The sequence below is a fragment of the Miscanthus floridulus genome, chromosome 11 (assembly GCF_019320115.1).
Source record: "Miscanthus floridulus cultivar M001 chromosome 11, ASM1932011v1, whole genome shotgun sequence".
NCBI classification, from domain to species: Eukaryota; Viridiplantae; Streptophyta; class Magnoliopsida; order Poales; family Poaceae; genus Miscanthus; species Miscanthus floridulus.
In genome coordinates, this window is record NC_089590.1 from 95,586,385 (window position 1) to 95,655,825 (window position 69,441).

The 69,441-nt window shown below is 46.0% G+C and overlaps 7 protein-coding genes, 1 long non-coding RNA gene and 1 pseudogene across 11 annotated transcripts in view; 3 read left to right on the plus strand and 6 right to left on the minus strand.

Annotated features, from left to right (window-relative positions):
* Window positions 1-1,478, minus strand: part of LOC136494319 (2-oxoglutarate-dependent dioxygenase 21, chloroplastic-like) — a 1,973-nt gene extending 495 nt beyond the window's left edge. Inside the window, exons 1-3 of the mRNA XM_066490485.1 lie at window positions 1,288-1,478; window positions 539-777; window positions 1-424 (exon numbers count right to left, since the gene is read on the minus strand). The exon at window positions 1-424 is cut by the window's left edge and continues 495 nt beyond it. Coding sequence (XP_066346582.1) covers window positions 1-424; window positions 539-777; window positions 1,288-1,425 — 801 coding nt within the window. The 5' untranslated portion in view covers window positions 1,426-1,478. The remainder of the gene's footprint in view (window positions 425-538; window positions 778-1,287) is intronic.
* A 4,222-nt stretch (window positions 1,479-5,700) lies between these two features.
* LOC136494042 (ubiquitin carboxyl-terminal hydrolase 3-like) lies at window positions 5,701-8,996 on the minus strand. 2 transcript variants are annotated; one of them, XM_066490178.1, is made up of 10 exons: window positions 8,855-8,996; window positions 8,634-8,765; window positions 8,107-8,151; window positions 7,839-7,950; window positions 7,672-7,730; window positions 7,495-7,569; window positions 7,010-7,058; window positions 6,755-6,831; window positions 6,470-6,582; window positions 5,701-6,095 (listed from the first exon to the last, which is right to left on the minus strand). In XM_066490178.1, exons 1-9 carry the CDS (start codon window positions 8,945-8,947, stop codon window positions 6,493-6,495), a joined length of 732 nt encoding a protein of 243 aa, XP_066346275.1. In that variant the 5' UTR covers window positions 8,948-8,996; the 3' UTR covers window positions 5,701-6,095; window positions 6,470-6,492. The 2 variants fall into 2 exon arrangements, with proteins under 2 accessions (XP_066346275.1, XP_066346276.1); XM_066490179.1 differs by lacking the exons at window positions 5,701-6,095; window positions 6,470-6,582; window positions 6,755-6,831; window positions 7,010-7,058 and adding an exon at window positions 7,114-7,208.
* Window positions 8,997-21,400: 12,404 nt separating this feature from the next.
* Window positions 21,401-23,103, plus strand: LOC136494044 (heavy metal-associated isoprenylated plant protein 39-like). Its single transcript, XM_066490180.1, has 3 exons — window positions 21,401-21,780; window positions 21,894-21,969; window positions 22,164-23,103. Exons 1-3 carry the CDS (start codon window positions 21,769-21,771, stop codon window positions 22,484-22,486), a joined length of 411 nt encoding a protein of 136 aa, XP_066346277.1. The 5' UTR covers window positions 21,401-21,768; the 3' UTR covers window positions 22,487-23,103.
* A 4,883-nt stretch (window positions 23,104-27,986) lies between these two features.
* On the plus strand, window positions 27,987-33,469 carry LOC136492710 (actin-related protein 8-like). Its single transcript, XM_066488709.1, has 12 exons — window positions 27,987-28,611; window positions 28,718-28,803; window positions 29,175-29,245; window positions 29,412-29,479; window positions 30,160-30,221; window positions 30,316-30,442; window positions 30,804-30,880; window positions 31,043-31,185; window positions 31,338-31,486; window positions 31,570-31,703; window positions 31,849-31,967; window positions 32,058-33,469. The coding sequence occupies exons 1-12, from the start codon at window positions 28,241-28,243 to the stop codon at window positions 32,148-32,150; spliced, it is 1,500 nt and encodes a 499-aa protein (XP_066344806.1). The 5' UTR covers window positions 27,987-28,240; the 3' UTR covers window positions 32,151-33,469.
* Window positions 33,470-34,010: 541 nt separating this feature from the next.
* Window positions 34,011-36,301, minus strand: LOC136492709 (ubiquitin-conjugating enzyme E2 28). Its single transcript, XM_066488708.1, has 5 exons — window positions 36,148-36,301; window positions 35,978-36,057; window positions 35,001-35,128; window positions 34,744-34,848; window positions 34,011-34,395 (listed from the first exon to the last, which is right to left on the minus strand). The coding sequence occupies exons 2-5, from the start codon at window positions 36,045-36,047 to the stop codon at window positions 34,252-34,254; spliced, it is 447 nt and encodes a 148-aa protein (XP_066344805.1). The 5' UTR covers window positions 36,048-36,057; window positions 36,148-36,301; the 3' UTR covers window positions 34,011-34,251.
* A 2,075-nt stretch (window positions 36,302-38,376) lies between these two features.
* Window positions 38,377-44,220, plus strand: LOC136494045 (uncharacterized). Its single transcript, XM_066490181.1, has 6 exons — window positions 38,377-38,526; window positions 38,614-38,702; window positions 38,812-39,028; window positions 42,768-42,860; window positions 43,158-43,245; window positions 43,724-44,220. Exons 1-6 carry the CDS (start codon window positions 38,429-38,431, stop codon window positions 44,000-44,002), a joined length of 864 nt encoding a protein of 287 aa, XP_066346278.1. The 5' UTR covers window positions 38,377-38,428; the 3' UTR covers window positions 44,003-44,220.
* Window positions 39,917-41,950, minus strand: LOC136490610 (uncharacterized; annotated as a pseudogene).
* Window positions 44,221-59,136: 14,916 nt separating the features above from the next.
* Window positions 59,137-61,099, minus strand: LOC136492713 (uncharacterized). Its single transcript, XR_010768169.1, has 3 exons — window positions 60,877-61,099; window positions 59,474-59,592; window positions 59,137-59,390 (listed from the first exon to the last, which is right to left on the minus strand). It is a non-coding gene; the product is annotated as an uncharacterized lncRNA (long non-coding RNA).
* Window positions 61,100-61,209: 110 nt separating this feature from the next.
* The window catches only part of LOC136492711 (plant cysteine oxidase 3-like), a 13,514-nt gene continuing 5,282 nt past the window's right edge, over window positions 61,210-69,441 (minus strand). For 2 of the 3 annotated variants that reach the window (XM_066488712.1, XM_066488710.1), the window contains exon 7: window positions 61,210-61,536. The gene's annotated coding sequence lies outside the window, so the exon portion shown is untranslated. The remainder of the gene's footprint in view (window positions 61,537-69,441) is intronic. The other variant, XM_066488711.1, reaches the window with a different exon arrangement.

Genomic DNA, 69,441 nt, shown 5'->3' on the forward strand with positions numbered 1-69,441 from the left:
CATGGAGAGGCCATGGATGCTGGCGATAGAAATCCTCGGCTCGTCAGGATCGAGGATGGCCCGATGGACGAGGGACTTGAGCTGACCGTTGCTCAGAACCTCCAGGTTGTCTCCGACGTGGACGTGGAGGGCTCCGGAGATGGCAGGGATAGCCGTCCAGGCGACGTCGTCATGGTGCATCACTTCAAGCCCTGGGGAGCTCTGCAGAAGGATGGTGATGAAGCCATAGTCGGAATGGGAACCCAGTCCAACGTCGTCACCTCGGTGTGTGAATTGTGGATAGTTGTTCAGGGCCAGGAACTGCACTCCGTTCTCCAGTTTCTCTTGCATGTATGATGGTCCTAATCCTAGGCCTTGCAGAATAGCTTCCATGATTTGCATCGACACCCTTTGTATTTCAACGGCATACACCCCCATCTTCTTCCTGGTGGTGATTTTTTTTTATTATTCAAACGATATAAACAAATTATGATATTTGGTTGTGAACTTAGTTATTTATTGATGGACTAGTGAAAAATGAAGGAATTGTGCAGGTTACCTGTATGCTGGAGGGTCCTCCGGCCAGAACTGAACCCAGTCTTCCAGGGGATTAGCATAGTGTTTCAGGAATGACCTGGCCACGCTGATCCCATCCCTTGAGCTCGTGTCGTACCTGATAGGCTGTTGGATGTCGAGTGAAGCAAACTTCTCCTTGTGTTCTTTGGGAAGTGCAAAGAATTCTAACGCAACTTCGAGGGCCTCCTTCATGGCAGACTTGCTGATGCCGTGGTTTACGACCTGTCAGTGTCAGTACAAAGAAAGGTATGAAACCGGGCCTTGTTGGTTCAATGAAATTGGCACTATCCTGCGCCAATTCGTTCCAAAAAAAAACCCTACAAAGTATCAACATTGGCGTTCCAGTATCTGAAAATTATTCGACATGCACTTTGTTCATTTGTTTTGTTCTTTATTTATGTAAATGTTGGTTCATGAAGATTAGGAAGTTAGTTCTCAGATTGGCTAGTTTGAGTTCAGATCAAGTGGAACTTCGGCTAAGAGTGTCTGCAGCAACTTGGAGTAGGACCTAATTACTACTGAAATTAAAAAAATAGATTAGACTGATCAGGACACCATGATCAGTAGTACGTAGTAATTTTACTCTTAGTATGATTGGCACTCAAGCCATCGGCCACGTTAGTTCAGCATGACATGCACGTGCATGTGCTTAATTGGAGCGGCCAGCGCAGCTGGAGTTCACTGTCACTCTGTCAGTGAACATGGGCAGCGAGCGAGTAAGCAAGCACTGACCTGAAAGCATCCCTGGTCGCGGCACGCCCGCGCAATGTCCTGGACGGCAAGCGCTCTCGTGGCCGGGTCCTTGCCGAGCCGGCCGAAGTTGATCACCGGCGGCGACCCTCGTGGTGGCTGCGGCTGGCTCGCCGCCATTCGTGTCCGTGAGTAGACGTGTGTTCTGATGCTCTTCTCTGGAGCCTCCCCACTGCTGCACAAGTGCACCGCCGAGAGTGGTATTTATAGGCAGCTTGGCACTGCTGATGGCTGAACATTCAGCAAAACAGAGCAGGGGTCAGGGACTCAGGGGTGGCTGGATGGCAGCCACATGGCCGCACCGCCCACTGCCCGCTGTGCATTGTTGGAGGCTTGCACTGACGAGTGACGAGGACCGTACGACGTCACCAGATCCGGCCCAGGAACAGGCCACGGACAGTCGGACACGGAGGCCTCAGCTCAGATTGCTGGCTTCGTTCCGGCAGTGCCGCTCATCGGCGGGTGCCACTTCAGCTTGGGGCCGCCTCTGCGTTTCTGGCGCGCTCGTCGCGGCGCGGCGAGGCTCCGCTCGGCTCATGTGCTCTCGCCGTCCTTGGCAAGACGGCAAGTGGGGCTCCGGCTGCTGATGCTGACAAAGCTAAGCCTCCCTTTTTCTCTGGGCGGCTTCAGTCCTTCCTGCCTTTTGGCACCTGCACGACAATGAAAACATTTTGTTCGGTGGTCCTGTGGAAGACAGTGCTTTGCTTGGTGCACCGCACTGGCGGCTTGCGAGCAACACATTACAGATGTTTCCATTCCCACGTGTGCGCATGCTCTTAGGATAGAGCTCAACTAACTTTTAGCTTGAGTGATCTGATGGGGTATAGGGTGGAAGTGATCGTGAAGTGATTTACAGAGATTGAATATTAAGTAGTGACTAGTAAGGAGTGGAGTTTTTTTTAGCTCTCACTCTATATAAATGGAGAAGTAACTCTTGTCCGATTCCTATCAGAATTTGTGCAACTTTTTATTGTTTGGCCGAGGAAGTGATTCTCAAGGAGGAGCTACTCCAAAGAATGCTGCCAAACGACCCCTTAGGCTACGGAAATCTTAATATTGCTCGTTAATCCTCATGAGACACGTTAAGAAAAAATAAATAATAAGAATTCTCACAATAATCTTATCGACTTCAATTTGGTGACTCTAATCATCATCACTAATAACAAAGTTGAATATATTTCCTAAATAATTATCCAGCTTTGCCATTATGTGAATTACATAAACTAGCCTCATAAATTTGCTTCTAAATTACTCACATCTGTCCATATAAAAGATAATTTAAAAAACCTCATAAATCTGTATTTAAATTACACACATCTGCCATTGTAAAAGATAATTTGAAATATCCCATACATTTGCATCTAAATCACCTAATTTTCTTATTATGAAAAGATAATCTTAAATCCAAAGTCAAAACAAGCCCTAAATTAGTGACTAAGGAATGTAATCTTGACGTAAGTTAGTAAAGCTCCCGTTCGGAACCAAGCCAATGCAACGAGTGGAATAACTGAACTAATTACGACCGGAAAAAAAGCACAACATACCAAGGTCTTATGCCTAGCTAAACCTAAAAGACTAGCCTAATGGGTGAGGGCTGCCCGCCTTACATGTTGTGCTCATCCACCATCAATTACCGATGTGGGACTAAACCTAACAATCTCTCCCATCACACATCGGACCCAACTCTTCACATCACACAACTCCGTGTGACCTCCGGAAGACGTTATCCAGGCCCCGAGTCCAAAGCTCCATATCACACACAACTCGCCCCGAGTCCAACGCAACCCGTGTGACCTCCGTGCCCCGAGTCCAACGCAACCCGTGTGACCTCCGGAACGTTAACGGACTCTCCTGTCACCATATGACCCTTGAGATTTTCTAGGTTTTTTCGACCATGGGATCTGATACCACTTGTTAGAGTGCGCAGCGAAATCCGACCTAGCTCGTTATACCCACGAGCCAGCGTCCCTCGGGCTCAGGTCCACCGGAGCCCACAACGTAGCAAGGTTTTGTGCCTAACTCAACCCAAAAGACTAGCCTAATAGGTGAGGACTGTCCCCGCCTTATATGTTGCGTTCCTCCACCATCAATTACCGATGTGGGACTAAACCTAACACTAACGAGGAGGGGCAAAGAAACCTAGCTCCTATCTATCCACACCCCTTTTCCATCAGCCATGAGCCCATGACAACAGAAAACCTCGTGGTCTTTGATTTCAGGGTTTCCATCACAGATAATGTAATTTATATCCAAGTGTGTCGGACAGTTGCAGTGGTCTTTGATTTCAGGGTTTTGATCACAGATAATGTAATTTATAACCAAGTGTCTCGGGCAGTCGCAGGCATGAATCTGCCGCGGAGATGAATGGAGGCAGGAGGGGCTCACCGGCTTGGTCCACGGCGCCTGTCGCCGGTAGCCTCCAAAATAGCCCTTTTCTGAGAGTAACCCACCTCGGCGACGACACGCTGGTGAACTACCAGAGCATGGGACGCTACTTGTGTTTGTTTTTCTCATGATAACTTCAAGTGGGAGTTGTTTTATATATCTGCTATAAACAGCGTGGCGAACCAGAAACTATACTGTATGGAGGATGAGAACAAAGCCATTGGCTAAAAGAAACAAGAAATAAGAAAAAAGTTGGTGTACAGAGCATTTCGCTGTACTATTGGATAGCAGATTACTAGCTGTTTCTATTACTAAAAAACAGTGAGTATAGAAGTCCAGTGGCACCTTGGTACATTTAGGCCCTGTTTGTTTCACAGGAAAAACGTAGAAAAAACAGAGAAATGCACTTCCTATAGTTTTTTTACTGTAGCAGCATTTGGAATACGGGAACGAGCACCAAAGTTTCCTCCGGAACGACGAAGAAGCTTGCACTTTTGGAGGAACGAAAGAATCCACTCTCAGCTAATGGAAATTTTCCTACAGCGCTAGGCCGTGTGTGGCTGCGTGCCCGAACACTAATCGAGTTGTCATTCAGAGCTACAGTTCTTCATATGCTACTTGTGGGGCTCCCTTCCATGCTTTATTTGATATGTACGTACCAGATTTGTAAAAAGGAAAAATATTTACTATTAATTTTAATTTAAAGCATTGAGTTTCCAGCTAAATCTAAAATTCCTATATCAGTTATGTTACTGTGTTCCAAACACCTGTTCCTATAAAAATTCCTATGTTTTTCAATCATCTATTTTACACCTTCGTTCCTTTCCTATTCCTCTGTTTTCTCTCATTCCTGTATTTTTTGTTCCTTTGTTCCAAACAGGCCCTTAAAAGGGCGGAATAGCTGTTTTGCTCCCTAAATTATTGCTCAATGCTCAGTTTCATCTCTGAACTTTCAAAATGACCATTTTAGTCCTCAGAGTATATTTTTAGGCTGAATTTCATCCTAGAACGGTAAAGATGATCGTTTCAGTACTCAAACTTTGCATATTATTGGACTCAATTTCGTCCTAGTAGAACTATAAAGATGGTCGTTTCGGTCCGTTTCAGTCCTCAACTTTACATATTGGGCTCAATTTAATCCATAAACTATCAAAAGTATATATACATATCCTACTAACTCATTTTTGTGAGAGCAATTATAGTTACTTCGAACGCTATTTATTCCTTAAGAAACATGGACTTATTGAAACAATAATAGATCTATTTTTTTATTAGCTACTTCTAGAGTTAGGTTCAACTAATAACCATTTGTGTATAAAATAATATCTTTTTTCCATAGGCTAAAAATAAGTCATATTTAAGAATATTTAGATCTATATTTATATTCATATTAGAATATGAATATAAATGTTGAAAGTGTGCTATCTGATTCCGTAGTTAGGGCGACGCTAGGGACAATAGTACCTAACGATGACTATCCATCTCAAATCGCACATGGTGCTGAACAAAGGATGAAGTTGAGCCAAAATGCATTTTGATAATTCATGGATGAAATTGTGCCTAAAATATAATGTTTTCTTTTTCGATAGACAAAATTGGATCAAAAATAAAAGTTTAAAGACCGAAATACACTTTTGATACTTTATGGATGAAATTGAACCGAAAATGCAAAGTTTGTGGACTGAAACGATCATCCTCATAGTTTTGGGATGAAATTGAGCCTAAAAGTAGAGTTTGGGGACTAAAACGGCCGTTTTAAAAGTTAAGGAATGAAAGTCTCAAGAAATAGTTCATGGACCAAAATGGCTATTCTGCCTTTTAAAAGTTGCAACTGTTTTTTAGATAAAGGAATTTTTATTCTGGCCTGTTCCATGTACTCATCAACCATTAAAACTGTAGCTGTATGACTGTAATATCAGTAGTACTATGTCTCTTACGCCAAGAGAGTCCTTCAAATAAGATATTTGTGCCATCTAGCTCTTATGCATGTGAATCAAATTTGGATGTATTTACCATTACGCCTCAGAATCGAACTGATCTCTTTTACGTGTCAATGAATGTGGTTACTTCCAGTATTCTCCGGCAAACCAACATATTTGATTGACACTAGTCGAGATCAGTTTGGGCTGTTATTTGCCAAAAGACTACATTAAGGAATAAGCTCCTCACTAAAAGGAATTATGAAGGCATGCAAACCACAATTCCAAGCTGATATGGCCAAATCTATTGTCCAAGAGCTAAAACATCAAAAGCGTTTTGGGACATTTTTGAATCCTAGAACATCAGGACGGAGGGAGTTTTAGTTAGGTAACAAGCATGCACGTAAGGAGGACGTTGCATTGGCTCCCACTAAAAGAAATGAGAACTACTGGAGGCTGAGGCGTCAGCTGTGTCTGAACTTGTACCTGTAGGGCAGAACCAGAGTAAGGATGGGCGTTGGTCAGGCTTGATAAGCAAATCTGAGACAAGTTTTCAGATGCTTTGCGAAGACTAAAAATGAATGTAGTCAAGTACTCAACTAGATCTAATAGCTACACATCAGGAAAAAATAATTAAACGAACAGATAATTGAAAACAGTTTGCATTCACTTAACTTATGATTAGACTGAATGTTGCTGCTAACAAGGAAAAATGGTTGGGTGTCATTTGAAATTGTACCTTTAAGAGGGTGCATGGAGAATGGGGAGTATAAAACAGTATCGAAGCTACAGTCCAAACATGCATGCATCCGTTTAAACCCCTTCCCTTGAACCCTTGCTTTTTGCATTCCATCGCTTACCGGCTTAAGGAATAGCAGCAGCATTATTTTTCTTTCCTTGACAGCACCATAAGATTGAAGTTGATTGAGTTGGGGATATTGCACATGATGGCCTTAATGATAGGAACAACATCCTGGTGCAATAAAATGGTCATTGTAGGCTATATTATAACGGAAAATTCTAATAAGCATCAGCCATTTCCTTTGAGCTTTACTGTCAGCAGTTTCAGCAACCAGTTTAAGGAAATGGAAAAGGATGTGGAAAACAAGAAGAAAAAAAGGAACCACTTCATAACCTTGCAGTACCTGCAGTAAACTTATAGAAGAACAGGATCTGTGCTTTATAGGTCCATCCTTCATCCCATCAAGCTCATAAAGTGTTCCTACAACCCGACTTAGCTCCTTATTGATGTGTAAATACATGAAAAACATATAACGAGCCGTTTTGGGCTATATAATATATATTCAGGTGGGGATGAATCCCCCCCGGTGACATTCAAAAAAAAGATGAAAATCAGAGAAATGGATGGTGAAAAGCCGCTGTCAAAGACTTCGCCTTACCATTGACAGACACAAAACAAATATAGTGCTCTTCTACAAGATCACTGAGCTGCCAAACAAAGGCAAGTCTTGTGGTTAGATATAATTGACAAAATGATGAGAAAATAAATCACAGAAAAAATTTTGGCTATTTTTTTTTCTTATTTTCAGTTTGGGACAGCTCAGGTTGAAACACACTGATGAATTTCATGTGTATGACCTGTAACAAAATTATTTATCTATTTTCAGCTGAAGAAAACAATAAACATAACAATGCTTCATCTATCTAAATAAAGTAGAATCACAAGTTTAAGCTTCACGATTATTTTTCTGTCAATGCACACAGCCAGTTCAGCTCAGAACTTGAAACTATGCTAACTTGAGTAAAAATAAGTATAGTGGAACATCATTAACTGTATTTAGTGCATAGCCCTACATTCGACAGTTCTTATTCTTTGATGTTTTCCAGATTGAATTCCGGTTCACATATGCAAAGAAACCAGTACCTCTGTGACACCAGCATTGGCAGCCAGTGAGTGAGCCCTTGCCATGGCATCATCCTTCTCCAGACACACAGCACGCTGGAAAACATGGCATGAGGCAAACCATATAAGGGAAAAAACTGCAAGACTGATCAAGGTATCCTGGTAATGAGCATGCATTTTGAGAAAACAAACAAGAACCTCATATGGGTCCATGCCAGAAGTTGATTTGAAGAACAAGTCCAAGCATGAATTCTCCACTACAAAAGACCAGATAGGTTAATTCAATTCAGGAACAAGGAGAGAGTAAGAAATATTACAATCATCTTACAGAATTCTGTGTGCTGCATATAATTGTTTCAGGTTACCTAAATTGACTTCTGAAGATACATTTCCAACAGCATGGAGTAGAGCAACAGTTCCACAAGCATTTCCCAATGATTCAATCTGTTTTATAAAGTAAACCTGGTCCTGTGTTTCCTGTGTTACACAAGGCAGCATGAAACACCATGCACAATAAAGGGATATGAACAACTCGATATAAAACTATCAGGGATTTTTATGATGGAGAAATCAACTGTAAACCATACGTGAGGAATGAAAAAAATGGCATCTACAAGGAACACAATTGTTCACCTTTTCTCCAGAAAATAAGAGTTGTTCTGAAGGGTAACTTGCATCCTGCAGTGGAACAAGAGCGCACCTCAGTAAAAAACTGAAACTCCCTTACTAAGCTCATAAATATGAAAACAACTTTTATATGTGCATTCCACATTAAAAGAGCCACACTCGTATATTTGGATGAGTTGGGTTACATATGCAACATATATTTTTTTTAAAGACATATGCAACATAATAAAAATTGTTTAGGCACTCATTGTTCATTACTCAACACTACCAGCAGTCACTACTGTCTCCTCGTCTGGGGTTTACACACTTATACAGCACAATCAAATGTGAGGCTTGGTGAAACTGCACTCCAACAGGTGTAGCCTCACCTTTGCTTGTCCTGCAATTATAGTTTCCTCTAAGCAATTATTTATACTCGTGAATGGCTACAGGATTGGGGGACTAATCTCCTCCAAAATCGAGCTACTGGAGCTTGTTCAATTTGGCAATGTACTTGCTCCCCTGATTCGGGAAAACAGAAAGGGCAAACGCACCTGTGGTGGATCGGGGAAACAGAGAACAACGGCGAGAACAGGCTGCGGAACCATATCCAACGCGTCGGCGTCCAGTCCGTACACATCATGGAACTCCACGTCGTCGTCCGGGACGCCTAACGACCACATGAACTGCGCCCGCGCGCCGACGCCGCGGAGAGGTCAGAGAGGAACGAGCATACCATCGAATTGATGGTCAGAGGAAGGAGAGTGAGGGATACCTGATTGAAAACTTCGGGGGTAGACTCCAACGGCGGCCACCGCTCGCCGGCTGAGGCCGGAGCTGACGCGGAGGGGGCCGACGGCAGCGCCATGGAAGTTGGGCGTGGTGGAGGAGTACGTCACGGATCTGGAATGGGCCGAGTGCGTACTGCCATTGTGATCTGGGCTATTTTGGCCCATTTCCACGGGCTTACTTTGTGTTTCCTTTGTGGATCAATTTAACAACTGATCGTTCTCCTTTTAAGTTTTTTTTTTTTTAAAAAACTGAGCTATCTCCCAAAAAAATAAAAAAATCTTGTTGGAGCTCAATCTGATTTTCATGTTGCATTGCTACCGGCCTACGGTAAAAAGCTGAAGCTTCTTTTAGACGCCTTGGAACGGCCCGCTTCAACTTCTTGCGGCTCTACTTATAGTGGAAGCCATGCCAAACAACCTCATCTCACAAACATGATAAAAAAAAGATTATTATTTATTAAATGAACAACATCAGTGTGTCGATTTGTGTTTATATTGTTTATTATATATAGGGAAGTCCCGTATGAATATAGGGAAACCCATCCACACTGATGCGGTGCATTGGTTTCCTTTCTTTATCCCTACTAAAGGTGCAATGGGTAAATCCCCATCGGGTATGGTTACCCCAGACTCATTTCCGCCATAAAAATTTGGTATCATCAGAATACCCATACCTATCATGGGTGGGGAATTTTCCCCAGACCCATACCCGGCCGGGTAAATCATACCCGTCGGGTCACCCGTACCCGTCAACAATTTATTCACGCACATGAAAATCAATAATTCAACAGCAACCACCACTAACCAGAGCACATAAAATTAGACAAATAATAGCATATAATAATATCTTCTGCAAATTAAGATTCCTTTTCATTTAGTTTCTCATCTACATTAGTCATGATTAATGTAGAAGTTACTGATTATAGACATGGTTTCGGAAACTTCCAAGTGGAGTATTGGACTCGTTGACTCCAGAACAAGTGATGCACTACAACACTGAAGAAGAGTGTAGCCATCTTGCAAGTACCCTACCTCCTGTTGAAGCAGCATTGCTTGAATGGGCTATCAATCTCATGGTAGATGTGGTGGAAAATGAAAGCTACAACAAGATGAATGCTGGCAACATTGCTATGGTTTTTGCACCAAATATGACCAAGGTTACTGGCAAGCATATTTGTTTCTCTCTACCTGCATTACTTTTCAGAATCTGTAGTCTAACCACGGAGTATTGATCTCTTTCAGATGGCTGGGTATTTTCACCCATGGGTAAACGGTTACGGGGACTGCTGGAACATACCCATACCCGCGTACCCGATGGGTGAAGGGTTTGGTCCATTTACGTACCCGTAGGTAGTGTGTTTAGTCCATATTTAGACCCTAATGGAGTAAATACCCGTCGGATATCGGGTCGCGGGTCCCCATTGCCATCTTTACTCCCTACATTAGCACTCATGAAGTGTAGAGAGCTTTTATAAGTTCTCTCACTTTCCTATATACACAAATGAATGGATCTTTAAGATTTATTTAGAACTGCTGAGAATTCTCTATTGGGCCCAGCCCAAGCCCAACACATACACACACACCAGGAGTAGCAGTTTGTGGACTTTTGGATCTTATTATAACGGGCCAAGTTTTGATTGAGACTTGGCAGACATTGTCAGGCCGGACCTATGTTTCATTGAACGAATAAAGACAGTGCTCCACTAAAAAAAACATTGGCAGCCCAGACAAATTTAGTCAAGAACTTAAGAAAAATCCATGCAAACGACCACTCGAATTCGCGTCGTAATCCATTGTTGCGAATTGCAATTGCAGCAATTAGTTATATGTTTGATGCGATCATGCATGGCGGCTATGACTTCTTGAGTAACATTTTTAGCTCTACCGACGGCTGCGAATCCACGGCACGACTGTTGCCTGTATCTGTATGTAAATAAAAAAGTAAACATATTAGTAGTATACTACTATATGCACCCTAGATGGCTAGCTAGGACCGGAAGATTGTCACTGCAGACGCAATCCAGTGGATTAATAATTAGAGTAACATAATACATCATGCACTAGCTTACCCTGAGCTTTACTGGTCGGTCTGGTAGAATAAAGAGCGTGCCGATCGATTAGAGCTGGTCAGTTGACTGGTCAGCGCGAGATCATGTGTTTAATTAATATAATAGGAGTATTTCCTCAAAAAGAAATATAACAGGAGTATATGGTTCAACATCAGTGGACATACAATGGACTCCATTACTACTTGGTAAAGGGCTAAGAGTGAGGGCTAAATTTTAACCCATCATTTTTTCATTAGCCCCTCTAAGGTGAGCTAAAAATAACTAAAAGTAGTCCCATGGAGGCAAAAGACGTATATTACTCTCACCTATTCCCTTTGAGTCATGTGCGTGAGTATTAATTAGGGATAAATAGGTCATGATATGATACATGGCTAATCTTTAGCCTCTGGATCAAACAGCCCATGAGCTAAACTTTAACCTTAGGCTAATCTTTAGCCTCGTGGATCCAAACGAGGGCTGTAAGGATATTGCGCCACCGTTTCATCAGCGTGCACTCTTACGAACCGTTCATTCTAGTAGCCGAGTCCAATTTGGCCGTGGAACTAGAGTAATTAAAGTGACAGAGCTATCTGACTAGAATGTGTTTTTTAAATAGTCCACTACTATTAGCTAAGGTCAGGTAGGTCGGTCACAACCTTGCTACGTAGCATTAGGACTATGAGCAGTTCTTAGTCTAGTTAATAGAACTATTTCCTCTCTTTCCAAACAAATAAATTTAATTATTGTTTTTTAAGGAGAGAAATAATTTTAATTTTCGAAAATGAAAGGACTATATACTAATCGCTACCAGCAACTACTCCCTCCGTCTCTAAATAACTGTCACTTTTAGTTTTCATGTTGTAAGTTTGACTAAATTTATAGAAAATACGTCCAACATTTGTATGTCAAAAAAATATTATGAGAATAGATTCAATGATATATCTAATGATATTAATTTTGTACCATAAATATTAATATTTTTTATATATTTAGTCAAAGTTATTTCTTAGAAAACGATAGTTATTTACGGACGGATGGAATAAATTTTAGCATTTTCAAAGGAGTGCTAGCTACCGGTAGGTTAGGTATTTGGTAAGTTGAAACTTGTGGTAGCAAGTGCTAGAATTATTACTAACTAGGAGATCCAAACAGATTCGAGTCTACTAACTAGTTTGTGCTCCAAAGCTAAAAAATCATCGTGTATTTCGTACCTGGAAGCAGACAGCCGTGTCAAACGGACACGGACTAATCATCCTGTGCTTGATTGTATGGCCATGTTCGCTTGGCTTATAAGTTATACTTTTTCAGCTAACGAATAATATTTTTTTTCTTAATAAATTAGTTAACAGTACTTTCAGCCATGGCTTATTAGCTAAATAAACGTGGCAATATGTTGGTTGCTAGATCGGATTTGACTGCTACATAGGCACGCACTCACCGCGTCCTGACGGCGAATCGGCGATCGATTTGAGGGCGACGATGGCTTTTGAGAAGGCAACACCTCACCTGACCTGATCTTTGGAGCGTGTCCTGCGTTCTTGTAGAATAAAGAGCGTGCCGATCGATTAGAGCTGGTCAGTTGACTAGTCAGCACGAGATCATGTGTTTAATTAATATAATAGGAGTATTTCCTAAAAATATATATATAATAAGAGTATATGGTTCAACATCGGTGGACATACAATGGACTCCATTACTACTTGGTAAATGGCTAAGACTGAGAGCTAAACTTTAACCCATCTTTTTCCGTTAGCCTCTCTAAGGTAAGCTAAAAAGGGTTAAAAGTGGTCCTATGGAGACAAAAGACGCATATTACTCCCACCTATCCCCTTTGAGTCATGTGCATGGGTATTAATTAGGGACAAATAAGTTATGATAAGATGCATGGCTAATGTTTAGCCTCTGGATCCAAACAGCCTATGAGCTAAATTTTAGCCTTCAGCCCATCTTTAGCCTTATGGATCCCAACGAGGGCCGTACGAATATTGCGCCACCGTTTCATCAGCGTGCACTCTTACGAACCGTTCGTTCTAGTAGCCGAGTCCAATTTGGCCGTGGAACTAGAGTAACTATAGTGACTGAGCTATCTAGCTAGAATGTGTTTTTTAAACAGTCCACTACTATTAGCTAAGGTTAGCTAGGTCGGTCACATCGTTGCTACGTAGTGTTGGATCCATTAGGACTACGAGCAGTTCTTAGTCTAGTTAATAGAACTATTTCCTCTCTTTCCAAACAAATAAATTTAATTATTGTTTTTTTAAGGAGAGAAATAATTTTAATTTTTGAAAATGAAAGGACTATATACTAATCGCTACTAGCAACTACCCCCTCCGTCTCTAAATAACAGTCGCTTTTAATTTTCATGTCGTAAGTTTGACTGGATTTATAGAAAATGCGTCCAACATTTATATCTCCAAAAAAATATTATGAGAATAGATTCAACGATCTATCTAATGATATTAATTTTATACTATAAATATTAATATTTTTTATATATTTAGTCAAAGTTATTTCTTAGAAAACGATAGTTATTTACGGACGGATGGAATAAATTTTAGCATTTTCAAAGGAGTGCTAGCTACCGGTAGGTTAGGTATTTGGTAAGTTGAAACTTGTGGTAGCAAGTGCTAGAATTATTACTAACTAGGAGATCCAAACAGATTCGAGTCTACTAACTAGTTTGTGCTCCAAAGCTAAAAATGATCGTGTATTTCGTACCTGGAAGCAGACAGCCGTGCCAAACGGACACGGACTAATCATCCTGTGCTTGATTGTATGTCATGCTCGTTTGGCTTATAAGTCATACTTTTTTAGCTAACAAATAGTATTTTTCTTTCACAACAAATCAGTCAGCGGTACTTTCAACCATGGCTTATCAAGAGGACATATCGATTACTGGAACGGATTTGACTGCTACATAGGCACGCACTCACCGCGTCCTGACGGCGAATCGGCGATCGATTTGAGGGCGAGGATGGCTTTTCAGAAGGCAACACCTCACCTGACCTGATATTTGGAGTGTGTCCTGCGTTCTTGTGTCGCGAGCTTTAACCATGTCGAATCGCACGCACCTGAGACCTGAACCTGAACTGATCCGGGTATGGCGCGGCAAGCAACGATTGCTGATTGATTCGAATTATTAAAATATACGTCAGAAAGCTATCTGCTGTGACGAATGAGCGCGTTATATTATGTTGAGGCAAGCCAACAACGCAAAACATGCTTCGTATACTGGTTGTTGGAGTACTTGACGAGCACGACAATGACGATGACGGCCACGATGATTCAGTGGCCGTTTTTTTCCTTGCACAGTGGTTTCCTAATAAACTGATGAACAGATAGAGGGCATGCAGGAGACCCCAGTCAACTTGACAACATATGCATGCGGTGCAAGATGGCGTCTACTCTCTCCGTAAGGGAAAAAAACACTACAATTCTAGATTTAAATCTAATCAATTTTTTAAGTTTGACTAAGTTTATAAAAATTAGTATTAACATTTATGACTTTAATTCTTGTGGAATATATAGCATTCCAATTAAGAAATAGAGTTTCATTCCGAAAAGCAATGAAAAAAGCTATTGAATTCACTAAAAAGCGGATATAAAGGGAATAAAAATCCAAATTGCGGATCGTCTAGCAGGAAAAGAAATTGCACGTGCCGAATGCATAAAAAAGGGTAGACTACCTGTCGGGTACCATAAAACGGGGTACCCCGAGCGTACACCAAAAGAGTCACTTAAATCCCATCAATAACAAAGCCAGAAGGTAAGCCATGGGTTCACCACCGGCCCCGTCCGAGCCCACCGGCTCTCCGTCTCGCCTTAGGCCTCGCACGGGAGGTCTCGACACCCTGACGAAATCTCCGCCTCGCGCGAGGCCTCGGCAAGGAGCCCAATCTCCGTCTCGCCCGAGGCCCCGTGCGTACAGCCTCGAATGGGACAGCTATTCTCCGTATCGCTCGAGGCTGGCTTGTCAATAACCCGTCGCTCCCGCCTCGACCAGTCTTCCCGACAGCATGTCACGTCCTATTAATGCATCAACCACTCCCGCAATCTCAGCCGGACGACGGCTCGACACCACGGAGTGGCCGACGGGACAAGGAGTCGCATCAACACCATACCGGCTAAGACAAGGCGCGGCGGGGATTACCGGCCACTGTGTTCTGGCGCTGTGCCCACGATCAGCGCCGCCGCTACGCTGTGCCCCGTAACACCCGCCCCGAAGACAACGTGGCATGGGAAGTCTGGCCCGGGTCATCATCGCCCCCGAACCAGCGTACCAGATCGACCGCTCCCTCCGAGCCTCGGCACTCTACGTCAGGGCTTCGGCCATCTCGAGATTCACGTCTGTCGAGACCCCCACCATGGTTCGGCCTCGGCACCAACCGAGCCTCGGCCTCGCGCGCAGTCAACCCACAGCGACCCGCACGCTGACCGCCGCGCCCGCTTCGAGGTAGCCCTGGAGCTCCCATGACACACAGGATCGGATGTGACCAGCACGTCGCCCCAGCGCTTCAAGGACGGACCACTCCGACGACCACGCCGCCACAGGAACAGGCTACAGGGCTCGGACACGCCGCCTCCGTTCGCACGACGCTGTATAGTTAGCACACGTACTACCCTTGTCCTCCCTTCAACTATACAAGGAAAGGACTTGGGCCATTTCTAGAGGAGGGAACACACGGACACACAAAAAACAACACCCTATAACACACATACGCCCCCGCGGCCTGAGAGCAACGTCTCAAGTAGCCCGCATCACTCCACGCCGAGACTTGGGACTACCTCCCTCTCTCACCCAGCTTGTAACCCCCTACTACAAGCACTTCGGTGCAAGGAATACAAGATCGATCTCTCAGACTGGATGTAGGGCACCGATTGCCTGAACCAGTATAAGCCTTGTGTCTCTTTGCATCACCATCCGGGATCGGGAACACGCAGTACAAATTTACTAGTTGGTTGAGGATCCCCCGGTCCAAAACACCGACACTACCCCTCCAAACAATTTGTGCTAAAATTGATTATTGCTGCTATTCAATTAGAACTATAAATTTATTGTATAATATATTGCATGATTAACCTAATTTTGACCAAATAAATTTATGACTAAGAAGCATTTTGAAAGATATATGGAAAAAGGGCCTATATCCGGTATTTTTTTCCAGTTCAATGCACCGGTCTTGGAATTTTGGTCAGTAATTGCTATTAAATTAGGCACACAAAAAACTCAATTTGAAAGATATATGGAAAAAGATCGACCCAAGAAGAAAAGGTTGAATAACATTGAATCGCGACAAGTTTCACATAAAAGGTTGATTCATTAAAAATGTTACTCGAGAAATTGTAAAAGTTGAATTAGAGATAAAACATCATATTGAGGGTGCATTTGGTAATGACAAATGTATTAGATCTTCGGTAGAATGACTAGAAACGCTGCAAAACGCCACAAAGCGAAACATTTCAAAAAAGAATTACTCGGAACCGATTCTCCTTTTTTTACTAGTCCAGAGAAACACCTAAAATCTGGTTTCTCTTGATTCTAGTTCTAGTTTCAAGAATCCAATGAGTGGGCCAAACAGTTCTATGAAGTGATTCCGATTCAATAGACAAATGCTTCTAGAGAGAATCTGGATCTGAAACGTTTCTAAGAGAATCTAGGTACCTACCAAACACATCCTTAAATCAATAGTTTTCCTGTAACTATAATAGTGTTGGATCGGCAAATTCGGTAGGCGCGTGGGAATGAGCACCCTAAAATATACTTCCTAGTGCACTCAAGCATTAAAAAAGTGTAGTAATCAGTCATGTTGAATGAGTACCAGATATAAGGGATTCTAGGAGGGACAAAACAGTTTTACATTAAATAATTGTATACATTTAATAGATATTATATTGTTACTTGTCATTTATCAACCAGTCACTATTAATCATATTGATGATAATATGTCTAATTAGTAAATAAAGTGAGGGTACATGCCATCGTTTTTATGTTTTCTCTTAATATGTCTTAAAATCTCTTGAACACATTATATATATTGACAGAGGGAGTACAATGGGAATGACTTTTTTTTTATATATGAAACTAGAGGAGTTTGCACCCCTACATAAATTTTATTAAAAGAAAAAACAGTTGGAAATACACTGGAATAGTAGCTAAAAAGGAAAGATGTATATGAGTGAAAATTAGCCAAAGCTATAAATATTTTTGTCACTACTTGAGTATAAGTCGTCACTAGTAGAGAAACGACTTTTGATGCACTTTGAAATTTGGCTTTAGTCCCGATATTTTTCACGCCCGGGACTAGAGAAACCTTTAGTCCCGGTTGGTAGCTCCAACCGGGAGTAAAAGTGGGCTACTGCGGCAGGCTTTTGCTGCAGGGGACCTTTAGTCCACCAACCGGGACTAAAGGTTAACTTTTACTCCTGGTTGGTCCCTCCAACCGGGACTCCCGGTTGGTCCCTCCAACTGGGAGTAAAAGTCTACTCCCGGCTAGAGGCTTCGTCCGGAACTAGAAAGGGACCTTTAGTCCCGGTTGTTGTCTCCGACCGGGACTAAAGGTACCCCTTCTTCCTCCCCGCCTCCGATCCAACCAAGCACCGCAGTTTTCGGATCCTTGCGTTTCCGACTCCGATCCAACCCAGCACCGCACCGCGCCGCGCGAGCACGTCGGGCCCCAGTGCGGCAGGCAAGATCCGAGAGCTCTCCTCCCCCGCGCCCCCGCAACCGCATGGCCGCCGCTGGCCGCAGATAGAGAGGCGCATGCGGGGGCGTGCAGATCCAGATCCGGTGGGCGGCGAGGACGAGATCGCCCCCCACCACCATATCGGGCGCCGTGTCGGCGCTCTTCCTGCTGGACATCAAGGGCCGCGTCCTCGTCTGGCGCGACTATCGCGGCGATGTCTTCGCGCTCCAGGCCGAGCGCTTCTTCACCAAGCTCCTCGACAAGGAGGTAAGTGGCCGATCGGCCTTCTCACCTTGCCTGTTGTCTACTCCTGAGATCCATGCGACGCTGGTGCTGACTTCTCGTGGAATGGGTAGGACGACTCGGAAGTGCACTCACCTGTGGTCTACGACGACGCCGGCGTCACGTACATGTTCATCCAGCACAACAATGTCTTCCTCCTCACAGCCGCTCGCCAGAATTGCAACTTTGTCGTTGTGGTAAGCAATTTTCCAAGTACTTCTATTTGATGTGCTATTACTGGGACTTGATAGAATGGGGCGCCCATTTTGTGCTTACAGTATGAGTTGCTTGATGAGATGATGGATTTTGGGTACCCACAATACACAGAGGCGAAGATCTTGAGTGAGTTCATCAAGACAGATGCATACAGGATGGAGGTCACGCAGCCAAAAAACCAAAACGAATCATCAATTGAAAATACCAACCGGGGGAAAAACATTTAGTCCCGGTTGGTAATACCAACCGAGACTAAAGGGCCGGCCCACGTGGCCAGGTCGGGAGGCCTCTTTAGCCTCAGTTGGTATTACCAACCGACCGGGACTAAAGGATGGGCCCTTTAGTCCTGGATTCGTGCTCCCGGTTGGGAAACCGGGACTGAAGGGGTTTCCCAACCGGGAGTACAGCTTGTTTCTATACCAGTGCGTGCGGGGCAAGGGACAGGCAATAATATATATATATATATATATATATATATATATATATATATATATATATATATATATATATATATATTTTCAGGAGAGTTTCATTATCAATTGAAAGGAATCCCTATATTGCTATATGGTTAATTTCAACCTTTCAGCGTCAAGTGAGGGTGACGCATGAATGCAATCCGTTAGTTTTTCAAACAAGGCGGCTGCGACTTTTCTCATGCACAGGCCGGGAAACAGTTATCCTACGACCTAATCAAAATATCCCTCGATCGAGAATGCATACACATGTCAACTCCTTCTGTGTCTTTGGAGTTTGGACCGATGCGGAAGTATACGTGTATGTCTGTACTTCTTGTTCATGCAGCATGCAAGCAGTAATCGAAGACGAGAGAGTGGACCATGAACACATATGATACAATATAATGCACCGGTGGTTGCAGCTTGCCTGTGCAAATCTATATTCTTCTATAGAGGCGAGTGGTTGCAGCTTGCCTGTGCAAGAGAATAGTGGACATTTGATATTTTTTTTCTACAAATTCTAAAACAGTCCCAAGAGCCAGTAGCTAGCATAGGCTCGTCAGTGCGCACTGGAGACTGGAGAGTCGTCGAGTGAATGCGTCGCATCCCGGCTTTTTTGACGACGGAGAAGGGAAGGGAGAACCTTGGCCTTCAAGGTACGAGCACAGGATGATGTTGATTGGAGGAACATGTCATGTCCCAATCCCAATGCAGAGGTTTTTGGTTCAGCTCGAGCTCGGCGAACGCGCCGCGGCACGAACCGAACAAGCCGTTCCTGAACTCCACGCGGCGAGAATCGTCACGGTCGCGGGTTTTGATTGGACGTTCCGCTGTTGGTGCAGTTTTTTTTTATTCTTTTCCTGAAAATGCGTGCCGTCTTTTCAAAAGCCAAAAAAAAAGCACGTGTTTAGTTGACAGAATTTTGGAATTTGGGCTACTGTAGCACTTTCGTTTTTATTTAGCAATTAGTGTTTAATTATAGACCAATTAGACTCAAAACGTTCCTCTCGTGATTTCCAACCAAACTGTGTAATTAGTTTTTTTTTACGTCTACATTTAATGCTCCATGCACGTATCACAAGATTCGATGTGATGGCTACTGTAGCACTTTTTGAGAATTTAGGCTTGGAACTAAGGCCAGTCTCAATGGGGATTTCATAGAGTTTTATGGGCATTAAATATGCTGACATGACACTGTCTTGATCAAGAGAGAGAAGATAAAAGTTTCATGAGAGTAGAGATAGTTTCATGAGAATGAAACTCTTCTGCACTGTTTTCAAAATATGAGTGTGTTGAAAACTGGGAGATAAACCCCCACTGAGGACGCGGCCAAATCGTCTGGAGACCTGTGCAGCTTTTTTGGAATATACGAACTCGCTTCTTCTGTTGCGCCGCGAATCTCCAAACACGGTGATGAGAAGATGATCGTTGATCGATCCGGGCATGGAAGACGTCAGAAAAGTTCGTTCTGACCAATGGACGCGACAGGGAGAGGAAGTTTTGGGCCACGTGGTGATTCAGGGAATGAAATTTCTGCAACGTTTCCCCTCGCCATGGCCCATGCCCCCTATGGCTAAACGGACTGGACGGACGGGTGCACGAGACCGGAAGACCCGAGACCTGCTTCAAGTCAACTCGGCGACGCGTGCATTCAGTCCTGTCGGTGTCAATGCAAACTACGTACTCGGGTAGCTTACCGGTAAGTTCGAGCTTACCGGAAGCTTAGCTGTGTATTGATTGCACTGTCAATACACATTCAATCCTGTATGGCAGCGACAGTGCAATCAATGCACTGGCAAGTTCGAGCTTAGCTGTGTATTGATTGCAATCAACGGCCCTGTTCAGCTTACCCTATATTCGGCTTGTTCAGTTTTTTTTTTAGCCGGGACAATGTTTTCTCTCACAACAATTCAGCCGGAACAGTGTTTTTCAATCAGTTTCAGCTAAGTTTCAGACCAGCGAACGGAGCCGTGGGCATTCAGTCCTGTATGGCAGCGACAGTGCAATCAATGCACTGGCAAGTTCGAGCTTACCGGAAGCTTAGCTGTGTACGATACGATACAATCTCTCAGCCTGTTCGCTTGGTCGTAAACAATCGTAAATTTTCAACCAAAATAATCCACGATCGTTTTAGCCCAAGCCAAACAGGCCGTCTCTCACACACACATTAGTGACAGTACAATCACTTTCGAGCTTGGAGTAACCAACACCACCACTGCAGGCGGTAACGATCAGGCCGGTATCACTTTTCTCGATCGTTTGCACGGGCAACAGTGCCGCCACGGCGTCACCGCCCACTAGTCGCAAGTCAGTCAAGACGCCACAGCCATGCACGCGGCCGATCGGATCGGACGACGACCGGCCCAGGGCGTCCAGCCCACCCGGAAGCGGACGAAGACCCGGCAAATTCGAAAAGTCGTCGCGGCCGCGGCCACTGGTGGGCGCGGGACCCCGTCAAGCGGCTGGCTGGCTGGCTGGGGCGCGGCGCGATCTCCTTTGGCGGCTGCGTTTCCACTTGCACACGGCAGGGCAACGCCGCAACGGCCTCCCTGAGACCCAGACCCCCCCTGGCCACCCACCCACCCACCACGCGCGGCGCGGACGAGTCCAAGCAGGAGCAAGCACCGGGAGCGGAACGACGACTCGAGCGACCGAACAGAGAAAAATAGATAATTCCTCGCGACGTCATCACCGGCTTTCTTAACGGCTTTTAGCCCACTGATCCGGCCAGCGCGTCCGTCGTCACGCGATCGCGCTCGATCCGATCGCCCGTCCGCCCAGGACAGCCACCTTGCCTTCGTCGCGGCTCCCTTGGCCTGGCCCGGCGCCCTTGGTTGCCCACGGCCCCACGCGCGACGCCGCTCCCGTCCGGCTCGGCACGGAGCAAACGAAATCATCGGTCCGCGACCGGGGCTGTCGATGCGCCCAGTGTGGCCAGGGCCCTGCCGTGCCGAGTGCCGCCCGCCTGCAGGCGCCGGCCTATAAATCCGGGTCGCCTTCGGGCTTCTTTGCCGCCCCCATCCAATCCAAGCACACGCCCATCGGATTCACCGCCGAGGCAGGCAGAGGAGAACACACCCACGGCCATTTCCGCCCCCGCAGCTCGGACTGTCGGACATAGCCAAGGCCCAAGGCACAGCCGGCTGCTCTCGGTCTCGCTTCCGCGCGCTAGCTAGGAGCCTAGGAGGAGGACTCGAGGAGGATCGGTTTCGCCATGGCCGACAAGGTAAACCAATCGCCTCAGAATTCTCGCTCGATTCGCACCGATTTTGGTGTTTCCATGTCCGTGTGTATGGCCCGGGGTTTTAACGGGGTTCATCGCCGCTCGTCGTGGCGCAGAAAGTGGTGCTGAAGCTGGACCTGCACGACAACAAGGACAAGCAGAAGGTGCTCAAGGCGGTCTCCACTCTCCACGGTACTTATTACTTCACAGTTCACTCCTCTCCTCTGCTCTGCTTCCCTCCCCCCTCTTCCGTCACCGTCACGGAGGCCGCCGCCGGCACCATCCGTGTCCTGCAGAACCGCGATCGAATTCTCAGTTCGTAACGAGTGAGTTCATGTCCGATCGAATTCTCATCATCTCTGACGGCCGCAACCCCACACGCGCAGGTATCGACTCCATCTCCGTGGACATGAAGGATTCCAAGCTGACGGTGACCGGGCTGGTCGACCCCGTCGACGTCGTGGCCAGGCTGCGCAAGGTCGGCTCCGCCGCCATCGTCTCCGTCGGGCCAGCCAAGGAGGAGAAGAAGGAGGACAAGAAGGAGGGCGACAAGAAGGAGGGCGACAAGAAGCAGCAGCAGGTCGTGTGGTACGGCCCGCCGCACCCGTGGTACGCCGCCGCGCAGCAGCACCAGTACCCTCACCCGTACCCGCCCCAGTACGTCGTCCACAGCGCCGAGGAGGACCCCAACTCCTGCGTCATCTGCTGATGCCGCTTCGGCTTAGGCGCAGCAGCGTATAGGCTCCGTCTTCTTTTTGTAAAATCTCTGTGTAGTTGGCCTACCTCAGGCACGATCGACCGCCACTTCGTCGGTGATCGCCGGGACCGGGACAGGTTGTGGTGGTTGGCTGCTCTGCTCATCTCTATCCTGGGCCTGACGTAGGGTTGGTCGTTGGCCCGTCCGCAGGTCGTTATACGATGGCTAGAGCAAATTATTATACAGTCGATCCCAAGTCTCCAAGACTAGTTATTGGGGGGTTTCAGCAGGCTGCTGATCTGATCAGCGTGATTGCGTACTGTGCATAGAATATATGTGATTTTTGTCCTTGCTATTTGGGTGTTTGAGGCATGAAAAAACTACTTAGTATATACATAGAGATATCTATAAAGATTAACCTTGTAATGTAAACTATAACTTCCAGATGTCCGATGTATCGTGACGAGTTTATTAAAGGGGCGCAAATGTCCTGACGATGATGCCGATTGTCTCGAACGATCTGGAAGTAGGATCGATGAACTGGACAGGGGGAATATGATGATATATATTGTAATCATAAAATGGTTGGCATCTGAACCATATAAATAAATGTGGAATTTGACGGTAAAGATCAAGTTTTTTTTTTTTCTAAATGTAAAGAGCCAAGTTACCATGGATGGATGTTGGACTACTTAAAGAGCCAACTGGTGTGCAACTTAGGTCATCCTGAGGGGAGAGTTTTGTATTGTTTATAATATTGCCCCGACATGTAAAATGAAATTGAAACCTGAATGAAACACTCTGTCTTAACGTACAGTTTCGTTCTTGTTTTATAGATATTTAATTTCATGACTCATTTAGAATTATAAATTGGAATCTGAGCCAATAGGGTTTCAAATCTTCCCTTTCTTCTTAATTAACAACGTCGTCATGTCAATAAAAATATTTATGTGAAAGACTATTAAATACAGATAAAATTCTTACTAAGATAATAATTATTCATGATTTGTGATGACTACTGTAGACTAATGCACGAGCTATGGACACACAGAATCACACACATGAATACGTGACGTATGTCAGGGTACAAAAGACATGGTGAGGAAGTTGCTTCTGATGAAGCAAAAAATGTTGGTTTGGTAGTTATGCGGTGGGCAATCGGATTAGGCGCAACAGAAACAACTAAACTCCAAATGATGCAAACAATCTCAAGCTACATTTCCAATCGATTTGCGTCGCTGCTGCCCCATCTGTTAGGCGTCTGACTCCTACAGCCTGTTCGTTTCGTCGTAAACGTATATTACTGCTGGCTGGTTTGGCTAGTTTGGTGTGAGAGAAAAATATTGTTCCAGCTTATAATCCACGATCGTATACGATCATATAAGCCCAGCCGAACAGGCAGCTAGTGGACCACGGAAATGATGTCCATTTCGACTGGAACCAAGCACCGGTCCCAGTAGCTAGTGACCCGAGCCGAGTGTACCAGGAGGCTACCACCAGCAATCTGGCCGGTACCACAGCAGCTCACCGGTCAGACCAGTGCCACTGCTGCCAGGCGAGCTCGGCCACGTCAAGTGGCGCTCGAGCCGCACGTGACGCGACAATTATCCTGACTTCGTTCGCCTCCCCTTCCCTCTGCCATCCTCGCTCCCGCCCGTCCGTATAGATGGCCAACGGGCCGGCCTGGCACAGGCCCGTGCCAGCACGGCCCGATAGCCAACGGGCCGGCACGGCACGCCGTGCCTCACAAGGCCACGGCCCTTGCCTTCGGCCCAGGCACGACCCTATGGGCTAATTTCCGTGCTAGGCCGGCCCGCAAAGCACGACCAGAATCACGGGTCGTGCCGGGCCACGGCCTGTTACCCTTGCATTCACAAACAGATCATAGTTTCACATTCACAGAATGTCCAATACATTCACAGTCACAGATCACAGATCACAGTTTCATACATTCATAGAATCAAAGTTTCATAATTCATACATTCACGTCCAATACATTCACAGTTCATACATTCACATAATCGAAGTCTAAATGTCTGATACATTCACAGATCACAGTTTCATACATTCACAGAATCAAAGTCCAAATGTCCGATAGACCAATCATTCACAATCCAACAGAGATATCAAACTCCAAACTCCAAAGCCGACAAATAACAGAAATAACCAAAATGAGTTGTTTAGTGCAATGTTGCCTCATTAAAAACCTTTCTAGCTAAACTCACCCTTGTGAGAAACCCTAGAAAGGAAAAAAGAGTGCAGCCAACTCTTAATTAACCATTGTTCAAATGATAGACAAGTCTTTCACAGTCACACACACCCTTTCACAGTCACAAATCACACACACACACCCTCAGGAGTCAAGTCTCAACCTCAGTACATCATTAAGTACCAGGAGCACCACCAGCAGGTCCATCTCCATCAAGGTACAAGTTCTGGAATGAGTCTTTAAGCTCTTGGTTGTCAACAGCATGTTGTTCCCTTTTTTCTCCTAACTCATAGTCCTTTAAGCAGGTCAGCATCTCCACAGTCTCTGGTGACAAGCGCCGCCGTCGTTCCTCAATTATCGTACCTGTCAAACTAAAACAAGACTCCGAAGAGACAGTAGATACAGGAACTGATATGATATCTCTAGCCATTATAGACAGGATTGGAAATGTTAGCTTATGGTCACGCCACCACCGAAGTAGGTCAAAATCATCCTCATAAGAAGTGACATTGTCACTGTCTAAGTAAGTTTGGAGCTCACAAACAGCAGGAGTAGATGAAGATGAAGTGGCAGGGAGATGGGAAGGACCAACAACACCTGATCTACGGCCAAAGATTCTTCCCTATGCCTGCTTTTTCTTACCTGTATGATGTGATGGTTGTGCAACCCTTTGAGACCTAGTTGCACCAAACTTGTTCTCATATTTGTTAAACAGTTTATACAATTCAGTTTTGATATCAGCATAGTATGAACTGTACTCAGAACCAGTATATTCACCAAGTAATTGCAGCACATTAAAGAAACCTCTCATCTTAGCTCTAGGATCAAGAATGAATGCATATGAATATAACAGAGGTATGTCCTGCCAATATTTAAGAAATTTAAGCTTCATAGGATATATAATAGCTCTCAGATTATGATCTTTTTCACATGCATGCAAATGAGAAGCAATCTCTAGGATATAGTGCAGAACAAGTGGACTTGTAAGATAATAAACACCAAACAGAATAACAGTGGAGTCATAGAAGAGTTCCAGAAACTCCAATAACTTCTCAGCAAAATACCAATAATTTGTAGTCAACAATTGTGAACCATAATGGGAATTAATGAACACAGAAAAGACATTCTTGTATGGAACCAAGTGTTTAAGCATCAGGTAAGTAGAATTCCATCTAATATTTATATCCAAGCCAAACTTTCTAGGTCTAACTCCCTTAGCATTACAGTATTTCTTGAACAATGAAATTCTTTGATTAAAAGAATTTAAGAAGTTAATTGCAGTTCTAAGATCTTTTGTGTAAAGTTTCAACCTCTTTAATCTAGATTTTACAATGAGATTAATGATATGACAAGCACAATGTTGATGTACAAGACTGTACTTATGGTTACTAGGATACAAAGGATCATGTGAAGGATCAGGACCCAAGTAACAAGCAAATAGAGGTGTCAAAGTGTTCATAGCCTTAGCATTAGAAGAAGCATTGTCTAGAGTGACAGAGAAAATCTTGTCAATCAGACAATACTCAACCACAGCAGCAATTCTTTCAGTAATGTTTTCACCAGAATGTTTAACCTCAATCTGCCTAAGACCAATAACTCTTTTTTGTAACTCCCAATCAACATTCACATAGTGAGCAACAACACTAATATAGTCCTCCTTAGCATTACCAGACCAAATGTCTGAAGTCAAAGCAACAGAAGAAGCAGCAGGCAACATAAAATTCTTAAGCTTATCAAGGCGTTCAATAAACAGCTTACCAAGATCTCTAGTGTTGGTCTGTCTAGAAATCTTGGCAAACCTAGGGTTATGAGCAAGAACAATGTAATCCTCCTATGCCTATGACTCACCTATACCTAATGGAAGGTCAAGCATAGCAATCAACCGACACAAACTCAGAACGAGCAATAGCAGAATTATAGTCCCAGTTATGCACAGATCCATTAGGATTGAAAGAAAGCCTAGACTAAACCCTAGCAGCGTGATCAGCCTTTTTCCTATAAGATTTCTGGTGCCTAATCAAATGGCCAGTGCCAGCAGAAGATCTAGCAAATAATTTACTCTTACACATTTTATAGATAGCAGCAGTTCGAACCTTTTGATCGTTCACAGTCTCATAGATCTCATTAAAATCAACCCAGACACCAGATTTACACTTACCAAGGCATGAGGTACCATCTGTGCTATTAGAGCTGACTGACGTCCCTGTCGCTGTCGCCGATGGCGCTGGCTCTGCCCCTCCACCACTGTCGCCACCGTCCAGATCGATCGGAGCAGAGCCGCTACCGACATCGATACCCAACAACGTAGTAGCATCGTATAATGCAGTAGCGTCGTCACAGATGTCGTCGTCGTCCTCGGGGACCAGCCTTGCCGCGAACAGGTCATCGTTGCCGGTGAGTGGATAGACGACATTGTCGTCATCCGCCATGCCGACCTTGACCGCGGACGGCTGATCTCCAGCATCGTTCCTCAACGGTGCGTGCGGCCGTCGTGCTCGGTCTATGCCACAGGAAGAGGACGACGATGCATCAGCAACTGACCTGCACGAAAGGAGGAAAACATAGAGTCAAAGAGGTAGAGATACAAATCCAGAGTTAGTCGTTCAGTGGAAGAGAAAGAGACACAAGAAGTGAAGAAGACAGATCTAGGGTTAGGGTTAGTGGAGTACCTGCGCAACCGGAGTCCAGTGCCGAAGATTACGAGGACCACCCAGAGGAGAGACACCGATTAGAAACGACGGCGAATGGTGGAGGAGGGATGGACGGGAACACGGTCACGAATCTCACATAGTTCACCGAGAGCGAGAGGGGAGAGAGGGAGAAGGGAGGAGAGTGGAGACAGTGTCAGATAGGCGGATCGAGGTCACCGGAGTCGGGGACGACGGACGAGATCAGTAGATCACGAGAGAGAGCTCAGATTCGTCAGATTGTGGTTGCGGGCGAGAGAGAGCAGAGATTGTGCCACGACGAGCCGATGAGCGAGTGGGGATTAGGGTTAGGGCTGGGAGCGAACTGCGGAGCCGGCCGTCGGCGAGGCGACTAGGCGAGCGAGGATCGGCTGCGCCACAGCGAGCGAGTGGGGATTATGGTTAGGGTTGAGAGCGGAGAGCGGAGCGGACGAGGCGAGGCGACCAGAGACCCCCGCTTATATATGCGGGGCGCAGGGGGCGTGGGGAGGCGGTAGGCCGGGTCGCTAGCGGGCCGCCTGTTCTGTAGCAGGCCATGCCGGGTGCCTGGGGTAAGGGCCAAGCACGGCCTGCTCCTCCATGATGGGCCAGCCTGGGCCTGCTAGCCGCCGGGCCAGGCCGTGCTTGGGTCGACAAAAAAAACGGGCCTTGGGCTGGGCCGGGCTGCATGGCCATGGCCGTCCGTGCCGAAAGCATCTGGTGGCTTCCGCTTCCTCCCTCTCCCTCGTCTCGGCCGGCCGTGTTCGCGCATATGTAGCGCGCCCGCCACCGACCACCCCGCACGCCACTGTCCGCGCGGCGATCACCGACCGACCCCATCCACTTCCCTCCCTCGCTCCCTCGACCGACCCAGCCCAGCCCAGCGCTCGCATGGCGATGCTGCTCCGCAAGGTGTGGGGCTCCGTGCTGGCGCGCGCCGCGGCGCCGGGTGCCGACCCGCCGCCGGGGTCCCCGCGGGCCCGCCGCGAGCATGCGCAGCGCGCGGAGCAGTTCCAGTACCAGTACCACGGCTCGCTGTCGCTGGGCGCGCTCGACGCCGTCCCCACCGACGTGCTCGCCCAGATCCTGCGCCTGCTGGGCCCGCTCGACGCCGCGCGCTCCAGCGCCGTCTGCCGCGCCTGGCGCGTCCTCGCCTCCGACAACGGCCTCTGGGCCTTCTTCCTCCGCCTCGGCCCCGAGCCCTGGGACCTCGTTGTCTTCGCCGAGACGCACCTCGCCGCCGGCCCCTCCTCGCACCCGTGGTGCGTGCGTGCCGTTCGCGCCACTCGCTCTACCTTCTCGTCGCAGTGCTTAATTCTGCCCCGGTTGCGCGCGGTGTTGTGCCTGATATCGCTTGACATTTTGTAGGCTGTACTACGACAGCTCGCCGCAGCTCTCGTTTAAGCAGATTTACGGTCTCCGAGCGGTGGTCCCGGGTATTCTCATAGTGGATGGTAAGAGATAAGCATACTCCTGACATGTCCAATTTTACTTTCGATTAGATGCCCAGCGCTTGCTCAATCAAAACAAATATTCGGGAAACTATTGAATGAAGTAAACCTTTGATGTTTGGATTGTTGCCTAATTGACTAAGTATTTCTGCATAACAAAATGGATGGTAGTTCTGTCTGTACACCTTCAGTTACTAGGAAAGCTTACTGTACTAGAATACTCTACATTTTATATCTGTAAAAGATTGCCATAGTACTACGATCAAATTTAACTCTTTACATGTGCTATGGAATGCTACTTTTCTTCTTTTTATTCTTTGTCTGCTGCTGTAACCTCAGTTCTTGGTGTGTCCTCTCTGTTTCTTTTATAGAAGGTGGATCTGGGTATTGCAAGTATGGCTGGAGCAAGTACGCTGCTCCTTCTGGGCGTTGTGCTACATTCTTGGTAAGCTGTGGTGATCGGTGGCAAGGGTCACATCTTAAAGGCACATGATGCCCATGAATATTGTGATGACCAATGCTAACTTACTATTTCAAGATTGGTGTTAACTGAATCATCAGAGCACAAAGAGATGTTGCTAATTTCTGTGCCTGTTGTGATTATCATGCAGGAATTTGGTAACATTGAAGCACCTATGTATGCAAGGCTTCGTCACTTCTTCTCTACAATCTATACGAGGTTTGAAATTACATATCGCTTCTGCAGTACCACGGTTTTCCTTGGTTAGTACAGCAAATTTGTCCAGTATGTCCTTTTTGTGTGTTAAAAGGGAATTTTATCAACGGTACTAGTGGGCATTGCCGCATTGGGTGAATTCATATCGAGCACCTTTTGCTATGTCTATGAAAACTTAGGCTGATTAAGCTGTGTACTGTCTAAACGATTCACCATCTCTAGCTTTTCACGTCAGCATGAATGTCCGTTGCTATTCTACGATGTGTGCTCATTTATATTTCAGCTTGCATGCTTGCTGTTGATTTCACATGCTAGGAGATAGTTCTTTCATAATGCTTTATATTTTCAATTATCTACGATAGAAAAGTTCTATGGGTGACACTCTGGTGTTCCAGCATCCTTTGCCCTATTGGGATATACAGATATGTATTCAACACAAAATTCTAGTATATTCGAAGATTGCTGTTTATTGTAGTCTCTTACCCAAAAAAAGCTGACAAATGAAAGATGAAAAGTTTACTTTTATTTTTTTCGCCTCTGTTTTGGTTTGAAGTCGACTGGAGCTTGAGCCTTGAGGTTTATTAAGGACTTATTTTTACCTGATGGACCATCTGTTGTGATGTTTAGTGTAAATTGTTTGCTCTTTTTCATTGTATTATACATCCTATTCTTGACTTTTACAGGATGCAAATAAAGCCTTCGACTCAGCCAGTTATTGTTGTCCTTCCACTGTGTCACTCTGATGGTTTGAGTTATTGCATTCTTACTTGACCCAACTCCCTAGTTTACCGTCCTGCATTTTGACCATGTTACTTGATTGAACTTTCTATTTGTCACAGATACCGAGTCTGCTAGGGCCTCAAGAAAGCAATACAAGGAGACGTTGTACTCTGTCTTGTTTGACATGAATGTTCCTACTGTTTGTGCTGTCGATCAAGTATGCATTATTGCATTATTTGATTACTAGTTAAACCAACAGGATTCCCCTACCTCATGTTTTCTATTTAATCAGTCATTGTTCCTTTCCTGAAACACTTTTGTCCTAATGATTTCGCTTCCGTGAATTCGTGTAATTGCATCACATCAGAACCATGAGTTTTAGTCAAAGCTTGAGCTATCCAACTGAGAGCTTCGTGTTTAAATAGTGTATTCAGTATCACATCTTAATGTAGACATGCCATCTTTCTTCATGGCCCAAGTGTCAAATATTGTTTGATGTTCAATTCTTCACACTTTGTATGTCCTTCATTAACACGACATATTTACAAACTATCTTTGAGTACACTTTCATGAGCAATGAGCTCACTGGCATTTGGTTTCCAGGCAGTTCTATCTTTGTTGCTTCTAAACGGACCTCTGGTATTGTTGTGCACATTGGATTCAATACAACTTCTGTTGTTCCCAGTGCCATATCTATATTATTAAGGTTTTTCAAGTATTTACTGTGTGTTCTTGTGAGTTTGTGGAACATTAGTCGTGCTGTTTGGTGTCTGCATCTTTCAGCTGCACATATCAATGTCATTTACATTTCACCATTCTGATAATATATTAATATGTTTTCAACAGTCTTTCAAGGTAGGGTGATGTATGAGATAGGTGTTGAAACTGTGGGGCAAGGTGCCCTTAAACTCACTGGATTTCTCAAGGAGTTAATGCAGCGGAGAAATATATCCTGTGAGTCACTGTACACTGTTCGAGCCATAAAGGAGGTAAAATTTGTTTATGCTGCAATGCTAAAGTTGTTTGGAGTACAGACATTTCTTTTAAGAATCTCACTAATATCTACAGACAAGCTAATTGTATTTAGAATGAAGCTTATCTCTGGCTTCTGACTCTGCCTCTCTTTCTCTCTCATGTAAAGAAACTTTGCTACGTAGCCGCTGATTATGAAGCTGAATTACGTAAAGATACACAAGCGTCCTGCGAGGTTGATGGTGAAGGGTGGTTCACTCTGTCAGAAGAGAGATTCAAGACTCCAGAAATTCTATTTCAGCCCCATATGGGAGGAATGTACGGAATATTCAGATATTGCTTGATTTGTGCTTTCATAACAGTTTAGTTATGGTTGCTCAATATTGATCTTGCACTTGCAGGCGTGCTATGGGCTTGCATAAAGCAGTAGCTCTATGTATGGATCACTGCTATACTTCAGGAACGGTTGGTGATGACAGCTGGTACAAGACGGCCATTTTAGCTGGTGGATCGTCATGCTTGCCTGGTTTACCAGGTATTTTTCCTATGCATATTAGGGCTGATATACTCTTTAGATATTACTTGGTATCAAAAAGAAAGTGGGATAATAATGGCTAATGCTAATTATTCTAGATCTTATTTATTTCGGTGACTCTGACGAATATCATGTAATACAACAGAGAGGCTGGAGAAAGAGCTTCACCAACTTCTTCCACCTTATATCTCAGAGGGAATAAGAGTACTCCCCCCTTCATTTGGTACTGATTCTGCCTGGTTTGCTGCAAAGATGATTAGCAATGTAAGGACATGGAACCTTGATCTTTTCTGTGTTAAATTCAATTTCAACATTCATGTTAATTTCACTCGCTGATGGCTGCTTTAACTTTAGGTGAGTACTTTCACTGAGGCATGGTGTGTAAAGAAGAAACAATTCTGCCAGAAGACACGGCGGAATGGTCCATTGTTTATGAATTCCTGGTAATAAAAATTTCAGACACAAGTCGCGAGTAAAAAGAAACATAAAACATGGAGTTCCCCCACGCATCGAAGTATGGTACACGACATCCAGTCCATGCTCCACGGAGCCTCCACCAGTATATAAAAGAATGAGCATTCACGCCCACATCATGTATATATGGATTATGAACAAATGCATCATTCGGTATTGTTGTTATAGGATGTTTTGGTAAGTTCATTGTGGTTATAGGATGTCAGCAAAAGCGCAGGAATTGTCTCGATGTTCAGCGGAAAGATAGTCTCTGTTTATAGTTATATGTCTCATGAAGTTTGGTACAGTTCTAAATGTTGTAAAACATTTTGTAAATGTGATGATATTTTTTTTTATTGCTGATGCAACTGTGATGCATGTTGTTCATCGATTTGGTAATGGTTGGAGCTTGCAGTCAGTTCTAGGTGGGGTTGGGGTCTTGGGGAAGGCTGAGTACACCCTCCGTTTTGAAATACAAAGAATCCAAATTTCTTCTAAGTCAAAACTATTCTAACTTTGATCAAGCTTATAGAAAAGGAGAAGAATATTTATGACATCATTGTAATGTATATGTATAATTTCATAATAATGTACCTCTTTGTGGTAGATATTAATACTCTCTATAAACTTGATATTAAGGCAGTTCCAATTCAGAAACTATGAGGCTACATATTTTCAATAACTCTTTCCTTCAAAATGAAATTTTATTCAATCAGTGTTTTCTTCTATCATCCATCTATCCATCAATTACATCTATTCATATCTTGGTTAGTGCCCTTCTATCATCCATCTATTACATCTATTCATATGTTGGTTACTGCCCTTATATACAGGGTTCACTCCCTGTCATATTGCTGAATTCATACTCCATCGAAGTTAACTATAATAAGCCTATAACCCCTCAAACCTGTTCGGCTGTTCCACCCGAGGTTAAAAGTAATTGCAACTTTTCTTCTGCCATATGCTAAGCTAAAAGCAACTTCTTACACAGTGATGACAACTTTAAAGCATAATTGCAACTTGAATTCTTCTGCCACATGCTAAGCTAAAAGCAACTTCTCACAGTGATGACCAACTTTAGAGCACCTGAGTTCTTCAAGAGTTCTTCAAGAGTGTAAAATTTGAACTTTGTACCCTCCAATAATGTCTGTACAAAAGTTTTTCTATATGTTGAAAGCCATTCTCGCTGATTAATACTCCATTTAGGCCTCGTTCGTTTATTTCAGAACGGGCCGAAACCTGGTCCCGGCCGCTGCCAAACGAGCCCTTAAAAAGACCGTAGCATATTCCTATAACTAGCGTACCTAGTACAGAAAGCTCCCGCTCTGTGCGGGATCCGGGAAAGGATGTAAGTGGCGAGGCTTATCCTTGCCTATGCAATACGAGAAGACTGTGACTCGAACCTGGAACCTTCCGATCATAGGCTGTGTAGGGTCTGGAAAAGATGTCAGTGGCAAGCCTTACCCTTGCCTGTGCAATACGAGACCACGACTCGAATCCGAGACCTTCCAGTCACAGGCGGCAAAACTCTATCGCTTACACCAAGCCCGCCCTTCAGCATATTCCTATAACTAGCAAATAAAGAAATAAAGAAAATTGCTCTTATAACCCTGCTATGTGCTATACTTGAAGTAATTGATGAAACTTTCTTAAAGAGGAGCCTCTCTAGCTTAGGAATCAAATCAAAACTCTATTGCCAAGGATAATAACATGGATAGTAGTTAACCATCTCATCAACTTTGGGCTAAATTTGGAGAAGTGACTAGGTTCTTTCATAACCCCTACGCTCACTAGGACGTCAACTGGTTCTTTCATCCGGAATGAAGCAGCAGACAGATTAAAGAAACACCAACGGACACCACGAACCATATAGAAATATGATTAACGAAGCAACATCAGATAACGGAACGGTCAGGTAGAACAGACTACCAGACACAACGGACTTCACAAGGTAATACATGAGTTCAACAGGACACAATAGCCCTCAAAAGTCCATTCATACTTGCTGGGACGGAGTGACTTGACTGGTTATTTAGGTGATAACGATTTTGGGGGTCGGCACATTCACCGGTTTGGCCAGCTTGTAGCCACACTTCTAGCCCATGGCATACTTCTGCGTCCAGGAGCGCGCAGTGGACTCATACTTGGCCCTGTCAGTCTTGTACATGTGAGCAATCTCAGGAACAAGAGGATCATCAGGGTTCGGGTCCGTGAGCAGCGAACAGATTGACAGGAGAACCTGTTAAGACAGAACAGAACAGAACTAACAGATCAGTAACAGTCAGAAATATCTTGAATACAAGTAACAGTCAGAAATATCTTGAATATACTATTCTCATGAAACATAGCCAACATCTCATTACCTAACTACAATGCCTCATGAAGTAATAGAAAATTGGGGCCAAAAATGTCAAGGGCGTTTGGTTACAATCCAATCGACCCACCTCAGTACTTGCATCTCAATTCATATTTGTTAAGGTGAGAACCAAAGAGGCCTCAATTCCTCCCAACCATGTGGATTGGGGTGGGTCAGTGTGCAGCCAAACAGGCCCTAAAACTCACAACATACACAATGTAGGCAATTTACCTTTGATATGGTTAAAGCAGGGCTCCACTGTTCCTTAAGGATGTCAAGGCAAATGCTGCCATTGCTGTTAATGTTCGGGTGGAAAACCTTGGTGCGGAAAGACACCTGAAAATAAGCGTATCATTTGAACATCAGATCACTTTAACTGATTTAAGAGTTGCCATATGATATGTTGATTGAGGATGCACAATTGCAGCTCTAGGAATCATAATATACAGGTAGAACTGGCATTAGAAACCAGAATCTAGAGAAATTACCTTTGGTGGCTTGAAAGGATAATCCGGTGGGAAGTGAATGTTCACCAAGAATACCCCACCTGCAAATGGGCTGTCCGAGGGCCCCATGATGGTAGCTTGCCAATGGAACATGTCCTCACCAACAGGACCTGACAATAAGAACAGTTAGTGCAGCTCTACGCGCAGACAGGTGACTACAAAAGTAAAACAAATTGTGACTCAATGGTGGTGGTGAGGGGTTGGGGTTGGGGGTTGGGGGGGGGGGGGGGGGGGGGGGGGGGGGGGGGGGGGGGGTTTCCAACTGGACTGGTCTTCTGATCCAAAATGCACAGGTTCCACGCCAAAACAAGAGAATATGATTGGAACAGATGGAGCAAACATCTCAACAATAGAAGCCATCACATATGCAATAGCCATATCAGACTAAACAAAGAACATCAGTATGCCTGCAAAGCTATACATGAATAAAACAAATGCAGAATACAGCACAACCTTGACAGACATCCTTGCTGACAAATCATGTCATGGTAAGACCCCTTGTGTTTAAGTTAACTGACGATTGATTCTACTATACAATAACTCAGTGGTTTAACTGCACTCAGACAACATATCATGTAACGACTGATGAACTGACAATATCTCCACCAGCTTTCGAGTCTAATTGACTTCACATCTCACGTGTACAACTAAGAAAGGAAACACCGATATCATAAACTTCATATCATAAACTCTAAGAGCTTACGGAACATGTAAGCACAGCCAAGTAGTGCAGAATCAACCACACGGAATTTTAAAACAAGCATAATAAAATAACCAAACCAGGGTTCTCGGCAAAATAATCACATGCGACCAATACAAGTAACCAGAGTTGTAACTGCATCAATCACGAGCCGAGGAAACAAACACCAATCTAACACATACGGACGACGCGTACATCGCAATCGCAACACAATTCCGCAAGATCTGGACACAAACCACAGAGCTAGAGAGCAAATCACCTGCGCTGCAGGAGGTGGGCGGGTCCTTCTGCAGGTCCTTCAACTCCTTCAGGATCCTCTTCGACGCCATCGATCAAACCCTAAACAAAATCCCCAAAATCCACAGATCAAATCGAACCTAGGTTAGGGCTCCACAGATCGAGCCGATCGAATCAAGGGAGGGGCCGTACCGATCGGTGCCGGGGGGGATCAGGCGGGGGTGGCGCGGGTTCGGTGCAGGGGCCGCCTCCCTCTCTTCTCCGAGGCGCGCGGCGGCGACGGCGACGGCGTGTCGCGGGGGCTCGGGCCACAAACGGGAGGAAGCGAGGAGTCGGGGGATTTGGCTACCGGGTGCCCGTGGGGTCGTTTTATAGGGTGACGGGCGGACGTGGGCCGTCCGATCGCGGATCCGCGGGCGCCGACGACTCGCGTGATGCTTACGCGGGACGCGCACAGGGGGTTCGCCTTTCGGTGCTTTCCGGGTTTATTTTGCGGAAGAAAAGGGGTGAAAAATCATGGCCCTGATCGGTCACAGTTTGCCCTTGTTTAGTTCGCGAAATTTAGAATTTGGGGCTACTGTAGCACATTCATTTTTATTAGGTAAATAGTGTTTAAATATTGACTAATTAGGCTTAAAACGTTCGTCTCGCAATTTCCCACCAAACTGTGCAATTAGTTTTTCTTTTCGTCTACATTTAATGCTCCATGCACGGGCCGCAAACATTTGATGTGACAGGTACTGTAGCAACTTTTTGGATTTTAGGGTCCAACTAAACAAGGGCTTTGATGAGATGTGTTGGGATGGCACGCTTTTGGTGCACATGGATCTCCTGTAAAACTTTGGCCTCGTCTGGTGCCGCTCTACGGAGATACGGCTCCTCTATTTGCTTTCGTGTAGGCTAGTACTCCATCGGTTACAAATTATTATAAAATATTTTGACTTTTAAGATATATATATATATATATATATATTCATTATGTACCTATACATAATATATATCTAAATACTTAGTAAAAACTATGAATCTGAAAAGGCTAAAGCATCTTATAATTTATACTCTCTTCATTTCAAATTATAAGATATTTTAGTTTTCCTATATACATTAGTTTTCTATGTATTTAGACATAATTGCCCTGTTCGTTTTGCTGAAATTTGACTTATGCTGATTTGTTGTGAGAGGAAAACATTGTTCGTTCGCATTGTCAATGTATATTAAGTGTGTAGAAAAAAACTATGTATACCAAAAAAAATCATAATGTCATATATTTGAATAAAATGGAGGAAGAATAGAGGGAGTACTATATAGTGGATGAAATAGATAAAAAAAACCCAAAAAAAACTAAAAGAGGTGATAAAATTGAGCTTTAGGTTACTCCGGCTTTGTTACAATACTATTGTAGTTTTAGAGACGGAGCCAAAAGGCGTTCTTTCAATCCAAGCCTTTTGTGAGTTTTTTCATGGAATAGACACGATCCTCATGTCCACAAATACATGTAGGATTATCGTGCCACTAAAACAACAATTAGTCATAAATGTCAGCATAGCATCAAGTCAAAACTTAAACTCGGCTAAGTTCCATTGAAAGATTCGTAGTTACAAGGTTTAACATGATATTTATAATTCGCAAAGAAAGCATAAGGATGCTAGGATCTTGACCTGATTCAAAAGCAAATTTGAAACACGGACTAGAAAGGAGAAAGCGAAATTGGCATAGGTGGTTAACCGTAATGGTTCCACCCTGCTCACTAGTAACCAGGGACCAAAAGCCCTATGTTTAGCGTTACATGTGTCTGATATTTTTTCAGTCAATATTCGATAGTGAGATCTGTAGCGACTTCAACAATATTAACAATTTAACATATACAGATCCAATATGTCTAGGCGTACATAAGTGTATATTGAGTGCATGAATATGCAACCGATATGCTCCGGACAATATTACAAAAGAAATAAACAAAAATACAAGACTTGTTCCTACCATATTGCAAGTTTCATTGGCTACTTTCGTTTTTCAAATCCAAATTATACTAGCACTCTTAAGCACGTTCAATTGCCATGGGCCTTTTTATCCATTAGACTAGTCATCTTTTGGACAAAATAAACAAAACGAGCTACAACCTTAAAGGGCCGAAATGTAAAGGCGTCTTAGTATTTTTATAATGTAACTTTTCAAATTTTAATCAAATTTATAGAAAATATTCCTATAAGAAGAGTAAACGCTCAACAAAGATATATTAGCTTGATGTTATAGTTGTTGGCGTATTTTCTATAAATATATAGTTAAAATTACATATAAAACAAGACACATTTTGCAACACAATTTGAGTACTCAAATGGTTACTCTCGTTTTCTTAATCTTCAACACAAGTTTCCCAAGAGTAAAACGAGCTACAACCTTAAAGGGCCGAACTGTAAAAGTGGCAAAGAAAACTGCCGCAGTGGTGCTGCCGTCACGCTACTAGCCGCTTGGGATGTCGGCCATGGCGGCGGGCCGCCGCCTCCTCCATCTTCTGCCGGGGCTGGAGCTATGCCTGCGGTCCCGTGCGCTTACCCTCCTCTCCCCGTCGCGGTACCTCTCTACCCTGACCCCACGCCGCCGCCCAACTCCTACTGATTTCTCTGCCCCCAAATTCACAAACTTTCGCTTCTTTTGCAGGGCAGATGGGATGGCTCGTTGCTGGCGCGAGCCTCCGCGCCGGAAGCTTGTGACCTGCCGGCAAGGTGCTTTCGAAGAGGGGAATGCAGGTGAGGCGTTTATGATGCTACAGAAGTGGTCTTCAATTTGGTGCTCTCTAGACCATTTTGGTTTAATTTAGCTGATTTGGTTGTTGGCTTCTTGCCGCTTGCCGGGCAGCGAGGGATAAGGCTGTGCCGATTCCAGATGAACTGCTCGGCCATTGCAAGGATGCCAATGGCAGGGCCCTAGACCTAGAGCCCATTGGAAAGAACTCTGCCAAAGAGTCTGTGCATTTTTCTTTAGAAGAGGAGGAGAGTGACGACGTGGTGTGCGAAATTAGCGAAAGCTTGGTGCGAGATGTGGAGAAGGCTGCAATTGAATTGCTTGCTGCCAGGTGAGAACCGATGAATGATTCCCACCTATAGATGTTTATGGGATTTTCCTGAAACTCTGTCGGTAGCAACATGTTTGTACTGAATGTTTTTGTTCTATTTCACTCTATAGTATGAACTGGGTATCGAGCATAAATGAACAGTCTGCTGATCACACAAACAAATGCACTTGTCTGAAGTCTTAACCAGGGGCGGAGCCAGGATTTGAGGATAGTGGGGGCAATGAACAAAGCAAAGTAGAACTGATAGCCATGCCATATGGTTTTAATCATATATAATAGTAGCATGTTTCACAAGTCTTAACCAAAACAAAATTACATTTCTATCAACTTAAATTTAGCTCTACGACTAGCAGCAAGATCACAGGCTTCAATAATTTCATCGGTACTAATTGATGCAGCCAATTCCTTCTCAATATAAATTACCAAACAATCTCGCAAAAATCCATCTCCCATTGTACATCTAAGACGTGTCTTCGCAAGTTTCATAGCTGAAAAGCATCTTTCGGTGGTTGCAGTTGATACTGGAAGAGTTAATACTAATCTTAACAACCTGTCGACCATAGGATAAGATGAATATTTACCTGTTTTAAATAGTCCACCTGTTAGATCAGCAAGTGTTGATAATTCGTTTAGTTCTAGATGGTTGCATACATCAATTTGAAAATGTGGCAGCTGACTCTCCAATTGAGCTCTTCTTGACTGGAGAAATCTGCAGGATAATATTTTTCCACCAGAGTGCATATATTTGCTATGTTAAATGTGTCCAGCCTAGGATCCAAAGAAGCACAAAGGGACAAAAGCTCCGTCGCTTGAGAACTGAATCGATCTTCTAACTCTGCTAGTTGTTGATCAATTGCAACATTAAACAAATCTACTTTGTAATGGTGAAAGGCTGTGGTGTTGTCATTCTTGTTTTGAGATTTAGTCACATCAACATACCCACAGATGGGAAGACATGGATTAATTGATGAAGTACAGTTTATAAAAGAATAAATAATTTGGGGGAAAAACATACTTCTTACTGAGATCCGGAATATCAATCTCGTGCTTTCCACAAAACAGTTTGATCTCCTCAAGAAGAGGTTCCCAGCCACTATTTCGCAACTCACCAAGCAACAATTTTGTGGTAGAAACAGAATCCACCGCATTTAAGATATCAATGTTCTTCTTTTGGAGTGTCTGACACAACACATCTGTGATCTTCATAATCTTTTCCATTAGAAGTAGAATAAACACAAAATCAAATGTGACAATGATTCATAAGGCACCACTGGCATCTCCGCGAGAATACTTTGAAACTGAACAATCATTAGCAATGCTGCGTAGGACTGAAATTGTGGCACCAAACATTTTCTTTAAGCTTAGAATAGACCTGTAGTGGGAACTCCATCTCGTGTCCCCTGGCCTTTGTAGGGAGGATGTCTGATTTGCCCCTTGCCCTGTGTCAAGCTCGCCCAATTCAATTTCACGGGAAATTTCCTTGGCTTGATTTGCTAGCAACTCATCGTTGCGCTTAGGAGAAGCACTAACAACATTTATGATGAAATTTGCATGCCGAAAAAAATTGTGTGCCTCATGTACCTCCCTTGATGCTGCTACAAGGGCTAACTGAAGTTGATGAGCCATGCAATGAATATAATATGCATACGGGCACTCATTGAAAATTAGAGCTTTCAATCCATTCCACTCCCCTCGCATATTACTGGCCCCATCGTAACCTTGTCCTCTTATATCTTGTATACTTAGGCCATTAGCTGAGAGGACAGCACAAATTGACTCTTTAAGGGTCAAAGCAGTAGTATCATTAACATGGATTAGGTCAAGGAAACGCTCCTTTATAAATCCTTCCTTGTTAACAAATCGGAGGACTATTGCCATTTGCTCTTTTTTGGACTCATCTCGAGCTTCATCAACCATTATGCAAAACTTGCTACTCCCAATTTCTTCTCTAATTGATTTCTGCACTTTTCGAGCAAATATGCTAAGAATTTCCTTTTGGACATCAGGTGAAGTGTATTTTGCATTTTTGGGAGCCTTTTCTAGCACAACCTCATTAACCTCCTTGTTATACAAAGCCAAAAGCTTGAGCATTTCAAGAAAATTACCCCTATTTAAGGAACTTACAGATTCATCATGGCCTCTAAAGGGGCATCCTTGAAATGTCAACCACCTAAGCATATAGACAAAACAAGTTAAAATTAAATACTCCAGCACATATAACTCTAGTTGCAAAAATAAAAAAGAGACTTGTTAATTTTTTCTTATTACCTAATGCAAACAATAGTAGCCGCAAGCCTTAGTCGTCCTGTTGCAAGCGTTCTCTCTTTTTGTTTAAGAATCACATTGTCAATTTGAGCCATTGAGTTCTTAAGATTAGTAAAACACCCAACTGAATAATTATGAGCTGAGCTAGCATCCCCCATGTGTTTTAGAAAAGAACATTCATTTCCATCATTTACTTTCTTCCAGTTCTGAAACCCCTTGACTATGAATGCATCTGGTCCTGATTTCCCAATTGGCTTCTTGGAAAATAAAAAACATGGCAGACAGTAAGCACGATTTGTGTGAGGTGAATATTCTAGCCAAGGAAATTGCTTGAACCAACTGCTCTGAAATGGACGACGATGAGCTAATTCACTGAGTGGGTACTTTGTCAATATTGGTTGATATGGCCCCTCTGAAATATAAAATCTTCAAGCTTCGTCTTGTTGATCAGCTGGCAGTTCCAATATTTGAACACGTTTACCAGGATCTCTCTCAAATCTAGTAGCAACAATTGGTTCGTGCTCAGGCTCGGCAACCTCGGCTTCCATTGGCTCAACGGGAGCACTACTCTGATTATTAGGATTCTCTACATGATCATTAGGAGTTTCCCCTTCCACATTAGGAGCATCCCCTTCCACGTTACCTTGGCAGCCTCGGCTTCTAATGGATTCAATACAATTAGCAGTTGAACCAACCGGCTTGAAAAAACTATGAAGAGTCTCTTCTTCATATTATCTAAGATCAAAAAGGGGAAATTTAGATAAGGATTATTGATTAGATAAGATGAGAAGGGAGTAGCACCTTACCTCCTGTGCGATGCGGAGTCAATATTATCTGATCTAATTAATCGGCAGGTCAGCAGCGGCATTGCGGCAGTCTCCAAGTCTGAGCGAGTGGATAGAGCAGGCAGCAGAGCCGCAGAGGTGAGAGGCGTGGAGGTGGAACTGTGGAGCGCGAAGCCAAAAATCGAAGAAGATGAACAGATGAGTCGCGAGGAGTCAGCGAGACACCGAGACAAGCAGGCCACAGCGACATTTGGCATTCAGTTCGTGAGAGCTGAACAGACGGAGATGGCTAAAGGCCTAAAGCTAAATGGGCTGTATACGTACGTAAGTGGCCAACTGGGCGTTTGGGCCTCAAACACAGTCATTGCTTGGGCTAAATTAGGAGGGGCTAAGTAACTATTTAATACATATATTTACTATATAATAGAGGGACTAGTACAGCATTGGGGGCTGCCAGCCCCCCCTCCTTCCGCCACTGGTCTGAACCAAGTGAATGTTTTTCTTGTTGCTGCCAGCGAAATCCACGGATTTTCTCAATTTCTGACATGATGGCTTTGTCTTAGCATCCATAGTCTAATGGAATTTTGTGTGCTATGCATTCAGGCCATTGGATTTTACTTGTTTTTGGCCTAATCTTGTTGTCACTGTTGAGAATGAACACTGAAATATGCCTTGTTTGTCCTGAGCAGAGCTTTCACTGTTTCTGAGCTTAGGAAGAAACTACGAAGTAAGAAGTATCCTTTTGATACAATTGATGCTGTGATCGCTAATTTCAAGTCAAGGTAAGACTGGTTTCTTTTTGCTTATGGTCACACTATTAAAATTACAACTCTTCATTTACGGAATAGAGGTGGTAGAACTATCATTGTCAATTTTTACAACCCGTGTAGCGTAAGCCCCCAAATTTTGTAGAGGGCATTTGTATTTTGTATTTCCAGATTTTTAGTGTTAGATCTAACCAATACCTGTTGCTGATATAACAAGGCATTAGACATTAATATTTAGTTCTAAGAACATCACTCGTTTTGCTATGCCTGTGCTCATATTATTTTTAATGTCTTTGAATTTTACTTCTGAAGGGGTTTGTTGAATGATGGTTTTTATGCTGAATCATTTTCGCGATCCCGGTGGCTATCATCAACATGGGGTCCAAGGCGAATAAAACAGGTCAGTGTTTTCTCTCTCCTCTCCCTTGCTGTTGTTCTGAATGAACTGTTGGCACATGTGGCCCTCCTTTATTACAAAAAACCGTTTCATGTTCTGTGACTGTGGGTGGTGAATTCCCCTGAGTTGTCTCCATAAATCTCCATATCTAAAGTCTGTCCAAAGAGGTGAAAGAAAAGTTACTTTGCAAAGGAACTTTATATTCTTATGCCTTCCAATTTCATGTTCTGTGAATGGTGAATTCCCCTGAGCTGTCTCCAGAAATTCCTAGTGTAAGATTTGATAATGTCCATATCTAAAGTTCGCCCAATGAGGTAAAAGAAAAGTTACTTTGCAAAGGAACTTTATATTCTCATTCCTTCGGATAGTATATTTGTGATGCCTGATTTTGCTCGTTGTTATTTGATTCTGTGCTTTGCATCTCCCTGTTAAATTCATAAATAAAATATTTTGTAATTGACATCACCTGCTCTCAAATTAGGCACTTCGCCAAAAGGGTGTGCCAGAGGCAGAAGTAGATCAGGCAACAAGAAGAGTGTTCCAGGATGGTCACGGCCTTGGAAAAGAGGCAGCGTTTGGCATATCCGAAGCTTCCATGGATCATCTGTTTGCTCAGGCATCCAAACAGTGGCAGCGTGGGCAAAGCTTGACCCTGGAGAATCGCCGTGCGCGCATTGTGAGGTGGCTTCAGTACCGGGGCTTCAACTGGGCTGTGACCAATTCCATTATCAGGAGGCTGGAGGCTCAACGCCCACCCTGACTCTTCTGCTTTGCAAGTTAGTTTGGTATATGTTTTTTTTGCTGATTAAATGTTCAGTCAACAGCGGGACAAGAATACAAGACCTATTGCTTGGACATCCTAATTCAGATATTCCAGTTTGGAAAATACGAATGTGAAATCTGACTAGATGAATAGTGATGAACACCTTAAGTTCAAACTGAGAAGTTCAGGCGGGCGCCTCTGCCTCACCTTCTGTTCTTTTGGTCAGTTTTTTATTGATGGAAACTGTGAAATGAAGTATGGACCATGTGATGATCAGAGAACACAGGGAACAAGTTCATACACACCGAGGCATTGGCAAACGATGAGAATCATAAATAAATTAAAAAAAAAAGATATATAATAGTACTATGGTATGTTAATTAACATTTTTGTATGCAAAATGCACTGGTAACATCATTATTTTAAAACAGATAGAACAAAAAGGTTTCAGTAGCGTTAAGTATCACCAGCTCTATTCGATGCTTGTTGATAACTCACTGTACCCGACGACACAAAAGGAGGAATAGAGGACATCAGGACAGTGTTCAGTTGTTCACTGCTGCCGCAACGAATCATTTCGCGCCATCGCCTCTCATGCGTCGGCCGTGCTGGGACCGTCTGATGGGCTCGAGGCGCTTGGCGCGTCCGCGGGAGCACTGGCCGGGCTGGGCGCCGACGCCGACCCGCTTGGCGCCTCCGAGCTCGACGTGGAGGGGCTCGAGGCGCTGTCGGCGGCGTCGGCGAAGGGCGCCACGGCCGCGGCGGCGAGGAGGATGACGACGAGCGCGAGAGCACGGGCCATGGCAAGGTTGGTGTGTTGCTAGTGCCTGTGACTACTGTGAGCTCTGACGTTTGTGTGCTCGTGCGTTCTTGCTGCTGGGCGGTGGTGACGGGGAGAGGCGATTCCTGGTGGGGGTTTTATACGCGGGGCTGGTAGCTATTTTCGGTTGGCGCATTGGGAGGAATCGCTTTGCGCTGGCATGTCGCGAGCTGTGGCACGTCGCGGTACATGAGGGCCTGGCCGTTTTTAGACATCGGCCGATGGATGCGACATGTGGCGAGTTTTTCATAGGCTTGTTCCGTTCATGCTTGGGGAGTATGTGCGTTATGCGAGGCTGCGAGCGAAAAGTTCACTGGGGAACACTATTCGGAGCTGCCATGGATGATGGATCACTTGTTTGCTTAGACGTCTAGGCGTCTAGCAGTGGCCGGAGGCAAAGCCGCCCTCGATTGATTTCAGGAACTGCAGTCACAGTCAGTTTAAGCCCCTTTAGGGCCTTAAGATGTACAGAAATCAATTTATTTTCAGTAAAGCTAGCGCTCAGACGTCCTGCCCCAGACCTGCGTTCGGAAGCAGCTCCCGTACCCAGTGCCCGCATAGCATCTCACGCACCCCCATCCCGTTCCCATCCAGCGCAAGTGTCCGAAACCACACCCCGCGCCAATCCCGTGCCCGCACGGCGGAACCGCGCCCACGCTCGCATGGCGAAACTGCGCCCAGCACCCATCCCACGCTCGCATGGCGAAACTGCGACCCCGTGCCCACCTGCCCTGCTTGCGGAGGTGTCTGCCAACATTAGGCACCAGCACGCTAACCACGGCGGTGCTCTCAGCTGCAATAGTAGGCGGACGGATCTACTTTTGAAACATTCAGATGAAACATTTACAACATTAGTCTGAGACAAATGAAACATTTGAAACATGCGTGTAAAGCTATTTGCAACATGTGCAACGCCAAGATCTACTTTTGAAATATTCAGATGAAACATTTGAAACAAACGTCTGAAACACATGAAACAATTGAAACATAGGCTTATAACATGCGTATATTGTCATTGCAACATATGCAACATCTCAGGTCGACTTTTACAACATCAAGATAAAACACTTAAACAAAAGTTTGAAACACAACGTACGAACGCGCGGCCACGGCCTACCTGTGTGGAGAACTGCAGAACCTGCGGCGACCTTCTCCTGGTGGGGGCGGGGTGGTGGCGGTGCAGTGCACGCCATGGCCGTGATGGGAGAGGTGCATGGGGGCGGGATGAGGGACGTCCGCACAGCGTGGCGCGAGATTGGGATGGGCGCGACCTTGGGATGGGGTGCGGCAGGGGATGGCTGCGGCGGGCGAGGCAGAGCAGAGGCGTGTTAAGGACACGGCGAGCAGATGGCGCGTGGACGCGTCCGCCGTAGCGGACGGCGTGGTGAAAGCAGCCGCGATGGCTGGGGAGTGGGGAATATTCTGGACGACGCGCGGACTGAATTGGGGAGCGGAACCAGTTGAACACTTGAGAGGCCGCAGGATATTGATGTTGGGCCTCGATGGCTGCTCAGGCCAAGAACGGGGCGTCTGAACGGAGATGCTTGGACGGACGCCCTGATAGTAGCATTATTGATAGAAAAAATGCAGAAAACAGGGAAAAAATCCTGCATTTGAGCCTTTATGTTTTGGTCTCTCTCTCGCCTTTTTTGCTGCAGACATCCTCTCATCCCTTTATAGCGAATTATTGGGTCTGCTCGCTGAGTTCATTCAAAGTTCATCTAACTAAACTAATCAAGACACAAAAGCAACTGAAATACGATACAAATCCGCTAGTTAGTTGACACAATAGAACCCACCCATTGATGTCACCAGCTGCATCCCTACCTGTAAACCCTTTATGTTGCTTTCTAGGTTTGTTTGTTTGGATCATGTGAAATAGCGTAAGAGCGCTTTGGTACCTGTTTCTGGGAGTGGAAAAAAATCAACAAATTTCTCACTTTCTGTTGTCATGGAATTGGGTATGGGCCCCTTTTTTTAAAGAAAACAAACTTATGGCGAAAACAGAATAGAAAAAAAAAGGTTCATCTGGAACTGTTGTGTGAATCACCTGGCCACGACCAATACCATTGTCAGAACCTGGAGGCTCACAGCCTCCCTAATATTCCGCTTCGCAAATTGGTACTATGTCATTTTTATTTCAGGTTTAGTCGATCGGCTTTGTAGTAACAATATATCTAGCTTATGATGAACATGGCTGTTCCACACTGGGACAAGGTTGTTGCTTTGATATCCCAACTCAAGGTCTGCCTACTATGCATTAATTAAGAAGGAAAGAAACAGCACAAAGACTCAAACTGCATCTGTAAACAAAAAAAGCTCAGGAGAAACAAACAAAAAAGCAGACGGGTTACATAAGCAGATTAAGAGAAGTGTAGAGAACAACTACTCAGCAAGTTCTGAAATAAACCCTGCTGGCTTTGATCTCTTCATTGATCTTTTCCATTACTTGAGTGACGATTGAATGTTTTTCAAGGTTACAAATGCTTACATTCCTTTCGTTCCAAATCCCCCACCAGAAATTTAGTAGGAGGCCAACGTTTTACTTCACATATTTTGATTGGTACCACACTTAAAAACAAATACTTCAAAGTTTGGTTGGCAAATTATACAAGAAGTTATAGTACGCATTGGCCATCACAAGGTAGGGACCGGCCCCAATTGTGGTCATTCTCACGTGAGCTATGGCACCGCTGTGTACAAGTGGGATGGGGATTCGAGTGTTTTCTCGACCTGCGTGAGAAGATCCTTCTTCTTAAGCAAAAATATCCGAGGGTTGTCTTATCCTACCCTTCACAGGTCAATTTTTTTTTAACAGCAGGTAATTGCAGCAAAGCTATGACAGAAAACACATTTTACTCCACAAGGGTGAAGAATCCAACATACAAAAAGCAGAGTACATTATATTGATAAAATAATCAATCACAATACAAGAAATAGAACTCCAGTCGCATTATCGATTGGTAACTGATACACATTTTATCATTGCTCCAAACGTAAGGAAGAATAACAAAAGACCGACAACGTTTATTACTGCCACAATGGATCATTTCAAAACTCCATGTCTGTCTGTGTGCCTTCGCCTCTTAGGCATCGGCAGTGATAGGTCCGGCGGATGGGCTGGAGGCGCTTGGAGAGTTCGCGGGAGCATCGGACGGGCTGGACGCTGCCACCGACCCACTTGGCCCCTCTGAGCTCGATGACGGGGAGCTTGAGGTGCTAGAGGCTGCCTCGAGGACTGATGGTGCCACGGCCATGGCGGTGAGGAGGATCACGATGAGTGCGAGAGCACGAGCCATTTTCGCGTGAGCTAGCGCTGCCTTTGTTGGGGTGCTAGTTGCTGTGTTGTTTGTGCGTTGGTTGCTGCTGCGAGGAACTCTCGTAGTTTTAACATGGGATGAGGGCTATTTTGGGTGGCAAGCTTAGAGCTGCATTGCGTTGGCGTAACTTGGGCTACGGCACGTATCATAATGCTTTGCCCAATGAGAACTTGGCCATTTTTAGATATTGACGCAGGTGAATGCGACTAGTGGCGGTTCTCATTTTTTGGTTGTTGAATGACACTAGCATAGTCACACTCTTTCTCCTTTATTTTTGGTTCTCTTTTGTGTGTTTCTTTTGGTCAGGATCGGATCTATACCAAGTTTGGCAAATTAGAGATTTCAATAATTGTTTGATTTCAGTTGCCAGTCTAAGCACAAATGATGTTACTATCGTGAAAACTGAGAAACTTATACAGTGACACCAACTCACCTTCTATGAAGTTTAAGTCTATACAAAAACATCTTGTATTAGTAGCCAGATTAGTGAACCAAATACATGTCAAGATGGTTGATAATATTAGGAACAGACATAAATTCAGACCATGAGCTAGGCACTCAAAAGTCTACAATATAAAGAGTATGGTTTCAGCTAAATACGATAAATAACATGCTACCAGTAGGAGGTTTGAGAATTGAGATAAAGTAGATCCCGGAACACGATTCAAGCTAAAATTTGATTCCATAATTGTGTTGCCATATTAAGGGAGTGTTTGGTTCCTCCTTCTAAACTTTAGTCACTGTCCCATCGGATGTTTGGACATATGTATGGAGTATTAAATATAGACTGATTACGAAACTAATTGCCCAGTTTACGACTAATTTATGAGGCGAATCTTTTAAGCCTAATTAGTCCATGATTTGACAATGCGGTGCTACAGTAAACATGCGCTAATGATGGATTAATTAGGCTTAATAAATTTATCTCGTGGAGTACTGACGGATTATGTAATTTATTTTTTTATTAGTATCCAAATACCCCATACAATAACCTCGTGTGACACCTCCTAAATTTTAGTCACCGGATCCAGACACCCCCTAAGTACCTAGTCTCACATTGGTACATCAACTTTTGAAAAGTTCCTTCTAAAAACAAGTCTCAAACATGAAAACAGGACATCGGTGTTTGACGCGCCCAAACAATACCTACTAGCTGTTACAAAGCAAAACCTGTAATGCAACAACCAAAATGATAAAAAAGACAATAACATAAAGTGCATTGACAACATTGTTCGTCAAAATTTAGAACATAGAAATAAGTTCCAACAGAGATTACCACTGAAATAAGTTCCACTTGATTGTCTTTGCACGTGTCAGTGGCAGTGCTAGGCCCGTTGAAAGGACTGAATAGCCCTAAGAGGTAGTTGAATTGAGTCTGAAAAATAAATGTAAACAAATCTTAGCCTACAAATATACAGTATTTGCTACTTCACCTCCCCTTGATGTTTAAACCCTAGAACTAAAAGGGTCACACTAAGATCTAGTCCTTAGGCTCATCGTACCAAACGTGTCCTTAGTCACAGGCGCACTACGACTATTATCCTTAGGAGAAAAGATGAAATCTATGATCTAAGAGGACACTAACATGCAAGGATTTTGGATCTCAGTCAAATATGGCTTGCACACAAAAGCACACAGAAGTACTAAGCCAACTCTAGTCACCCCTTTGCATGGTGAGGTTCTAGCAATAAAAAGATTATACTAAGTTTGAGTCCTTAATTAGTGCCATCAAGCTAAACATGTCCTTAGCAAACATTGACATGAAAATAGTGCAAGAAAAAAGGAGGCAAATAGATAACCAGATTTTTACCGTGGTATTGGTTGCCAAAACACAACCTTGCAACATGTTTGAGCTCCACCGAGATATGTTCTCCGTCACAAGTATCTTTCGGACACGGAGTTGGCTTGTCACACATACTATTACCAACAAAGGAAAGTGTCATGAGTCACTAAAGCTCAGCACCACCCCGACTTTTATGGTCACCTTGACGTCGTTTGCGCTATGAATGAACGAAGAGGGCTCCTCATCCCCTCCACACCATGTAGCCGTGTCGCCCGTCCATAACATGATCGGAGGGTCGATGATACCGGAAAATAACCAAGGGTCTGTTTGTTTGGCTGAACCAGGTTGGCCCATCCGGATGAGTAGAGCCTGGGCATTTCCAGACAGGCTAGAACGGTACAACTTCTTTTGTTTGGCGAACTTGTATTTGTTGGTCCTGGCTTTGTGCAGATGTTGTTTGTTTGCCAAGTGTTGCGGGCCCAACAAATTAGCCACTCCCACCAACCAACCACGCCCGTGATGGACAAGTGCGTGCGCTAGAGCGAGCCGCGTCTGGTAGAAACAAATTTTCCCCGGGCCAGGCTCCATGTTGCTTTAAGCTGTGCTGACCGGGCTCGGTTGGACGTCCAGGCAAACAAACAAAGTCTCTTGTAGCTCAGGAGCCTGGCCCAACCCTCCGTATAGGCAATCAAACAGAGCCCAAGTACTGCATCTCAAGGATAACTACGGCCACTAAGACTGCCTAGATGCTCCCATACCTAAATAACAACTTCTCTATATCTTGTTCAGCACTTTGGAGAGCCAACTTTGCTCTCTATCTTTAGCTAGTGAAAACTAGGAACAGAGGATGGAAATAATTTGGAGATCTAGTTTGAAGCTGTTGAAGGAGATTTTTTTTTACCAAAATTTCCGTTCCTATCAAAGTATCAATACTGCATTCTATCAAGGGGAGTGTTAAGAACCAATGTCTATTTCTATCAATACTAGATTTGACAAGGGGAGTGTTTAAGAAACAATCAGATTAGAGTGAGTAATCTCATCTCACGGATAAGTAAGACAGATTAGTAACTAAGCATTAAAAGTAATTGTCTGTTTAATCGTATATGCATAAATATGCAAGATCGATCAATGGAAAACATAATTCATTCATTTCTTGTTGTCAGTTCTCTTTCCGTTCAAACACCGATATGTGCACACCACACACTCTGTGCAGCCTTCACAGCATGCAGCCCCAGTTAGTTAAGACGGCACTGTGGCAACACCGGTGACAATTTTGCATTGAAACCCATGTTAGAGGGGTATGTCATGGGCCTAGCGGGGAGAGTTGTCATGTGGGGCAAGATATTCACCCATGGAGCAAAGAAGGCAAGCGCAGGGAAAGTGGCTAGACTGGCGCCAAATTGAGGGCAATCCTAGGTGCACCATTAGTTGGTGCTAACTTAGAAGCTTAGCAAGAGTGATTAGGAGAGAATTAAAGGGTGATTGGGCTACCTAATGGCTATGTATACCGTGAGCTACCCTAGGAATAATCAAGCAAGAATTGGAAGGAAAAGCCTTCTCTCTAGCTTGGCCGTGGGAAAGGCCCCCGGCCAGCCCCCCTCTCTCCCTCTCAACCCGAGCCGCCGCCATAACATCCTAACATCCGGTGTCAGAGATGCCAGGTTCTGATGAGGGGGATAAGCAACCGAATGTGCCACCGTCGCCGGATCCCATCACCAAGGCACTGGCCGACCTCACCCAGCAGATGGCGTCTCTCTTCACGCGCCTGGAGGCCCTGGAATCCTGGCCGCCAGTGTCGGGTATCGATATTAGGGATACCCAAAGCAAGGAAGTTAGTGCCCACGCTGACTTTCCCGGATGGCTCGAGACGTATTAAAAGGTCTCGCCCACCCCAAGGCCGCGGGCTCTGTCTCGCCCGGCCTCGAGGCTATGGGCTCCGTCTCGCCCGACCCCTTAGGTGCGGGCTCTGTCTCGCCCGACCCCAAGGACGCGGGTTCTGTCTCGCCCAAGGCCGCGAGCTCCGTCTCGCCCGACCTTGATGCCGCGGGCTCCGTCTTACCCGACCTTGAGGCCGCGGGCTCCGTCTCGCATGACCCCTTGGGTGCGGGCTCCGTCTCGCCCGACCCTAAGGACACGATTTTCGTCTCGCATAAGATCACGGGCTCCGTCTCGCCCGACCTCGAGGACGCGGGTTCTGTCTCGTCCGACGGGGACCCATACCGCCGCCAACCACTCCAGGTCCAAGTGTATGGGCCTGGGTCAAAACTCTGACGCCGAGGAAGAGGCTGGCATGCCCCGATGTAACCCGTGACCATGACGGGCCAAACCTGGGGATTCACATCAAGAACAGTGTCGGGCGTGTCGGTGCTGTTCTGTCTAATCCTCGTACGGAAGCTGACAGGCATGTCAGTTCACCACGGCGTCCGCCGGGACGGAGTGGAACGCCATGACCGACAGATGACGCCTGTGCATGGCACCAGTGACGAACAGGGCCGCGACATAGAGCCGTCCCTGTTGACATCTACAGGATCGGCGGGACCCGCATGAAGAAGGATCCGGCAACCCTAGAAGCCTTCTTCTCTCTCCTATAAAAAGGGAACCCGTGCTTTTCCTTCGTCTATAAAAAGGGGAAGCAGGGCGCCCCATGAAAAGGGGGGATCTTGATACAAGAGCATGACACGAGCACACGGCTGAGCGGCAAGCGAGCTCTCAGCACCCGTTCACTCCTTCCACCAGAAACTTAGGACCCTCTCCCTCTCTCGCCTGTGTTGTAACCCCTACTGCAAACCAAGTGCCGGTAATGCGAGCAGCAGCGAACTGGACGTAGGGACGTTCCGCCCAAACTAGTATAAACTCTTGTGTCCTCCGAGCACACCATCCGAGCTAGACGCGTAAATACAAATTTACTCGTCGGTGGTCCGAAAACACCAACAGCCGACGATCACCACCACCACCATCACCATGCCGGCAGGGTCCCCCTACGGCGTCTGAGCTATGGGACAACAACCGTCTCCATTGCAGATTTGTCCCAACTTCCATCGCCTGCTTCATGTCGACGGCACTACTTTTGTTGCTGTCAATTTGTCATGCGGCATGTGCAACACACCATCTTCAAGCAGTGGCGGCATGTCATCCCTACAGAATGGCTATCTACAGCATCAGCCGCCTTGCAGCAGATCAAAAAGATGGAAATTGCGTAGGAGCAACTGAGTAAGAAGAGTGCCCACCAAGTGTCGGCGGCGATGTGGCTGCAGGCTTCTACGTGCCGCCTCCTAGCGTGTCGATGGGTACGGGAAATACACAATCCACGGCTAATTCTGCCCTACACCCCTTCACAGCTCCTCCAAGTTGCGCTTTGCCACACGAAGGACCTCGACCTCGTCTACTGCATCAGGGATCTTGGGCAGTTGTTTCCCCGGTGGGTGGCAAACTCAGAGTCTGCATCGACAGTTGGGGAGGCGCACCCCTCCTTGCCATTCTCTATTGCAAGCCCTCCTCTCTTCTCTATGTGGTGCGGACTACGCCATGGGATCCAGGTGGTTGTACATGTGCACTTATTATGTGTCCACCTTCAGTTGAAGAGGCCGCAAAAATAAGAGTCCAAATCTATTTCAAGTTGAGAATAATAAAATAAGGCTAGATGTAAAATGCTTGTTTTTAGTTGTTAGATTTGCGGTGAGTCGAGTCATCGTTATAAGCTGGTTAGGTTGCAACTCGAGGACGAGCTACTTGTCCAGAAGGGGTGTAGTGTTAGAGGCGTATGTCATGGGCCTATCCAAAAGAGATGTCATGTGGGGCAAGAGATTCACCTGTAGAGCAACGAAGACAAGCGCAGTAAATCAAGAAAGTGGCCAAATTGGTGCCAAATTGAGGGCAATCCTGGGTACACCATGAGCTGATGCTAATTTAGAAGCTTAGCAAAAAGTGATTCAGAGATAATTAAAGGGTGATTGGGCTACCAAATGGCTATGTATACCCTGAGCTACCCTGGGAATAATCAAACAAGAATTGAAAGGAAAAGCCTTTTCTCTTGCTCGGTTGTGGGTAAGGCCCCCGGCCGTCCTCCTCTCTCCCTCTCAACCTGAGCCGCTGCCCTAACATCCAGTATCGGAAGATGACAGGGCCCGGTGAGGGCGACAAGCAGCTGAAGGTGCCACCACTGCCAAATACCATCGCCAAGGCGCTGGCCGACCTCACCCAGCAGAAGGCGTCTCTCTTCGCGTGCCTAGAGGCCCTAGAATTCCGGTCGCCAGTGATCACCACCTTTCACCATAGTGCCGCCAGGTTTCCCCTATGGCTTGCCGGTCTATGGGACAACAGTTGTCTCCATGCCAGATTCCGTTGTAGATCTATCCCGACTTCCATCGCTTCAGCATCGCCGTGTCATCCCTGCAGACCGGCTATTTGCTATAGTAGCTGCTTTACATGAGACGAGAAGATGAAGGAGATTGCGTGGGAGGAGCGTGTAAGATGAGTAACCGCTAGGTGTCAGCGGAGGTGCAATTGCAGGCCGCTGCGCGTAGCCTCTTAGCATGTCGATGGGTGTGGGAGATGCAGAATCTGCAGCTGATTCTGCCCTGCACCCCTTCACAGACGCGCAGAGGACCTTGATCTCGTCAGTCGCATCAGGGATCTTTGGCTTGTTATTTTCCCCATGGGCGGCACACTCGAGTCTGCGTCGACGGTTGGGGAGGCGCACCCGTCATTGCAATTCTCTATCGAAGACCTACTGTCTTCTCTATGTGGTCCGAACTACGCCATGTGATCCAGGTGGTTGTACGTGTGCAATTATTGTGTTCGAATGGTGTCCACCTTCGATTGAAGAGGCCGCAAAAATAAAGAGTCCAATCTATTTTGGGTTGAGAATAATAAAATGAGTCGAGATGTAAAAGGCTTGTATTTAGGTGTTAGATTTGTGGTGAGTCGAGTCATCATTATAAGCTGGTTAGGTTGCAGCTTGAGGACGAGCTGCTTATCCAGAAGGGGTGTAGTGTTAGAGGCGTATGTCATGGGCCTATCCAAAAGAGATGTCATGTGAGGCAAGAGATTCACCCGCACAACAAAGAAGGCAAGCCCAGCAAATCAGGAAAGTGGCTAGATTGGCACCAAATTGAGGGCTATCCTAGGTGCACGATTAGCTGGTGCGAATTTAGAAGCTTAGCAAGAGTAATTCGGAGTGAATTAAAGGTTGATTGGGCTACCTAATGGCTATGTATACCATGAGCTATCCTAGGAATAATCAAGCAAGAATTGGAAGGAAAAGCACTCTCTTGCTTGGCCTTGGGAAAGGCCCCCGGCCGCTCCCCTCTCTCCCTCTCAACCCAAGCCACCGCCATAACATCCTAACATCCAGTATCAGAGATGCCAAGTCCCAATGAGGGCGACAAGCAGCCGAAGGTGCCACCGACAGCCGGATCCCATAGCCAAGGCGCTAGCCAACCTCACCTAGCAGATGGCGTCTCTCTTCGCGTGTGCCTAGAGGCCCTGGAATCCTGACCGCCTATGATTAGCACCTCCACCACCGTGCCAACCTGGGTCCCCCTATGGCTGGTTAGGCTATGGGACAACAGCTGTCTCCATGCCAAATTCCGCTTTAGGTCTGTCCCAACTTCCATTGGCCGTGCCATGTCGACGACATTGTTTTTGTTGTTGTCGATTCGTCTTGCGGCATGGGCAGCACACCATCTTCAAGCAGCGGTGCCGTGTCATCCTTGCAGACTAGCTATCTGCAGTAGCAGCTGCCTTACAGCAGATCGAGAAGATGAAGGAGACTACATGGGAGCAGCAAGTAAAAAGAGTGCCCGCCAGGTGTCGGCGGTGGTGCGACTGTAGGCTACTGCACGTGGCCTCCTAGCACGTCGACCGGTGCGGGAGATGCACAATCTACAGTTGATTTTACCCCTGCACCCCTTTAGAGCTACTCGAAGTTGCGCTACGCCACACAAAGGGCCTCGACCTCGTTAGCCGCATCGAGGATCTTGGGCATGTTGTATCTCCCGTGGGCGGCAAACTCAGAGTCCGCGTCGATGGTTCGGGAGACGACGCACCCATCGCCATTCTCTATCGGAAGAATTCCTCTAATCTCTGTGTGGTGCGGACTACACCATGGGATCTAGGTGGTTGTACGTGTGCAGTTATTGCGTGCGCATGGTGTCCACCTTGGATTGAAGAGGCCACAAAAATAAAGAGTCCAAATCTATTTCAAATTGAGAATAATAAAATGAGCTTAGATGTAAAAGGCTTGTTTTTAGGTGTTAGATTTGTGGTGAGTCGAGTCATCGCTATAAGCTGGTTAGGTTGCAACTCGAGGACGAGCTGCTTGTTTAGAAGGGGTGTAGTGTTAGAGGCGTATGTCATGGGCCTATCGGGGAGAGATGTCATGTGGGGCAAGACATTCACCCGCAGAGCAACGAAGACAAGCGTAGCAAATCAAGAAAGTGGCTAGATTGGCGCCAAATTGATGGCATTCCTAGGTGCACCATTAGCTGATGCTAATTTAGAAGCTTAGCGAGAGTGATTCGGAGAGAATTAAAGGGTGATTAGGCTACCTACCTAATGGCTATGTATATCGTGAGCTACCCTAGGAATAATCAAGCAAAATTAGAAGGAAAAGCATTCTCTCTTGATTGGTCGTGGGCAAGGCCAACGGCCAGCCCCCCCTCTCCCTCTCAACACGAGCTGCTGCCATAACATCCTAACATCCAGTATCAGAGATTCCAGGTCCTGATGAGGGTGGCAAGCAGCCGAAGGTGCCACCGCCGTCGGATACCATCTCCAAGGCGCTGGCCGACCTCACCCAGGATATGGCGTCTCTCTTCGCGTGCCTAGAGGCCATGGAATCCTGGCCGCCGGTGATCACCACCTTTCACCATCGTGCCGCCAAGGTTACCCTATGGCTTGTCGGACTATGGGACAACAGCCGTCTCCATGCTAGATTCCGTTGCAGATCTGTCCCAACTTCCATCGCCTGCGTCATGTCGACACCACTGCTTTAAGTGGCGACGCTGTGTCATCCCTGTAGACCGACGATCAGCAGCAGTCGCCACTTTGCAGGAAACAAGAAGATGGAGGAGATTCTGTGGGAAGAGCGAGTAAGATGAGTGCCCTCCAGGTGTCTTTGGCGGTGTGGCTACTGCGCGCAGCCTCTTAGCGCGTCGACGGGTGTGGGAGATGCAAAATTTGTAGCTGATTATACCCTGCACCCCTTCGTAGCTCCTCCAAGTAGCGCTTCGCCACGTAGAGGACCTCGATCTCATGAGTCGCATCGAGGATCTTAACTCAGAGTCTGCGTTGATAGTTGAGGAGGAGCACCCCTCCTTTCAATTCTCTGTCGGAAGACCTCCTGTCTTCTCTATGCGGTGCGGACTACGCCATGGGATCCAGATGGTTTTACGTGTGCAGTTATTGCGTTCGGATCGTGTCCACCTTCGAATGAAGAGGCCGCAAAAATAAAGAGTCCAAATCTATTTCAGGTTGAGAATAATAAAATGAGTCGATACGTAAAAGGTTTGTATTTAGGTGTTAGATTTGTGGTGAGTTGAGTCATCGTTATAAGCTAGTTAGGTTGGAGCTCGAGGACGAGTTGCTTGTCGAGGAGGGGTGTACTGTTAGAGGCGTATGTCATGGGCCTATCAGGGAGAGATGTCATGTGGGGCAAGAGATCCACAGAGCAACGAAGACAAGCGCAGCAAATCAGGAAACTGGCTAGATTGGCGCCAGATTGAGGGCAATCCTGGGTGCGCATTAGCTGATACTAATTTAGAAGCTTAGCACGAGTGATTTGGAAAGAATTAAACGATGATTGGGCAACCTAATTCCTATATATATCGTGAGCTACCCTAGGAATAATCAAGCAAGAATTGGAAGGAAAAACCTTCTCTTTGCCCGGCCCCCTCTCTCCCTCTCAACCCGAGCCACCGCCATAACATCCTAACATCCACTATCGGAGATGCCATGTCCTGATGAGGGGGACAAGCAGCCAAAGGTTCCACCCCCGTCGAATCCCATCGCCAAGGCGCTGGCCGACCTTACCCAGCAGATGGCGTCTCTCTTCACACGTCTGGAGGCTCTGGAATCCCAGCTGCCGTTGATCACCACCTTCACCACCATGCCGCTAGGGTTCCCCTACGGCTTGCCGGGCTATGGAACAACAGTCATCTCCATGCCAGATTCCGCTATAGATCTATCCCAACTTCCATCGCCTGCGCCATGTCGATGGCACTGCTTTTGCTACTGAGGATCCGTCATGCGGCATGGATCGTGCGCCATATTCAAGCAGCGGTGCCGTGTCATCCCTGTAGACAGGCTATCTGCAGTAGCGGCCGCCTTGCAGCGGATCGAGAAGATGAAGGAGATTGCGCGGGAGCAGCAAGTAAGAAGAGTGCCCGCCAAGTGTCGGTTGCAGGCTGCTATGCGCGGCCTCCTAGCGCGTCGGCGGGTGCGGGAGATGCGCAATCTGCAGCTAATTCTGCCCCGCACCCCTTCGCAGCTCCTCCAAGTTGCGCTTCGTTGCACGCAGGATCTCGATCTCGTTCTCGTCAGCCACATCAGGGATCGTGGGCATTGTTTTGGGTTGGCGCACCCCTCCTCGCCATTCTCTATCGGAAGCCCTCCTCTCTTCTCTGTGTGGTGCGGACTACGCCACGGGATCCAGGTGGTTGTACGTGTGAAGTTATTGCGTCCGGATGCTGTCCACCTTCGATTGAAGAGGCCGCAAAAATAAAGAGTTCATATCTATATCAAGTTGAGAATAATAAAATGAGTCGAGTCATCGTTATAAGCTGGTTAGGTTGCAGCTCGAGGACAAGTTGCTTGTCCAGGAAGGGTGTAGTGTTAGAGGTGTATGTCATGGGTCTATCGGGGGGAGATGTCATGTGGGGCAAGAGATTCACCCACACGGCAGAAAAGGCAAGCACAACAAATCAGGAAAGTGGCTAGATTGGCACCAAATTGAGGGGAATCCTGGGTGTGCCATTAGCTGGTGCTAAGTTAGAAGCTTAGCAAGAGTGATTCAGAGAGAATTAAAGGGTGGTTGGGCTACCTAATGGCTATGTATACCGTGAGCTACCCTGGAAATAATCAAGCAAGAATTGGAAGGAAAAGCCTTCTCTTGCACTGCCGTGGGCAAGGTCCCCAGCCGCCCCTCTCTCCCTCTAAACCCGAACCGCTGCCATAACAACCCATCTCAGCGTTGAACAACATAAATAAATAAGCTAAAAACCTGATCACTGCTCAGGCTAGTGAACCTGAATCCCTCTACTAAACTGACTAGGAGAAATTACTCTGAAAATTTATCTCTTCACTGAAGCACAACAGTTTTTCCAACAAAGGAGAACAGAGGGGAAAAGCTAACCACAAAATGACAAAGTATAGATTGGCGCAACATTAGAGCTCTACTATCAGCGAAGAGGCACCCAGCTGCTGCTTGATGCTCCGGTTCATCTTAGATCATGTCTGAAGTTCCTAGATAGAACCAAAAAAGATCATCAGGAATTCTGTTCAATCACCTTCGGCAACTGCAGTGTATAAAACTTATATGGTTATACCTGTACAGTTGGACCGGTATACATGCCAGTTTGCATGTGGACATTCACTCCAGTGTTTATGGCCTCCAGCCATGCATAATTATCTGGGTTACCAGCTAACCTTTTGCGTCCAGCTGCTGCTGTTGGAGCATCAAATGACCATGAGAAAACAAAAATATGCTGCAAACAAAACACTACTGCCGCCTACCACTAAAAACAGCTACAAGATTTCCAAAAACTAATACAGCATCTCCATGAAGATGGTTTTCCTGAATTGTGAAAAAAAAAAGACAAAACAAAAGGACATCTATTTAAAGTACCTAGAACAACACCAGTGGCAATACTAATAGCAAGGCAATAGGATAAATCCTAACCTGCACCGACCTAGGGCACAGATCAAATTACACGATTCACAGTGGCAGGTATGGGATTCCTGGCATGAGGAAGACCTCTCACCATTCATGATTGGTAATCATCCAATGCATAAGTGGTCCTGCAAATCTATCTACCTCCTAGGCTGTCTTATGCAATGAGGGCCATTTCTGAAAATGGTAGGTTTCTCTGTTACTGTATTTTCTCTACTGAACGTGAGTTGTTTTACCATGTTTCATTGAACTGTAGCCTACAGAACCTTAGAAATGCTCCAGAGTCACGGTAGGCTGCTGGTTTTTACTGCTTCCATTCTCTGATTTCAAGTGCATTATACTAGGCTTCTACACACCCAGCCATACCTATCATGGGCAATTAGGCTTGCGTAAGGCCAACTCAATCAACCAGAAATCCTATTTAATTAAAAAAAAGGGCGTACCCAGTGCAGAGAGCTCCCGCTCTGTGCGGGGTCTGGGGAAGGGTGTCAGTGGCAAGCCTTACCCTCGCCTGTGCAATGCAAGGAGACCGCGACTCGAACCCGGGAGCTTCCGGTCACAGGCGGTAAGACTCTATGAATCATGGTTCCCACCTCATAAAGCAGATCCTCTGGATATTTGTTTTTCTAAAAATTACAAATGTCTATGATGATTGTTATGTTGCTTCCACCAAATAAACAGACTGAATGTCTTATGGTCCAGCATTATGCCAGGTGCGCACAGAAACTGCAGCACCCATCATCAACCAAACCCTAGCGCAAGGCAGTAATATTGTTTTTCCCATTAAGTCAGCTGAACAAGAGATAGAAACATCAGAGAATAGTCCCTTGAACTGATTTGTATTCTACCTATTAATTCAAGATTTTTAGGGAGTCTCTCCCATTATACACACACCAATCATAGGCACACTACCATCTCAATATGTAGTATGATGCGAGACCCTGGCCCTCAGTCTTCTGTCCACAACTCATACACCCTACGCTATAATCCAGCCAAACCGATAGCAATGATCTTTTCATAACAACATACGATATGATGAGAGAGAGGGGTTTCACTTACAGAGGCTTGAAAATGGATAGTCATGAAAATAAGTGCAAAGCCGACCAGCGTCAGCGTTATATGGTGGAGCTAGGACATCAAGAACAGCACAAGAAGATACTGAAGTGAAGCAGTGCAGGTTCCCACCACTTTGAGGATACAAAATGGAGGTTGGACATGGGGCAGTACGAACATCATCCGTATGTAATTTGGCCAACCTTGCTGTATACCAGGATCAAAACAATCTTTCAGTAACCAATCATATTGTTTATAATCTATACAAGATTAGGCTCTTAGAGAATCACGAAAGCTGAAGGCAAGGAAATAACAATCTAAAATGATTTCTAAGTAACATTAGTAAATACCTAGTCTCACATCGGTACATCAACTTTTGAAAAGTTCCTTCTAAAAACAAGTCTCAAACATGAAAACAGTACATCGGTGTTTGACACGCCCAAACAATACCTACTAGCTGTTACAAAGCAAAACCTGTAATGCAACAACCAAAATGATAAAAAAGACAATAACATAAAGTGCATCGTCAAAATTTAGAACATAGAAATAAGTTCCAACAGAGATTACCACTGAAATAAGTTCCACTTGATTGTCTTTGCACGTGTCAGTGGCAGTGCTAGGCCCGTTGAAAGGACTGAATAGCCCTAAGAGGTAGTTGAATTGAGTCTGAAAAATAAATGTAAACAAATCTTAGCCTACAAATATACAGTATTTGCTACTTCACCTCCCCTTGATGTTTAAACCCTAGAACTAAAAGGGTCACACTAAGATCTAGTCCTTAGGCTCATCGTACCAAACGTGTCCTTAGTCACAGGCGCACTACGACTATTATCCTTAGGAGAAAAGATGAAATCTATGATCTAAGAGGACACTAACATGCAAGGATTTTGGATCTCAGTCAAATATGGCTTGCACACAAAAGCACACAGAAGTACCAAGCCAACTCTAGTCACCCCTTTGCATGGTGAGGTTCTAGCAATAAAAAGATTATACTAAGTTTGAGTCCTTAATTAGTGCCATCAAGCTAAACATGTCCTTACCAAACATTGACATGAAAATAGTGCAAGAAAAAAAGGAGGCAAATAGATAACCAGATTTTTACCGTGGTATTGGTTGCCAAAACACAACCTTGCAACATGTTTGAGCTCCACCGAGATATGTTCTCCGTCACAAGTATCTTTCGGACATGGAGTTGGCTTGTCACACAGATATTACCAACAAAGGAAAGTGTCATGAGTCACTAAAGCTCAGCACCACCCCGACTTTTATGGTCACCTTGACGTCGTTTGCACTATGAATGAATGAAGAGGGCTCCTCATCCCCTCCACACCATGTAACCGTGTCGCCCGTCCATAACATGATCGGAGGGTCGATGATACCGGAAAATAACCAAGGGTCTGTTTGTTTGGCTGAACTAGGTTGGCCCATCCGGATGCGTAGAGCATGGGCATTTCTAGACAGGCTAGAACGGTACAACTTCTTTTGTTTGGTGAACTTGTATTTGTTGGCCCTGGCTTTGTGCAGATGTTGTTTGTTTGCCAAGCGTCTGGTAGAAACAAATTTTCCCCGGGCCAGGCTCCATGTTGCTTTAAGTTGTGCTGACCAGGCTCGGTTGAACGTCCAGGCAAATAAACAAAGTCTCTTGTAGCTCAGGAGCCTGGCCCAACCCTCCATATAGGCAATCAAACAGAGCCCAAGTACTGCATCTCAAGGATAACTACGGCCACTAAGACTGCCTAGATGCTCCCATACCTAGATAACAACTTCTCTATATCTTGTTCAGCACTTTGGAGAGCCAACTTTGCTCTCTTTCTTTAGCTAGTGAAAACTAGGAACAAAGGATGGAAATAATTTGGAGATCTAGTTTGAAGCTGTTGAAGGAGATTTTTTTTACCAAAATTTCCGTTCCTATCAAAGTATCAATACTGCATTCTATCAAGGGGAGTGTTAAGAACCAATGTCTATTTCTATCAATACTAGATTTGACAAGGGGAGTGTTTAAGAAACAATCAGATTAGAGTGAGTAATCTCATCTCACGGATAAGTAAGACAGATTAGTAACTAAGCATTAAAAGTAATTGTCTGTTTAATCGTATATGCATAAATATTCAAGATCGATCAATGGAAAACATAATTCATTCATTTCTTGTTGTCAGTTCTCTTTCCGTTCAAACACCGATATATGCACACCACACACTCTGTGCAGCCTTCACAGCATGCAGCCCCAGTTAGTTAAGACGGCACTGTGGCAACACCGGTGACAATTTTGCATTGAAACCCATGTTAGAGAGGTATGTCATGGGCCTAGCGGGGAGAGTTGTCATGTGGGGCAAGATATTCACCCATGGAGCAAAGAAGGCAAGCGCAGAGAAAGTGGCTAGACTGGCGCCAAATTGAGGGCAATCCTAGGTGCATCATTAGTTGGTGCTAACTTAGAAGCTTAGCAAGAGTGATTAGGAGAGAATTAAAGGGTGATTGGGCTACCTAATGGCTATGTATACCGTGAGCTACCCTAGGAATAATCAAGCAAGAATTGGAAGGAAAAGCCTTCTCTCTAGCTTGGCCGTGGGAAAGCCCCCCGGCCAGCCCCCCTCTCTCCCTCTCAACCCAAGCCGCCGCCATAACATCCTAACATCCGGTGTCAGAGATGCCAGGTTCTGATGAGGGGGATAAGCAACCGAATGTGCCACCGTCGCCGAATCCCATCACCAAGGCACCGGCCGACCTCACCCAGCAGATGGCGTCTCTCTTCACGCGCCTGGAGGCCCTGGAATCCTGGCCGCCGGTGTCGGGTATCGATATTAGGGATACCCAAAGCAAGGAAGTTAGCGCCCACGCTGACTTCCCCGGATGGTTCGAGACGTATTAAAAGGTCTCGCCCACCCCAAGGCCGCGGGCTCTGTCTCGCCCGACCTCGAGGCTACGGGCTCCGTCTCGCCCGACCCCTTGGGTGCGGGCTCCGTCTCGCCCGACCTCGATGCCGCGGGCTCCGTCTTGCCCGACCTTGAGGCCGCGGGCTCCGTCTCGCATGACCCCTTGGGTGCGGGCTCCGTCTCGCCCGACCCTAAGGACGCAGTTTCCGTCTCGCCTAAGATCACGGGCTCCGTCTCGCCCGACCTCGAGGACGCGGGTTCCGTCTTGTCCGACGGGGACCCATACCGTCGCCAATCACTCCAGGTCCAAGTGTATGGGCCTGGGTCAAAACTCTGACGCCGAGGAAGAGGCTGGCACGCCCCGATGTAACCCGTGACCATGACGGGCCAAACCTGGGGATTCACATCAAGAACAGTGTCGGGCGTGCCGGTGCTGTTCTGTCTAATCCTCGTAAGGAAGCTGACAGGCACGTCAGTTCACCACGACGTCCGCCGGGACGGAGTGGAACGCCATGACCGGCAGATGACGCCTGTGCATGGCACCAGTGACGAACAGGGCCGCGACATAGAGTCGTCCCTGTTGACATCTACAGGATCGGCGGGACCCGCATGAAGAAGAAGGATCCGGCAACCCTAGAAGCCTTCTTCTCTCTCCTATAAAAAGGGAACCCGTGCTTTTCCTTCGTCTATAAAAAGGGGAAGCAGGGCGCCCCATGAAAAGGGGGGATCTTGACACAAGAGCATGACACGAGCACACGGCTGAGCGGCAAGCGAGCTCTCAGCACCTGTTCACTCCTTCCACCAGAAACTTAGGACCCTCTCCCTCTCTCGCCTGTGTTGTAACAATTACCGCAAACCAAGTGCCGGTAATGCGAGCAACAGCGAACTGGACGTAGGGACGTTCTGCCCAAACTAGTATAAACTTTTGTGTCCTCCGAGCACACCATCCGAGCTAGACGCGCAAATACAAATTTACTCGTCGGTGGTCCGAAAACATTGATAGTCGGCGATCACCACCACCACCACCACCACCACCATCACCATGCCGATAGGGTCCCCCTACGGTGTCTGAGCTATGGGACAACAACCGTCTCCACTGCAGATCTGTCCCAACTTCCATCGCCTGCTTCATGTCGACGGCACTACTTTTGTTGCTGTCAATTTGTCATGCGGCATGGGCAACGCACCATCTTCAAGCGGCGGGCGGCATGTCATCCCTGCAGAACGGCTATCTACAGCATCAGCCGCCTTGCAGCAGATAAAAAAGATGGAAATTGCGCAGGAGCAACTGAGTAAGAAGAGTGCCCACCAAGTGTCGGCGGCGATGTGGCTGCAGGCTTCTGCGTGCCGCCTCCTAGCGTGTCGATGGGTACGGGAGATACACAATCCATGGCTAATTCTGCCCTGCACCCCTTCGCAGCTCCTCTAAGTTGCGCTTTGCCACACGAAGGACCTCGACCTCGTCTGTTGCATCAGGGATCTTGGGCAGTTGTTTCCCCGGTGGGTGGCAAACTCAGAGTCTGCATCGACGGTTGGGGAGGCGCACCCCTCCTTGCCATTCTCTATTGGAAGCCCTCCTCTCTTCTCTATGCGGTGCGGACTACGCCATGGGATCCAGGTGGTTGTACATGTGCACTTATTACGTGTCCACCTTCGGTTGAAGAGGCCGCAAAAATAAGAGTCCAAATCTATTTCAAGTTGAGAATAATAAAATAAGGCTAGATGTAAAAGGCTTGTTTTTAGTTGTTAGATTTGTGGTGAGTCGAGTCATCGTTATAAGCTGGTTAGGTTGCAACTCGAGGACGAGCTACTTGTCCAGAAGGGGTGTAGTGTTAGAGGTGTATGTCATGGGCCTATCGGGGAGAGATGTCATGTGGGGCAAGAGATTCACCTGTAGAGCAACGAAGACAAGCGCAGTAAATCAAGAAAGTGGCCAAATTGGTGCCAAATTGAGGGCAATCCTAGGTACACCATGAGCTGATGCTAATTTAGAAGCTTAGCAAAAGTGATTCAGAGATAATTAAAGGGTGATTGGGCTACCAAATGGCTATGTATACCCTGAGCTACCCTGGGAATAATCAAACAAGAATTGAAAGGAAAAGCCTTTTCTCTTGCTCGGTTGTGGGTAAGGCCCCCGGCCGTCCTCCTCTCTCCCTCTCAACCTTAGTTGCTGCCATAACATCCTAACATCCAGTATCGGAAGATGACAGGGCCCGGTGAGGGCGACAAGCAGCTGAAGGTGCCACCATCGCCAAGGCGCTGGCCGACCTCACCCAGCAGAAGGCGTCTCTCTTCGCGTGCCTAGAGGCCCTAGAATTCCGGTCGCCAGTGATCACCACCTTTCACCATAGTGCCGCCAGGTTTCCCCTATGGCTTGCCGATCTATGGGACAACAACTGTCTCCATGCCAGATTCCGTTGCAGATCTATCCCGACTTCCATCGCTTCAGCGTCGCCGTGTCATCCCTACAGACCGGCTATTTGCTACAGTAGCTGCTTTACATGAGACGAGAAGATGAAGGAGATTGCGTGGGAGGAGCGTGTAAGATGAGTAACCGCTAGGTGTCAGCGGAGGTGCAATTGTAGGCCGCTGCGCGCAGCCTCTTAGCATGTCGACGGGTGTGGGAGATGCAGAATCTACAGCTGATTTTGTCCTGCACCCCTTCACAGACGCGCAGAGGACCTTGATCTCGTCAGTCGCATCAGGGATCTTCGGCTTGCTATTTTCCCCGTGGGCGGCACACTCAGAGTCTGCGTCGATGGTTGGGGAGGCGCACCCATCATTGCAATTCTCTATCGAAGACCTATTGTCTTCTCTATGCGGTCTGAACTACGCCATGGGATCCAGGTGGTTGCATGTGTGCAGTTATTGTGTTCGAATGGTGTCCACCTTCGATTGAAGAGGCCGCAAAAATAAAGAGTCCAATCTATTTCGGGTTGAGAATAATAAAATGAGTCGAGATGTAAAAGGCTTGTATTTAGGTGTTAGATTTGTGGTGAGTCGAGTCATCGTTATAAGCTGGTTAGGTTACAGCTTGAGGACGAGTTGCTTATCCAGAAGGGGTGTAGTGTTAGAGGCGTATGTCATGGGCCTATCCAAAAGAGATGTCATGTGGGGCAAGAGATTCACCCGCACAACAAAGAAGGCAAGCCTAGCAAATCAGGAAAGTGGCTAGATTGGCGCCAAATTGAGGGCTATCCTAGGTGCACGACTAGCTGGTGCGAATTTAGAAGCTTAGCAAGAGTGATTCGGAGTGAATTAAAGGTTGATTGGGCTACCTAATGGCTATGTATACCGTGAGCTATCCTAGGAATAATCAAGCAAGAATTGGAAGGAAAAGCACTCTCTTGCTTGGCCTTGGGAAAGGCCCCCGGCCGCTCCCTTCTCTCCCTCTCAACCCAAGCCACCACCATAACATCCTAACATCCAGTATCAGAGATGCCAAGTCCCAATGAGGGCGACAAGCAGCCGAAGGTGCCACCGACACCGGATCCCATAGCCAAGGCGCTAGCCAACCTCACCTAGCAGATGGCGTCTCTCTTCGCGTGTGCCTAGAGGCCCTGGAATCCTGACCGCCTACGATTAGCACCTCCACCACCGTGCCAACCGGGTCCCCCTATGGCTGGTTAGGCTATGGGACAACAGCTGTCTCCATGCCAAATTCCGCTTTAGGGCTGTCCCAACTTCCATCGGTCGTGCCATGTCGACGACATTGTTTTTGTTGTTGTCGATTCGTCTTGCGGCATGGGCAGCACCCCATCTTCAAGCAGCTGTGCCGTGTCATCCTTGCAGACCGGCTATCTGCAGTAGCAGCTGCCTTACAGCAGATCGAGAAGATGAAGGAGACTACACGGGAGCAGCAAGTAAAAAGAGTGCCCGCCAGGTGTCGGCGGTGGTGCGACTTAGGCTACTGCACGTGGCCTCCTAGCACGTCGACCGGTGCGGGAGATGCACAATATGTAGTTGATTTTACCCCGCACCCCTTCAGAGCTACTCGAAGTTGCACTTCGCCGCACAAAGGGCCTCGACCTCGTTAGCCGCATCGAGGATCTTGGGCATGTTGTATCTCCCGTGGGCGGTAAACTCAGAGTCCGCGTCGATGGTTCGGGAGACGACGCACCCCTCACCATTCTCTATCGGAAGCCTTCCTCTAATCTCTGTGTGGTGCGGACTACACCATGGGATCTAGGTGGTTGTACGTGTGCAGTTATTGCATGCGCAAGGTGTCCACCTTGGATTGAAGAGGCCGCAAAAATAAAGAGTCCAAATCTATTTCAAATTGAGAATAATAAAATGAGCTTAGATGTAAAAGGCTTGTTTTTAGGTGTTAGATTTGTGGTGAGTCGAGTCATCGCTATAAGCTGGTTAGGTTGCAACTCGAGGACGAGCTGCTTGTTCAGAAGGGGTGTAGTGTTAGAGGCGTATGTCATGGGCCTACGGGGAGAGATGTCATGCGGGGCAAGACATTCACCCGCAGAGCAACGAAGACAAGCGTAGCAAATCAAGAAAGTGGCTAGATTGGCGCCAAATTGATGGCATTCCTAGGTGCACCATTAGCTGATGCTAATTTAGAAGCTTAGCGAGAGTGATTCAGAGAGAATTAAAGGGTGATTGGGCTACCTACCTAATGGCTATGTATATCGTGAGCTACCCTAGGAATAATCAAGCAAAATTAGAAGGAAAAGCATTCTCTCTTGATTGGTCGTGGGCAAAGCCAACGGCCAGCCCCCCCTATCCCTCTCAACACGAGCTGCTGCCATAACATCCTAACATCCAGTATCAGAGATTCCAGGTCCTGATGAGGGTGGCAAGCAGTAGAAGGTGCCACCGCCGTCGGATACCATCTCCAAGGCGCTGGCCGACCTCACCTAGGAGATGGCGTCTCTCTTCGCGTGCCTGGAGGCCATGGAATCCTGGCCGCCGGTGATCACCACCTTTCACCATTGTGCCGCCAAGGTTACCCTATGGCTTGTCGGGCTATGGGACAACAGCCGTCTCCATGCCAGATTCCGTTGCAGATCTATCCCAACTTCCATCGCCTGCATCATGTCGACACCACTACTTTAAGTGGCGACGCCGTGTCATCCCTACAGAACGACGATCAGCAGCAGTCGCCACTTTGCAGGAAACAAGAAGATGGAGGAGATTCTGTGGGAAGAGCGAGTAAGATGAGTGCCCTCCAGGTGTCTTTGGCGGTGTGGCTGCTGCGCGCAGCCTCTTAGCGCGTCGACGGGTGCGGGAGATGCAAAATTTGTAGCTGATTATACCCTGCACCCCTTCGTAGCTCCTCCAAGTTGCGCTTCGCCACGTAGAGGACCTCGATCTCATGAGTCGCATCGAGGATCTTAACTCAGAGTCTGCGTTGATAGTTGGGGAGGAGCACCCCTCCTTTCAATTCTCTATCGGAAGACCTCCTGTCTTCTCTATGCGGTGCGGACTACGCCATGGGATCCAGATGGTTGTACGTGTGCAGTTATTGCGTTCGGATCGTGTCCACCTTCGAATGAAGAGGCCGCAAAAATAAAGAGTCCAAATCTATTTCAGGTTGAGAATAATAAAATGAGTCGATACGTAAAAGGTTTGTATTTAGGTGTTAGATTTGTGGTGAGTTGAGTCATCGTTATAAGCTAGTTAGGTTGGAGCTCGAGGACGAGTTGCTTGTCGAGGAGGGGTGTACTGTTAGAGGCGTATGTCATGG

Bases quoted from the DNA above. Each gene is read 5' to 3' on its own strand.
- LOC136494042 (XM_066490178.1), bottom strand. From the start codon at position 8,947: ATGGCGCTGCCGTCGGCCCCCTCCGCGTCAGCTCCGGCCTCAGCCGGC. The intron at 8,152-8,633 runs GTGCGTTTGCCC...GTTCCACTGCAG, and splicing joins GTTTCCCCGATCCACCACAG to GATGCAAGTTACCCTTCAGA. The intron at 7,059-7,494 runs GTACTGGTTTCT...TTTGTTTGGCAG, and splicing joins CCAATGCTGGTGTCACAGAG to CTCAGTGATCTTGTAGAAGA.
- LOC136494044 (XM_066490180.1), top strand. The intron at 21,970-22,163 runs GTACTTATTACT...CCACACGCGCAG, and splicing joins GGCGGTCTCCACTCTCCACG to GTATCGACTCCATCTCCGTG.
- LOC136492710 (XM_066488709.1), top strand. From the start codon at position 28,241: ATGGCGATGCTGCTCCGCAAGGTGTGGGGCTCCGTGCTGGCGCGCGCC. The intron at 30,443-30,803 runs GTTAAACCAACA...GTTTCCAGGCAG, and splicing joins ATTGCATTATTTGATTACTA to TTCTATCTTTGTTGCTTCTA. The intron at 31,704-31,848 runs GTATTTTTCCTA...GTAATACAACAG, and splicing joins ATGCTTGCCTGGTTTACCAG to AGAGGCTGGAGAAAGAGCTT.
- LOC136492709 (XM_066488708.1), bottom strand. From the start codon at position 36,047: ATGGCGTCGAAGAGGATCCTGAAGGAGTTGAAGGACCTGCAGAAGGAC. The intron at 35,129-35,977 runs GTGATTTGCTCT...TCTTATTGTCAG, and splicing joins GCCCACCTCCTGCAGCGCAG to GTCCTGTTGGTGAGGACATG. The intron at 34,849-35,000 runs GTAATTTCTCTA...GCTTATTTTCAG, and splicing joins ATCCTTTCAAGCCACCAAAG to GTGTCTTTCCGCACCAAGGT.
- LOC136494045 (XM_066490181.1), top strand. From the start codon at position 38,429: ATGTCGGCCATGGCGGCGGGCCGCCGCCTCCTCCATCTTCTGCCGGGG. The intron at 39,029-42,767 runs GTGAGAACCGAT...TGTCCTGAGCAG, and splicing joins ATTGAATTGCTTGCTGCCAG to AGCTTTCACTGTTTCTGAGC. The intron at 42,861-43,157 runs GTAAGACTGGTT...TTACTTCTGAAG, and splicing joins ATCGCTAATTTCAAGTCAAG to GGGTTTGTTGAATGATGGTT.